This window comes from Cornus florida, unplaced genomic scaffold, assembly GCF_030987335.1.
Source record: "Cornus florida cultivar Cherokee Brave unplaced genomic scaffold, ASM3098733v1 CherokeeBrave_3.0.0_Hap2_Chr02, whole genome shotgun sequence".
Classification (NCBI taxonomy): Eukaryota; Viridiplantae; Streptophyta; class Magnoliopsida; order Cornales; family Cornaceae; genus Cornus; species Cornus florida.
In genome coordinates, this window is record NW_026775572.1 from 100,205,720 (window position 1) to 100,277,808 (window position 72,089).

Genomic DNA, 72,089 nt, shown 5'->3' on the forward strand with positions numbered 1-72,089 from the left:
ACCTGAGACCACTATCTGAATGCAAGGTCCAACCTTTTACATTCTCACTGCCTAAAATCCAATCGTGGATGGACTTTATCTCCCCATCCTCCTGTTGTGCCTCAATAACTCTGCTAACAAGAGCCAGTTGAGTCACAAGGCTAAACAAAATAGCCAATGAAACATCCTCATACGATTGTAAACCAAGATCTGCAAGCTCTTCTAGCATCTTCCATCTGTGAATGGAAATGCTAGCAAGAGTACTCCGTGACTTCCTACTCAATGCCTTTCCCGGATGATAGTACAACTCAAAGTCGTAGTCCTCCATGAGCTCGACCCATCTGCGCTGTCTCAAATTCAAATCCTTCTGAGAGAAAAGATATCTAAGACTCTTGTGATCAGAGAAAATCTCAAACTTCTCCCTGTACAAATAATGTCTCCACCCTTTCAGGGCAAAGATAACCGCTGCCAACTCTAAATCATGTGTCGGATAGTTCAACTCGTGAGTCTTCAACTATCGAGACCCATAAACTACCACCCGTTCAGTCTGTATCAGAACACACCCTAAACCTTCTTGCGAAGGGTCACAATAGACCACGTAACCCAAACCACGTTCAGGTATGATCAAAACTAGAGCTGATGTCAATCTGATCTTTAACTCCTGAAAAACAAAATTACAAGCCTCATTCCATATGAACTTGACTCCCTTGCGAGTAAGTCGAGTCATAGGTGCCGCTAGATGAGAGAAATCCCGAACAAATCTCCAATAATAGCCGGCTAGGCCAAGAAAGCTCCGAACATCAAACACTATCTTCGGACGCTCCCAATCCATCATAGACTCAATCTTTGATGGATCCACTGTAACACCGCCCCCTGACACGACATGTCCAAGGAACTTCACCTCCGGTAACCAAAATTCGTATTTCTCGAACTTGGCATACAATTAGTTATCCCTAAGGATCTACAAAACTGCTCTCAAGTGATACTCATGCTCTTCCTTTGAAACTGAGTACACGAGAATGTCATCAATGAACACCACCACAAATCTATTAAGGTAGTCACTAAATACACGGTTCATCAAATCCATAAAAGCTGCTGGAGCATTGGTCAAACCAAATGGCATCACCAGAAACTCATAATGGCCATACCATGTACGAAAAGCGGTCTTGGATATATCCTCATCCTTGACCCTCAACTGATAGTAACCCGATTATCAATCTTAGGCAAAGGATACCTATTATTGATCGTAGCATGATTCAACTTGTGATAATCGATACAAAGTCTCAAAGACCCATTCTTCTTCTTCGCAAAAAGAACCGGTGCTCCCCATGGTGAAGCACTAGGATGAATAAAGCCCTTAGCTTTTAAATCATTTAACTGACCTTTCAACTCATGTAATACCCCTAATTTTAAAATGATAGTCTCAGCATTTTATTAACTATTTAATTGCATTTTTATTTGCCTATTTGCTTAATTGTTAATTATTTAATTGTTTATTTATTTGACTAAATTGTTTAATTGGTTGAAGTAATGGTTTAATTGTTTATTTATTTAAAATAATTGATTAATTGTTTATTTATTTAAAATAATTGATTAATTGTTTATTTAATTTCATTAATTGGTTAATTGTGTTGGTTTTATTTACTTCCTTATTTAATTTATTTGTTTTATTTATATCTATGCTTAGGTGGATTTAGTTTTAAAAACTAAATTATATGTCGTATAATGGTTTAGGGTTCTATATTCTTTTAGGAGACTAGGGTGGCCGACTAGTTTAGGTTGCTGTCTCTTATTTTTAACTAGAATTAGGTTTTAGACGAAGCTTATAAATATATCACTAGGGGTCTGCCAAGGGGTTTTAGAACCCTATTTCCGTAACAGTGGACGCAGAGAGAAAATAGGGAAAGTTTACGGTCGGTAGTGCTTGGAAAATTCAGAAACGACAGTGCAAGGTTTCAAATTGAAACATAAAGCAAGTTCTATTCTTAACTCTCTCCCTTAGGCTTCATGTTCTTTACTGTAATGACCCGGTCATTTTCCTCGCTTTCCTTTTTCTGAAATTTTTCGGATAAATTTTTTTCGTTTAATTTTCTTTTCTAAGTTTAGTTTCTCATCTCATAGTGTCATCTCGAGTGCTTGGAAATGGTTTATGAGACTCTTTCATTTGGATTGACAACTTCCTTTAAGGACCGAATCATTTCCACATTTTCACTTTTCAGATACTATTCACTTTTTGTCCTTTTCCCCATTTCGTCCTTTTCCCTATTCTGACTTTTCCCCGTTTGTCACTTTGTTGGCATAACCTCACTTTTTGTGCTTGGAGTTAGTTTTTGACTTCATGTATCTTCATTCTAAGTGGTTTTCACGAAATACGTATCTTTACTTTTGCAGAAAAGTACTCTGGTTTATTCCGTTGTCCATAGGGACATGGATGCACAGTTCTTCAGAATCTTTTTCTTTTCTTGGGATATTTTTCGTAAATATCTTTTGAAGATATTTTATTTCAGGGGTTTTTTAGAAAATATTTTTGGAGGATATTTTCATTTTGGGGTAGTTGTGCAGTTTTCACTTTTTGAAGGGGCCATTGTGCAATTAACGAAGTTATTGCAAAAACTACCTCGTTTTGAGCATGGATTCTCGTATGGGATTCATTTTCACATTTCGTCGAGTCGTGTACTCTTAGAATTTTCTTCTGGTCGTTTTTCTCTAGTTTCAGGATTTCCGGCCCTAATTGCTGCCGAACTTGTTCGGGGCATATCTCTTTACTCGGGACTCAATTTTTGATACTGTTTCTTCCGTTATTCATATTTTCTCATTTTGAATCTTTTTCATTCACAGAGTTTTGTCATTTGAGCGCGTCTGCTCAAATTCTACTTTTCCGGACCCGGCGGGGCCCTTTCGGGGCACTTTTTGAGTTTTTCTATAAATAGGGGGGTCTTAAGTCAAAAAGTCAGATTTCATCATCTTCCTCCCCTCTCTTGGCCGGATTCCATGGCTGCCACCTTCTCTCTCCTCTTTTGATCCATTTTTCCTTGGCGAAAAGTCTTCGGCCTTAACGTTTATTGTTCGCCTTGACGTGTTCTACCTTTCCCCCTTATTAGAATTCATTTTTGACCATTTCTTGAGTTCGGGATTGAAGTCAAGTTGTGATTTTCATGGGCTTCCTTCGGATTCTTGTTCACCGTGTTGTCCCTGACAAAACCCCTCGGTATCGTCGGATTCAGAGCACTTTTCTTTCGGTGGACTTTTGAGATTTTCATCTCAAATTGAGGTAGGGGGTGTTATAATTTATTTTCTTGTTATATTGCATGCTATTGATGCTTATATAACTCATTTACATGTCTTTGCATCAAATCTAGAAACTTTAATTAATTATTTCTTGTGTAAGATTTAATTTTTCCGGTTGCTCATAGCTTGGTTTAAACATGTGACAAGATAGAATATTACACCTTGGTATGTTTATTGACATATATTAAATTGAGAGCTTTTGGACATGTATTAAAGATTTTATTTAATATTTATCTTGAATAAATATTTAATTCATGTGGCCTTAACTAGCTTGAAATCAATATGTGTTAGCATATTATATTAGGCCCTAGCATGCTCTTCAACATAGGTGAATTTGAGAGTAATCGGAGATGTTTTGAAATATAGTGATAAATTAATTTAATTTATTTATTTATTCCATGTGTACTATTCACTCCATTGGAATTCTGACTTGATTTTATTGATGTGCATGCCATATACTTTCACATATATTAAATCTAGAATATTTGATTAGGTTTTGAAGCCTTTCATTTATTATTTTTCTAGTATTAAAGTTTAATACTCATGGCCGTATCTTGCATAGAATTTACTTGTATCATGTTTTTAAAACAAGTCTTGACATGTTGTATAACATATATTAAATTGAGGTCATTTGAATGAATTTCAAAATCTAGAGATTTTAATTAAAAGAATTAATTAAAATCCATTCAATGGTTCTATGCACTTGATTAAGTTTCTAATTTTGTGTTCATGATTTCCTTGACAAGTTCCTTCATGTGTATCAACTTGAGAATAATCGGATAAGTTTTGAAACTTATATTTAATTATTTTCTTTGTATGGAACTTAATTCACATGGTTGTGTCTTGTATGGAATGAACTTGTAACTTGATATAGGACTTGTCTTTGACATGCCTTGTTCGTAGAACATTTGGACTTGCCTTGTAATCTTGATAATTTAATCCCTCACGTAGATTAAATTTCCATCTATCCTTCTATTGAGTTAACTATGTATTGATATTGAATTCTTGTTAAATTCATGAATTGGATTTGTATTTTATATGGCTTTTAGCTTTTCATCATGTATCTTATACTTGTGGTATATTTACTTCAATAGATTCCATGTGCTTTATATCTTGGTTTTAATCTATATAGATGCACTCTATGATTCCTTGACATTTCACATGCCATCATAGTTGAGAACTTAGGGCATGACTTGTGTGTTCCAAGATCTTGGTTGTGCATGAAACGTGGTTAATGCATTTCTTGTATTTTGATACTATCTTGAGTTGCACAACTTGTTGATTTTGGGCCTTGTGATATCAATCAAGAATTGACATGGCTAGGACTTGGTTCTAGTACAGGGGAATATCCTTCTATACTATAGTGCGCACTAGGGGAAAGGTACCCATGGGTTAATAGCCCTAAAGTGATCTCAAGAGTACGGTTTTAATCCGGGCAATATCTGAGTTTCCACATTGGTTGATTTCACTCTTTAAATTTCAAGTTGTTATTCCTTGAAGATTTAAAACTTGTCGTGTTATGTGAAATACTCCAATCTTGTTTAATTGCATAGATATTATGCCTTGTTCTTGATTTCATGTATAACTCTTGTCATGTTAATTGGTATGTTCCAATCATGTAAATTGTATTGATAATGTGATCCTTGTATTCTACTATCCTTTCGTCGTGTTGTATGGATTATTCCAAATCTTGCTTAATTGTATTGATAACGCAATTCATGTTAATCTATGTTCAAATATCCTTCTTGTCGTGTTCTTTGGATTATTCCAACCTTGATTCGTTTCATATATGTATATATATTATGGTTCTTGTTGATTACACTCTAAAGTAGCTTAGGATGATCCCTGAGTCTAACTTTGACGTAGACACTAGGTGGCATGATCCATTTTGAACTGTTTCATGTTAATCTAAAAATCTGAAATAAATTGAGTCGATGTATGCTCATTCTCTACGAGTAAAGTTGTTTACTCACCCCGAAGTTATTAAAGGATTTGTTCAGGTACAGGATTCCAGACTTGGAGATTTGCTCTTGCCTTGGGTGGTTTGGGAGATTTGAAGTTTCCTTTAAAACATTATTGTTCACATGCAAGTGTTAGCATGTTTGTGTTTTACCTTTAAAGTTGTAATACTTAGTTAGGTTCAATGTGCTATTTTTGCCTTATAACATGAAAGTGTACTTAGATACACTATTTGTGACATATTTGATATGTATGACATGAGGCCAAGGGCCACAAACTCTAAAGTTCAAGTGTATGTATTTAAACTTCAAGTTTTGCCTTTGAAATGCATTTTTTTTTTTTTTTTTCAACTTTGGAGGTTTGGCATGTCAAATCTTGTAAAGGGAATGTAATGAGGCCGTAGGCCATTGTAGCATGTTTAAAATGTCATATTACACTTGCGTGCATGTTTATATCATTACATATTAGCATACAATGCCAATTAAATATGCCATGGGGAATTCAAATAAGACTTAGGGACTTTTCTTCATTTTTGTGCATAACAGGTTCATATACACTTTTTTGAGGCATTTCGGTGTACCAAAATGCCAGTTCGGTCGATCGATTCCCTTTTGGGCTTCATTTGAACGGTAAAATCACGAATTCCAGTAGCCATTTTTGATGTTTTGGCCCAGTTCGGTCGATCGGTGGCTTGGTTCGGTCGACCGATGCTCTTGTAGTTTTAGTTGCACAGTAAAAAGTCCAATTCAAGTAGCCTTTTTTCATCTCGAGCCACAAACCAGTCAACCGGTTTGTCATTTCGGTCGACTGAAATGAAGGCTCAATTTCTCTCTTTTTCTTGGTTCATTTCGGCAGATCGAAGCTCCATTTCGGTCGATCAAAATAGAGCTGCCTTGTGGGTCTTGTTTGGTTTGTTGCCTAGACAGTTTAACCTTGTTTCATTCTGTAATGACCCGGTCTTTTTCCTCCTTTTTCTTTTTTGGTGATTTTCTTTTTTTGTCTTTTCCCTATTTCGTCTTTTTCCCGTTTATCATTTTTCCTTGTATAACCTCACTTTTTGTGCTAGAATTTGATTTCGTTTTTACATGCATTCATGATATTTGATTTCCATGACATTTGTATTTTTACTTTTATAAAAAATACATACTAGTTGCTTACTTTTTCATAAAGGGTATGGATGCATACTTTCTTGTAATTATTCTTTATTTTTTAGGGTTTTTGTGTAATTACATAAAGTAATTATTTTTCATCTTAGGGACCTTTTTGCAATTTATTTTAGAAGATATTTTGAAAAAGGACTTTTTGTAATTTTTGAAAAATGTGACAAGTGTCACATTCTCATGGAGCCACTTGTTGGCATTGGGGTGGAGTGACTTGGGAGCATAATCTCTTGACATTTGGAGGATGGAGATTCACCTACTTGTTGGCCTAGGATTGGTGCACTTGTTGGCTTAGATGGTTGACAAGTGTAGGCTTAGGATTAAGCCTAGGAAGGAGCCTTGGATTTGTGACAAGTGTAGGAGCACAATTAAGTCTTGCATTGTGTGTGTGTGAGAGGTAGTGTAAGAACACATAGTGAGTGGAGGAATACTAGATCCTCCACTCACCATTTTCACTTAATCTCTTTCATTTTCACTTGTTTTCTAAGAACTCTAACCTAGCCACCATTGGAGAAAAGCTTGGTTAATAGTTTTGACTTTATTTTTGGCCTCCTTCCATTCACCCTAGACTTAAAACCTTAGAACACAAAAGTTTCCCCTCACTCTCCTCTTCATTAACCCTAAACTTGTTTTCCATTTTGAGCTTGGTAGTTTGGATTATAGAGATTCAATTCTCTGTTGAGGTAGGGGTGGTGGTATGTTTATATTTTAAGTATTTTATAATCCTTGGGGTTTAATATATATTGTATACATGCTTTTAATATGATAGTCTTGCATATTACAGGAAACTCTCACTTCTTGACTTAGGGTTTATTGATTTAAACATGTATGATATGTATAAACCATGTGTAGAAGGATTATATAATTTAGTAGTATGCTAAATTCTAGTATTTTCACGTGTAGTGATATAGAACTCTTATAGAATTATTAATGTTATATACAATTCCTATTGACTTGAATTGCTATATTTATGGTGGTGAAAATTCTATGATCTTGTTGATGACAATTATGATTATTTTAGAAGCTTAATACTATAATGTTGTAATCTAGTATATATCGCTTATTGTTAGGCATGCTTTAAATTGATAGGTTGGTGGTATTGTATTGCACAAAATATCATGATGAGGACTTGTCATTTGGTATGCCATTTTAGACTTGGAACCCTAAGACATAGTTTGTGTGGTTTAAAAATACTTGTGCATGGAAGGTGGTTTATATGCCTTAATTATAGTATTTGAGTTTTGAACTTGATTATGATTTTGGATTATCTTGAGACATTGTTACAAGTGATGTGGCTAGAGTTTAGCTCTAGTGCGGGAGGTATGAGTTCTCCCCAATTGAGATAGTGCGCACTAGGGTGGTCTTCCTAGCGGGTTAATGCCCGGAATAACCATTTTGATCTTGGTTTAGTCCGAGACGTGATGTCCAAGTATTCCACTAATTGATTTCGCATTAAATTCTAAGTTGACAACCAATGCTTAATTGTAACTTGTGATTTTTGTTATTGGCGAATTGATATTGTTAAGTACATTGATATTGATATGTGTTGCTAAGAAATATTTAAGTTAGCTTAAGATGATCCCTTAGAACACCTTGAACATAGACGTTAAGTAGAATGCTCCCTTGTATTCGTCTATATTGATCTTGCAATGATATTGAAACTTTAGGGTATACGCATATGCTTCTTCCTACGAGTAACTTGATTACTCACCCTAGTGGTTTGGGTTATTTTTCAGGTAAGGAGACTATGTTCTTGGATGTTCATCATCCTTAGTGGCTTATGAGCAATTTGGAATATTTTTGTATATTGACATGCAAGTGTTTAGCATGCTTTACTTTTGATGTTATATTTTTGCATACCATGGATGTATGGTATTTTTGAGACTAATGTAGCTACCTTAATGTATAATAATACATAAGTACTTACTTTTGATATTAGAAGCATGTATGTATGGAGGCCAAGGGCCAAACATGTTTAAATTAGTACTTATATCCATTTGGCGCCAACTTTTGTTTCAAAAAAATGTATTTTTACCTGCTTTAGAGGTTGGGCATGGAAAATCTTGTAAAGGACATGAAAAAGGCCATGAGCCATTGTTTTACATTCACATATTCATATTACACTTGTTGATATGTCCACACACTCACTTCTCTATGAAAATCAGTTTTAAACTTTCATTTTTGAACCAAATCATCATGGGATTCAAAGCTTGGGTCGAACCTTAACACCTTTGGTATATAGCAGGTCATATAGCAGCATTTTGAGGTGTTTCAGTCGACTAAAACTCTATTTTGGTCGACCGATGGCCTTTGGTAACATCATTGCACAGTAAAGTGTACATTCCAGTAACCATTTTCAGCTTTCAGGGCCATTTCGATCAACCGATGGCCTATTTCAGTCGACCGATGGTTCAATTTGGTCTACCGAAACAAACTCACTTTAAAAATCAAGATTCCAGTAAGTCTCTGTGAGTTTTGATCGACCAAAACTCTATTTCAGTCAACTGAAATAGCTTGAACATGCATAGCTTCTCTATTGGGTTTTAGCATTAAAGTTCCAACTTAAAAAGGGCATAACTCCTTAATTTCTAACCCAAATGGGGTGATTCTTGAGCCTAAATTCATGGATTTTGAGTCAAATTTCCAATAGTACCAATTTAATTCTCAAATTCCAAACACAGTGGGAGTTATTCATGTTTTAGTGAGGTAGTGTTAGTTTTTGCTTAAACCGGGAAAGGGCATTTTGTGGGATTCTTGTCCAGAATTCTTAGAACCTCTTGGAATGTTGTGAAATGATTAGATTAGGTTGTATTCACCTTGTTTGACTTGTTTAGAGTCAATTTTCTCCTTTTAGTTGTGAATTGACCATATTACCCTTCATTAACGAATTTTGCCCATTTTAACTCTAGTTTCCTCTTTCGCTCTCCTTAAGTTCCGTGACATCATGGAATATCACATTGGTGCCTTAGAGATGATTTATATCTCAAAGGACTATGGTTTTATCTTTTACTTCCGCATTTCGAATCCGTTATCGGGTTAACTTTCAGTTCATCACTGACGCACCGTGTTGAAAAACACGGGTCACGACACATTCGTTCCCACTTGACCTTGTTGATCTTGTTCAAGCCATTTAATGGCGTAAGTGGTCTAGTTTGGACTAGATCTCATTCCTTTGGTTGTCATTGGTGCCATAGGGTCCCATTTAACCTTTTTATCCTAGTTTCCACTTCCGATTATTTCCTTAGGTTCCGTGACTTCATGGAAGGTCACATTTGCGTCTAAAAGATGATCTATATCTCTTAAGACTTTGATTTATCTTTGCTTCTGTATTTACTTTCTCTGGGTTCCATGACCTCATGGAAGGCCATCAAAGTGTCTTAGAGGTGTATTGTGCCTTGGGAGACCGCTGTCTTGTTTCTTGCTTCCGCATCTGGATCCGTTAACGGGTTAACTTTCGAATCATCACTGACGCACCGGATGGAATAAAAACCCGGGTCGTTACATTTACATACCTAAATAGTTCTAGGATGAATTGAATGTTAAAACGTTATCTGTTTTCATGTTTAAAAATTTAATCGTAACAGTATGTGGTTTGTAATTGTTAAACTGCTTAAACTTGAAATTGCTTGCATGATTCTCTGTTTAAATCAATGTTAGTAATGCATTAAGGACTTAAACACTGGTTGGAACTTACTGGGACTTAGCTACTATTGCTAGGAACCTTAACAGTGGAGTACCGGATGTGTGGAAGACGCCGGAAAAAGGGAAAACGAAGCAGAGGAGGAAGAGCCGACTCTCCTTTAGAGAGAGCCTGCTCCCATGGAGTGGGAGCTGGCTCAAAGGCTTTGGGAGGCGGCTCCCTAACCTAGGGAGCAGGCTCCATGAAGATTGGAGGCGGCTCCCTTGGTTATAGCATAGGCCATAGTGACCAGTTGTTCCTTTATCGATGCTGTGTCGGCCATCATGACTTGCATGTAAGTTAAATGTGAAGGATTCAGAAAATCGACATACCTTGGTGAAGTCGCACCTCTTGGAGATACTAGAGATGAGGCTGAGTGTGAGCCTGTGCTTGAACTGGAATCCAGAATGGATCGAGTTAAATGCGGCGACATACTTCTTGGAGAGAAGCCTTCCATACCAGCAAGGTCTTCCTCAGGGCTCGTGGTGTTGATCTTCATAGCTCTCAATGATTCAAGGGTGATGAACGATTGAGCCTTTGCATTCCCAAGCTCAGTGGAGTTGACACGCACTGTGCTTGGCTTCTGTGCCAAAGAAGTGGCTGCCATTGTTTTGCTGCTGGTCGTTGGTCCCGTGGCTATCACTTGATGGAGCGGTGGTGTTCTTGGCGGCCTTCGAGGTGAGAGCCTTGTTGGTTGTTGCAACCGCGACATTCTTACCAGCATTCTTCGAGCCATGAGCAATTTGAAACTTCTTGGAAGCCATTGATGTGAGTAAGAGAAGGTGTTGATGAAATGATTAAGGAGATAGAGATGAGAGGCAGAGTGGTCCCAACGGGCGTGCCAAAAATTTGTACACACAAATTTTGATTCCGGAAAACCTAGAACTAAAATAAATGCGATAACAATAATTTTATTAAATAATATCAGAAAATAAATGAGTACAGTTCTCTATTGGCAATTCTATTACAATATAGAATCTCCCTCTGATTGAATCTCCTTAGAATGTCGGCACAAGGGCTTCAGAAGCTTGATTTTGGGTCGGTGGTTGGATTGTATTTGAGTTCTTCAAAATTGAAGAAAATTCAAATGGATTTCTGAACGAGGGCCGGTGAGGCTTGATCTCGAATAGTGGATTTGAAAGTCTTCGAAGGAGAACGACACTTGTGTGCTTATTGTTCTTCAGAATCTTTGAATGTTGAAAGGCTTTGATGAAGAACGACGTAGGTATGGCACGCTTGTTGTTGTTGTTCTTCAAAAACTTCAGAGTGTTGTTGTTCTTCTTCTGAAACTTCGGAGTCTTTGTTGAGTCAGAGCTTTGGCAGAGCTTCAATGTTCTGTTTGTCTCTTTCTCTGTGTTCCTCAAAATGTGAGGGGTGGCCTTGTATTTATAGGCCAAAGGGTGGGTTGTTCAATTTGGAAACTCCTCAATTATGCGATTTTTTTCCATAAATAAAGGATTTGATTCCTTTTATATAGAAATAAATTCAAATTCAAATTTTGAATTAATTTGAATTTAACAGCCCTTTTCTTTAAAGGTCTGAGCCTTTAAGATTTTGACACGTGTCCATTGATGGGACCCGTATTTGTGGAATTTAATTAATTAAGAAATATTTGACTTCTTGACCGATCCAACGGTGTTTAGACCATCACAAATTTTAGGCATTTATAACGTCTAATTCAAATAAAAATTCATTTGACATGACAAGAGAAATTGTGATATATCTCTGTTTCAAAAAGTTTTAGAGGAGGAAATGCTTGTAATATCCCCAAGAGACAGTCTATGGGTTGCATATGTAGCAAAAATTCCTAGTGGCAGGAGCCAAGAATAAGTTCTATGGTAAACATGAAAATAGTAGGATTTGTGTGCTAACATTAGCGTTCGTATTTTATAACTTTCGTGGTAAAGCTTGTTATATCTTTTGGACTTTTTTCTTATTCTAATCTAGCTTAAGACTAGTTGAATATTTGGGTTTCTTTGTATTAATTGGTTAAATTGTTTCTATTCCTTACACAGGAAAAACCTATTAAAATGAAAAACACTAGTGGTTGCCAGTCCTTATAGAAAATCGTTCATAAATGTATGAAGTGGTGGATGCATGATTTTTGCATTTTGGCTCTTTATCCCAATAACTTGTCTATAAGTAATGTTCGACTCAAATGTGTATTTATAAAATTTTATTCTTCTGTTTGATTATTTGGTTTTTGGTTGGACTCCGCTTACAGATGTTCAACGGTCCCCAAAGGTGGCTGGCTATCCGTGCTACAACGCTAAAGAAAAGGTTTACAGGCATTATCTTGAAAGCAAAACAGGAGATATTGCTAAATCAGGGATGTACATCAACTTTTCATATAAAATTTCAGAGTACAAAAGTATGATGCCATCATCTAGCGACTAAGAATTTGTATACTACGTAATAATGAAGTTTTAGGTATTGCTCATTAAGCTTGTTGTTTTTTCGTTCAGGCCGGTAAAGCTGATCGGATTAAAATGCAGCAGGAAAAGGAAAGACGGGAAAGGCTGCAAAATAAAGGTGATTATAAACTCCATACTATTTCATGGACAAACTTATGTGGTATTATTTTTTGGTTTAGATAAATAAGTTTTTGTTATATCACAATAGGTTCATCTTTCCTTTCCTCTAACTGAAACGAAATGTCAAAATGTTTCGAACGTATATTTAAATTGGTAAAATTATTGTTTATAGATAATGGCAGAATTGAAGCCTGAATAAGAGTTGATGAAGCTACTTCACAAATGATAGCAGAATCATGACAAATGCTACAGGAGAGGAATAGAGAAGCTGCCTGACTTTTTCTGCAGAAGGTTTATGCTTATCGTATTTTTTTTCAATTTTTTTGTTCTTCCTCATATACACCTCTTAATCTGGTTTTGAGCTTTTTAAAAAGAAATTAACTAATTTTTTCCCTCGTCATTTTAGATGGAGAAGACTCTCCAGTTTGCGGATAACATGCAGATTGTCAAATACTTTGAGAATCTAAATGTATTTGGATCAACTAAACTATTGGAGGAGTTTGGTTTATTTCTTAAGAATGACGATTTCCACGAGGAATTGGAGGTACTTGACATAGAAGAGGGAGAGATCCTGGCATAGGTTTCAAACCAAAATAGCTGTTATAGAGAAGTTTGATATTGTATATTGTAATCAAGCCATTCTTTACTACTATAAAAGAAAAATTGCCACATTGAGAAGTTTGATGTATACTGCTGCAGAGGCTAAAACTTGCCTCTATGTACAGAAAGATTGCCTTAGATTGGATTGCAAGCTCATCATAAAGGACTTGAAGGAATATGGGGTATGGACTTATTGTTTTGTCTGATGTACTCATGCACTTGATCACAATTGACTTAAGTTTTTTAGTTTTGTATAACACTAAGCTGATATATAGTTTGTATTGCCACTGCAATGCAATTTTTTGGTGTTGCATTGGTTAGTTGTTATTTTGACTTTTGCTAGAACTTTGCCTCTCGCTCAGTTCCTAGTTGTTGATTGGCCACGAGCCTTGTTTGTACTCATTTACGTCATTTACATATATATTCATTTATAACATTCTACTTCATGTAATTGTAGCTTAAGGTCAATTTCACGCTTCTTACAATCTTTGATTGAATTTCTTGATGTGAGTCGACTTTCTATACATATTGCGGTCTTTATACATGACCAATTTTTTTAATGACCTAAATTTAATTATTGTATTTAATTTTCGTAGTGGCAGTGATGATTGCACAGCTAAAATGCCAGTTCTGCTTCAAAAAAATTCTTGATAGAGAAAAACAGTTTTTTCTCTAAGCCATTTTACTTTTCTAAATTTTTAATTCAAAGTCTAATTACATGTGTTTGTGTCTCTCTCTCTATATATATACACATTGTTTGTGTTTTTATATATATGTATGTGTATTTTTGTGTAAAGATTTGTTTCTTTGGTGTGAGTGATAGATCTCAATGAGTAATTCATATTTTTTGAGGTATGGTTGGCTTCAAGTCTCTGTTTTCAGGAAAAACCTACTTGGGGTTACCTCATTAAAGTATGAAATTAATGGATCTTTCTGACACATTTGCTAACTGTTTTACTTTTACACTATCTCCTGATAAAAAAATATTAACATGTTTTGAATCAATTTGTTAGAACGTAGTTGCCAAGGATGATCTAATCCATCTTCCTTGAGGTGCAGTGGAGAAAAATGAGCTCTAAAAATGGAAAAGGAAAACCCAAGTATAATGATGAATATCATATATATACCATTGAGGGTGCACTATGCATCTAAGTACCAGTTAGTGTTTTGGCCTTACTAATAAATCCAAATAAAAAGTTCGGACTTTCAAATATTCATGTTTTCTGTAAGTGATGTCATCGCCAAGTCACTAGTTATGGGTTTCTCAGATCGTCTTCTGTTGAGTTGTGGGTCCCAAAGGCCTTTGCTACTTGAATTGTGCTTATCATGGGGGCTAGCCAATCTAGACTTCCTGATACCCGTTAAAGCCTTAGGTTTTTGTTAACCTTACTGGGTGTTAATCGTGTTTTGAAAGGATATTTTTTTTTTTTGGTGCTGCTAGTGTTTTTGTTGTTTTATCGGTGGTTCCTTATTCTTACCCGTGTAGATGCCGTATGGTGGTTATTTTGCCAGGTTAAAAATATATATATATATATATATATATATATATATATATATATATATATATATATATATTCATGTTGACTTAGATGATAGCTCTCTGTGTCTTAGAAACCTTTTTAATACCTTGAATTGAATGACTGTGAAAAAATTTAAAACCAAAAGGCCAAGATGCTAAAACAAGGAAATTACCAACTTACAATTTAGCAAAGAGAACATTGGGAAACTGGAAAAAAAATTGAGAATTCATGGCTATTTTTTAATATGGCATACCATTAGATTATATGAGACCACTAGAAAGGTTAGCTAGGAAAAAACACCAACAACTTCAACTTTCAGTTCCTTTCTCATATATCTTTTTAATTTGAAAATAAGTCATGCCAAAAATATAATTTCACAACAATGTTCATTTAAAAGAAAGCTTTTTTCCACTCGATTTTCTCACCAATTTGAGCATCCATATGTAACTGTAGCATTACATGGACCAAATCTAGGGTTGGTTGAAGGAGAAGGAGAAATATTTTGGCAAGTTCTAATGTTCGCAATGGATTTGATAAAAGGGGCATTTGGTTCTTCTTGGAGAAAAGAGGTGTAATTTGGTGTTGTCAATGATGGAGTTAGAGTTTTAGGAGGAGGAGATGTTATATTTAAGGCGTAATTTAGATCTTCATGTAGATTTAATACATGAATATCATACTCTAATTTAACCAGAAAAATCTAAAAGTATTCATTACTACAAGCAATATACAAGTATATTGCTATTAAAATTGCATGATATATATATTTAAGAATTTTGGAAGTATGGAACTCTCATCAACCAATGCTACGTGGAATGTCACAATCATAACTACATAATAAGGGAAAAATTGTCTCCGGACACCCTCCACGAGGGTGTCCATTACTGATGTGGCATTGGTGACATGGCAGGTATGTGCATAAAGTATTTACCTCGTATGTATCTAATAGTCTCCTCATACGTATCTCTTATTGCATTATGAAGAGAGAAGGCAATAAGAGAACTTTTTGAGACCGAGTTGACTCGGCAGCGAGGCAGAGCCACGGCTGAACCTAGAAATTCTAGCTGGTTGACGGGAAGAGAAGAGAGAACAGCCGTCGCCTCCACTCTCTTTACCTCTGGCCTCTCTCCAAGCCGCCTTGTTCCTCATTCTCCTCCTCTTCATCCTCTGCCTCCTCGTTGTTGGCGTGGCCATGTCTACCTCCTCTACCGCGTCTGGCGATTCCGGCAAAGCCCGCCACCGCCAAAACTCGTTGGGGAAAGGATGAGGTTTATCTCTCGCTGTCTGTGCTCTCGATTCATTACTCTGAGAAGATGAATTTCAATAACCAAAGCAAATGACCTGAACTAAGCTTGAATTTGTTTGGATTCTGCTTTTAATTTTGGTTTTTCGTTTCTTGATTTCTGAGATCCTTTGTAAATTTAGATATGAATGATCTATTGTGTTATAATTCTATAATTAGAGGTGTGATGTGATTGTCATTTTGATTTTCTTTCACTGAATCGAACTTCTGTGCGTGTTTGGATCTGAGGAAAGTGAGGGAAAAGAAAAGTTTTTTAGATGGGTTATCCTAGTGTGAATGGATACAAGCAGAAGGAAACAAAGGGTTGGAATTGTTAGTGGCCACGCTTTCTGGCAATTTGCGCACAAAGATTTTGGAGGCTAGATGGGTGAGGGTTTGGTATGGATCTAGAGATGAAGATGGGTTTGTGTGGAAATGGGAGAAAGGGATGGTAATGGTGGAGGACGTTGATGAAGAGAGGAGAGAGAGTAAAGAGAGAAAGCAGAGGAAAGAAGAAGGGGAAGCCATGGGTCTGCCTTCTTTTGTCCCACGTATAATTTTCGTATATTGTATTTGTATATATTAAGTATGTATTTTGTCTGCAGTATTCGTATATGGTAAAAAAAAAGTAAGGTTTAAAAGTTACTGCTGACTTGGCGCTTCGTCATCGCTAACAAGGCAATGACATGACAAAGTGTGCTAACGTGTCTTCATCCCAACCCTTGGATCTGCCATGGACACCCTCCAGTGAGAGGTGCCATAGAGAGGATGTGCGCCCTACATAATAAATTATCATAATTTTTAAAATTTATCAAGACCCACGTACCCCGCATCATGTAGATAGTCCGCTTTGTTCAGTGCTCGTGATTTTCTCTCAAAATGCGCCCACACTATTGAGAGATGTGTCATCAAACCTCTCCTCCCAAACAATGTGAAATGTCACGATCATGGTCAAAGTTTCTCAAACAACTCAAAGAGTAAATTTTTAAAGAATTGACATGGCTCAAGAAAGAAAGTGCACATAATAAAGAGAAATGGTTGTAGCCATGTCACCATGGGACATATTCAAATTAAGATTAGAGCTCGGAACATATAATGAATGAAAATTATGTAAGTCCTCTAGAACAAGCTGAGCATTTTAGTTATAAAAGACTTTAATGATAGAAAAACATATGTAGGAAATGAACGATCCTCCTCAAGGAAAAAAAGATGTGAATGATGTCATTTCAATTCGAGGAAAGAAAGTGTAATGATACATCACCTGAGAAGAAGTTGTTGATATTTATATGTGTTAAAATAGTTACACAAATAGAAAAACAAACAATCAAGTAACGTGAGTCTATGGGGTTAGAACCAAAGTTAGAATCATAAAATACTTATTCTGGCACGAGACTCAACAATTACTTTTAGTTGTTGAGTAGATAGTTTACAAAAATTTTAAAAATCTAGAATCTGATATGATGAAATTTTAACAATGTTTTTATATAAGTCGTCTTTCAATTTATTTCTCGATCCTAATCCAGTATGAAAAAAATTCTTAATCCTGTTTCTCTATGCAATCTCGACTATTTGTACAAAATAAAAATTTCATTTTAGATAACAAAATAAAATGAGAAGAATTTTGTCACCATCAGAGATTGGTTTACAAAATTTTTTTGACTTAAATGTAGGATTTGTTAAATTAATATGGATGAACTAATTCAATTGTTCCATAATATTATCCGCCAATCACAGTGTTGACGTGATCATGAGATAAATAGTGATTGTACACTCAAACTTCAATCTATCTATATATCAATTCCCTTTATTAGCTGTTTGCTATGGTTTTTTTTTATTTTTTATTTTTTTTTGCGGGAATATCGAATCAACATCTTGAAATTGAAATTGGAAGAAATTTAGTTCAAATTTTGAATTAAATTTACTCTAATTCCAATTCTAATGCGTTGATTCAGTTACATATTACCTATTTGCTTTGATACCAATGAATCAAATTAATACCCCATAAAATTCTCTAATTTGCATCATGTTCACTTTCAAATTCATTTTGCAATTTATTGGTTCCTTTTTTTAACCTGATTACCAAATTAAGGTTATGGTCTTTAATTTATATTTAAAGTTTGGAAGTATCATATATAAACAGCCAACATAAATTGCAATATGTGTTTGTATATATATAATGTTATATTAGTTTCTAACCTACTATATTGTTGGTGGGATAATTATGTTTTGTCTATCCCTTGATACAATCTAAGTTTTGCGATTGTTTCATGATGTATAAATTAATGTTACACTTGGGTTATAATTATTGTTACACTTGAAACCAAATGAATTCTATTTTTCATTATCTCCAGCGAAATCTATGGTATAAGAAGGAAAATTTGGTAAATGAATTAATTTTTTTGAATTTATTGAGTGAAAGAATTATTTGATTTAAAAAAGTATAACTTTATATTTTGATATAAGAGCTTAGAAGACATATATAATGATTCTCAATGCATATGCAATTATTTTGTTTAATTCAACCAAAGGGAAAAACAACTTTTAAAATAGACCAATTTGTTATTCAAGACTCCAAATTAGATTTACGTTTAGTTTTCCATAGTTTATTTTATTTTATTTTATTAAATATATATATATATATATATATAGATATATATATATATATATATTTCGCACCAATTAAATGGATGATGGAAAATTAAAAGTGTAACTTTATTATAAACATTTTCTTTATGTAGAATTGAAAAAAAAATATACTCGAAAGTCAAATAGTGTGTGATAGAAGAGAACGTGAATGTAAAACCATTACTTTGTCATAATAGTGTTTTTGTTTTAAATGAACAAATATTATTTTATATTTCGCTTGTGATCATGTGTAGTGGCATAGCCACAGAGGGACAAGTGGGGGCAACTGCCCCCACTTAACTTTATTTTTTTTTATTTTTTTTATTTTATATGAAAAGTTTTTTATATATGTATAATTGTTCCCTCTAAAATTTGATAGTGCACATATATATACTATATATATATATAATCAAAAGTTCGTTCACAGTTTTACACTTTCCCACAAAATATAATATTTTTTTCACTTTCCCAAAAATATTATATTCTTTCCCACTTTTCCGAAAAATATGATATTTTTTTCTCAAAATATTGTATTCTTTCTCACTTTTCCTAAAAAAGAAAAAAAAAAAGAAAAAAGATATTCTTTCACACTTTTGACTTTACCACAAACAAATGCGTTGTTTCCATGACATTTTCATTCTTCAACATTTTTCTTTCCGCGAGAACATTTCACAAATTCATAATCCAAACAAAGCAAGCGGAGAAACCATTTACAGTAGATAGACACTCAGTAAGTCATACTATTTTTTTTTTTTTATCATCTAAATTTACAATTATTATTTGATATTATAATTTTAATTAGAAAAATTATTAATTATTAGTATCAAAATTATTTTAGGGCTTGTTCTTTCAAAATTTAGTTTGTGTTATTCTGTTACTAATTATTATTCTATAAATAAGACTTAGATTTTTTTTTTTTTTTTTTTGCAGCCCAAATCAATGAAATCACATATTCACTTACTCTATCAAATTTTTCGATTGATTGGATTATATGGTTTTAACTTATAAGGTTAGTTATCTTCATATCTTGCTTTTTATTTTATTTTTTTATTTTTAATATGAATGAATTTTTATTATGAGTAGATTGATAGACATGGTAGTTATTAAGAATGTTTGTTACCATGAATTTTTTTGGAATAAAATAAGTTATCATGTAATTTTTTTTTAATTTTTTTTTTTACATATGTGATATATAATATATTAGAGCAAATAGATTTAAGTGGCTATGTAATTTTCTTTTCCATATCTTATTCTTCATTCATTGAATATGATTTTCTATTTAGTATATTTATTTGAATGAACTCAATTTTGAAACAATAATGAATAATCTGAAAAGATTTACAAAGGAATACAAGACTTATCATCCCCTCAACCTCAAGAAAGAAATGATGACAACACGAACAAAAAGGTTCATATGGAAATTAACTTACCAAATCTTCCTTCAGATCATGGGTTACGAACTAGGATTATAGATTATAATCCTAGTATTCAAGACCAAATTCGCAGAGCATATATACTAAAGGGTCCTTGTCAACCTCGGAAACATAAATTTCCACAAAAGAAATTTGGACAAGCATCAGCGTTGAGACAAAATATAGGAGAACAATTAGGTGGTGACTCTTTTGTTAGTGAAGGATTTTCAAAATGGAAGAAGAAAGACAGACTTCAAATTTATGTTGTAGTACCCACAACCAAGCTTGGAATCAATATGAAGCTTTAAAGAACCAAAATCAACACATTCAAACAATCATTTTCAAGCAATCAGACTAGACTTGAATTGATTATCGAAAGCGTTTGACTACATCAATTGATTGCTTTTGGTATTTGTTAGAACAAGGGCTTGCATTTCGTGGTCACGATAAATCTGAGCATTCAAGTAATCAAGGAAATTTCCTCCAGTTTTTTAAGTTTCTTGCTAATCATAATGAGGATGTTAAATCAGTAGCATTAAAGAATGCTCCTGAAAATCTCAAGTTAACCTCACCTGATATTCAAAAGGTTATTATGAATCCTGCTGCCATTGAAACTATTAATGTTATTATTAGTGATATTGGAGATGAACTATTTTCTAACATGGTTGATGAATCTCACGATATATCAACAAAGGAACAAATGGCTGTAGTATTTCGTTATGTGGATATAGATGGTGATGTAATTGAACATTTTATAGGTGTGGAACATGTTACAAGTACCACTGCTCTTTCACTTAAGATGGCAATTGATGAACTATTTTGTAGGCATGGACTGAGTATAGCTAGATTGCGCGGGCAAGGATATGATGGAACTAGTAATATGCAAGGCGAGTTTAATGGTCTTAAAACACTAATTTTAAAGGAAAATGAATGTGCTTTTTATGTCCATTGTTTTGCTCATCAACTACAGTTGGCTCTTGTGAAAGTTGCAAAAAGTCATGTTGATATCACTACCTTTTTTAGTTAAGTTGCTAATGTGGTCAATGTTGTTGGGGCTTCATGTAAATGTCGTGATATTCTTCATGAAAAACAAACTACCATGGTTATTGAAGCACTCAATAATGGCAAAATTGAAAGTGGACGGGGTCTTAATCAGAATACTACTTTGAAGTGTGCTCGTGATACAAGTTGGGGCTCTCACTATGATACTTTAATCAGCTTCATTTCCATGTTCTCATCTGTTATTAATGTGCTTGAGATAGTTAGAGATGATGGATCATATGTTGAATAGAGATCTGAAGCAAAAATTTTATTGACACTCATGTAGTCATTCAGTTGTCTTTACTCTCCATTTAATGAGGGCTATATTGGGAGTTACAAATGAATTGTCAAATGCGATGTAAAAGAAAAATCAAGACATTATAAATGTTATGTCCTTGATTAAAGTATACAAGAAAGAACTTCAAATGATGAGAGAGAATGGTTAGGATTCTTTACTCGATCAAGTTTCTTCTTTTTGTGAAAAACATGATATTGAAGTTCCTGACATGAATGATACACTTGTAACTCCAGGGCGATCACGACGTAAAGCTAATGAAATCACAAATTTGCATTACTATCATGTGGAATTGTTCTATGTTGTGTTGGACATGCAACTTCAAGAGTTGAATAGTCGTTTCAGTGAGTCAAACACTGAGTTGCTTATTTGTATATCGTGTTTGTGTCCAGATGATTCATTCGCTGCTTTTGACAAGGAAAAACTAGTCCGACTTGCGAAATTTTATCCAAGAGATTTTGCTCCATTAGACCTCCTAAAATTTGGTGATCAACTTAACACTTATGTTATTGATATGTGCTCTAATAAGGAGTTTTCAAATTTAAAAGGAATTGGTGATCTTGCTTGAAGAATGTTAAGACAAAAAGAGACAAGGCTTATCCATTAGTTTAACAAAAAAAAAAAGGCTTATCCATTAGTTTACTTGCTTTTGAAATCGGCATTGATTTTGCCAGTTGCTACTGCCAAAGTGAAGAAGGTTTTTTCTGCCATGAATATTTTGAAAACTCGATTGCGTAATCGAACGGAAGACCAATGGATGAATGATATGATGGTTGTGTATATTGAGAGAGACATATTTAGTACTGTTGACAATGATGGTATTATTAAACGCTTTCAGAATATGAAAAATCGTCGAGGGTAATTGTGAATGTACTGAATAAAAAATATTATGATTCGATATATGTTTTAATTTTTACATATATTATTTTGGTTCAAATTACATATATATATATATATATATATATATATATATATATATATATATATATATATTATGTTTATTAAAGATTGCCCCCATAGAAGGAAATTCCTGATTACGCCACTACATATGTGTATAAAGTCATTTTTTCTTAAAGAAAAAAAGTTGAACACTTTAGGTTGTGTTCATATTATTTTCAAGATTACCGAGTAAACTTGTGTTAGAAATGTTTGAAAGTGTCGATCTTAATGTGTCAATGAAGTATCTAGAAGCGTCCGTAAAATGTCTAAAATAAAAAAATTTAATTTTTATATATGGGCACATATATGAAATGTGGCACGACGCTGGTACAACTCCCTCGCAGAAGTGTCCATGCTTTATAGTGAAGACCTAAGTCACACAATTCGTCCAAAGAGGCCCCGCTCTCAAGCTCCGCACGCGAATTTGGATTTGGGAGCGGATTCGCACAAAATTCGCGAATTCAATTTTTGCAATTCGCGAATTTGTTTTCTTAATTCGCGATTTCCATACGAATTTACTTTATATAGCTAAATTTGTTAGACCATCTCCAACCGTTGTATATATATTTTTATGTAAATCTGATGTATCAGAGTTGATTTACACAAAAATTTTATACTACCTGTTTTTAGCTCCAATGGTTATTTTATACCTTCAGTGTAAAAAAATATCCCCTAATAACAACCAATCACGTATCATACCCAAGGCTTTACATAATTTTTACAAACCTACTTGATTCACTTTGCTTTTTTCGCGATTAAACATCTCGTCCCAATCCTCCTCAATTAGTAAAATACTAATAATTTCCTCCTATATTTCACTTTCCCATTCCGCCAAAAGCAAACCTTTCTGGCCGCCACCAAAATTCTAACTTAATAATAAATAATAAAATAAGATTCAAGTATGTAGATACTACAGAAACAAAAAATATGGAACAACAATTGTGATTGAATTAACTAGTCACCAAAAAAGAAAAAAAAAATTTGTATAGCTGTGTCAAACAACAATTATATAAAATCGTGATTAAAATATATATATAATATTTGGCTAGTACATATTTATCTCATTAGATAGAATGTAAAAGGATAAAAAATCTAAAAAACTCTAGAATCTACAGCGATGATTGTAGAAGATAAGATCAAACGAAAGTGATGAATCAAACTATTTTTATTAAAAAAAAAAAAAAAAATGAAAGATGGTCGATCAATTCTTACGTTGCCGCCAGTTGTAGATTCTTCTCTATGGCGCTTTAAAAGTGGGAAACAAAAAGGCGTAAAGGAATGAGAGAGAAGGAAGAGAATCGTGAGTGAGAAAGGGGGAGGAGAGAGAAAATATGTTTATGTAGCTATGTAAAATATACAACCCTTTTACACATTATTGATGTGACCGTGTATCTTAATAGACTGTTGGAGATGAAAAAAATTTACAAATCATACGTGGCAGTGTATATTTTATACAATTTTTTTTTTAACAGACCGGAGATGCTCTTAGAGTCCTAGTGATATTGAACACCTATATTACCATATATGTATTTATTACTTACACTATTACTCAATATATACATTAATTACTTAAATTTCAGTTTGCCGGCGTTGCTATACTACCATATATGTACATATATATATATATTCATACATTAATTATACATGTATGAAAGTATACTACTAAAAACTTTCCAATTAGAGAATAATAGAGAAAAGTTAGATTATTTATTACATATATCATTAATGGAATAAATAATCATGAATATATTTGCATATGGATTTAAATAAATAAAAATATATAAAATATATATATATATATGCCATGACCTTATATAATTTTATTTAAACCTAATATACAAACGCTCTCAAGACACTCCCGCTCTCAAAATTTTTAGATTTTGACGCTTTCACGCTCTCGCTTTCGTTTCCGCTCCCGCTCTGTGTGACTTAGGTGAATGACTAATCCATAATCTTGATCATTTGCTCGAGTTATTAAAATAAATTGTTAAGAGGGCCAGCCCAACCAGAATCTGGGCTCAGTTTGGGCTGGGCCGCCACTGGGCCTGCGGCTCTCTTTTATCCTAGCCTAGAACAGGCCTTTTCAGATAACTTACCAACCACAAACAAATAAAGTAACAAAAAAATCTTCAGTCCAAAAAAGGTACTTCAAAAGCATGCCAAGAACAGAATGAGGTGGAATTAAGAAATGTCCTGGCTCTATGAGGCCATGAGCGCCAAAATTATACGTGTCACAAGTATTGCTAGATCTTTCACCCAATACATTCCATTAAAAATCACTAAATCATTACATTTTGGACAAAATTAGAGCATAAACCACAGTCCCTCCACGTCTCCAACCACCCCACTAGTGCAAAAACACCACATTTTCTTCCTTTCACATTATATCTATCTATATATATATATATATATATATATATATATAGATAATGTTGTCTAAAGAGAGTAGTAGTGTTGTCTATAGAAGTTTGTGTGTGTACTGTGCAGTGCGATAGATAAGTACTTAGTCCATTTTGAGGCCTCACAAAAATGGCCTCCAAGATGACCACTTCAATTATTACTCTGATCATGTACTTGTTAGCTTCACAGGCTTTTGTTCACATTGCTTGCGCAGCTGGAGAGTGTGGGAAGACGCCGATCCAATCCGCAGCTGCCAGTTTAAGTCCGTGCTTGGGGTCGGCCGGGAATGCGAGGGCTAGGGTTCCTCCAACTTGCTGCACCAAAGTTAATACATTGCTCAAGACCTCCCCAAAGTGCCTCTGCGCCGTCCTGCTCTCTCCTCTCGCTAAGCAAGCCGGTATCAAGCCTGCGATTGCTATTACCATTCCAAAGCGATGCAACATCAAAAACAGGCCGGTTGGAAAGAAGTGTGGACGTAAGTAATAGTATAATCATACATATTTTTTTAGTTTAAGGTGTTTTAATTTCAAAATTGTTCATTTTCAACTCTTAATTATAGACCGTGAAATAAAAGTGGGACCTGTCTTAATACGGAACCAATAACGTAATTGGAAGGTGATTTAAATGGCTAAGAAGAAAAAGATCAAAACACTAGGTATTGTTCATTATGAAAGCTAATGTCACAAGTTCATTTTGGACTTTTTTTTTTTTTTTTTTTTTTAATATATATATATATATATATATATATATATATATATATATATGTTTTATTTCCATGTGTACGTAAGACTGCTCATGATTAACTAGGTATTGTTCAAATCACATCATATTAACCTAATTATATGTGTCTCTCTTTGCAGGTTACACTGTCCCATGAGAACACAGTATTGCTATTTGGTGGAGAATAACAAATATAGTGTCGTGAGTTTTCTGTTGCTAAATAAGGGTTGCTATGTACTAGTTGGTCATTTGGCTGTTGAAGTGACCAATATCAAGCAGCTGTATGTTATGTATTTATAGAGTTATGTAACGGTGTTCAAATGTTTAAATCAAAGTATGTTTTGATCCACATCAATGTTAAAATGCTAGTATTCAGTTCAATTATGAAACCTTTTGTTTTATTTATTTATTATTATTATTATTATTATTATTATATATTTTATCCTATATATATTTTATCCTCAATGTTAATTTTCAACCAGAATGTTACGTGTGCGAGGTACGGTGGTGTTGCCTAAGTAATAATGGGCAAGATATTTAAATTCCCCATAAATCCAGATTTGATTCCACTCCCCACTAACTATCACTAGCTGCTAACCAAAAAAGAAAAAAAAAAAATACAAAAAGAAAAAAGAAAGAAAAAAAGTATGCCGACAATGGACTAGATGGATATTTTGCATAGTAATGGGGCTCACCACAGAAGCTAGTTGACCTTTATCGTCCAATATTTATTCTACTTATAAATCATAATGGATAGGCAAATTAGTTAGTGTCATACGTACATAAAAACCTGTAAGTAATTATTATTATTATTATTATTATTATTATTTTGGAAGGCACCGTGCAATTATTTTGTATCATCATATATGTTGTAATTTGGGCAAGAGGAAAAAGCGACCAGGATTACCTCTAGTTCCACAGTACCCTAGTATTTTCATTTTGGGTCAATGAACAGTGTTAACCATGTTTGGATAAAAAATATATTTTTGGAATACAGAATTTGGTGTATATATATATATATATATATATATATACACTGTTGAAGAATACCCCTCTTTGTTCTGTCCCTTATTTCTTCTTCCTCTTCCATCCCTCATTTCAGGCAACATTTGAAATAGAAATAAAATCCTGCCCTAGCCTTCGTCTCTCCCAAAATATGAATGAAGCCATTTTAGAAATTTATTTCTTTCCAAATAAAATCCAGAAGCAGCGATTGTTGTGTAAATCAACCAAAAATTTGGATGCTACAAATTGTTTCCAAATAGAATCAGCGTTTTTGTCAGTCGCAATAAAATTGTAGATTTTGATTTCCTTCCAAAAAGAAGCAGCAGTGTATTTCCAAAGCTAAGCGGAAGTGTATTTCCAAATCGAAGCAGGAAATTGCCTTATTTCCAACCCTAAGCAGGTACGATTCATTATTTTGAGATTTTATTTTGAAGGAAATCATCTTATTTCCATAAAAATTGAATGGCAGAAACAAATATATATGGACACAATTTTGTTAAGAAACCCAGAAATTGGAAAATTATTAGTGAATTTGAATTGATCGCTATTTTATTGTGCAGTTATTAGGGATTTTAATGTTTGTTTGTGAGGATAAAAAATGAGAGGATTTGTAGGGTACATGACTGGCCAGAAAAGAGTGTTTCAGAGTGTTACAATGTTAAGAAAATGTTTGGTTGTTGGGCTTGCATCGCAACATTTTCCTACGTTGCATCCCAACTTTGTCCTAATAAGCATCCCAAATTCTTCCTTATCTACTTTCAATATTTTTGTAAAGTGAGTCACAACATTTTCCTAACGTACATCCCAAAACCCAGAAATAGAAAATTATTGGTGAATTTGAATTGATCGCTATTTTATTGTGCAGTTATTAGGGGTTTTAATATTTGTTTGTGAGGATAAAAAATGAGAGGATTTGTAGGATACATGACTGGTCGGAAAAGATTGTTTCAGAGTGTTACAATGTTAAGAAAATGTTTGGTTGTTGCACTTGCATCGCAACATTTTTCTAAGTTGCATCCCAACTTTGTCCTAATAAGCATCCTAAATTCTTCCTTATCTACATTCCAATATTTTTGTAAAGTGAGTCATAACATTTTCCTAACGTACATCCCAAAATTTTCATAATATAAATCCGAAAGTATTTGTAAAGTATATCCCAAAATTTTCCTAATGTGAATCCCAAATGTTTCGTAAATCACATCCCAAATGTTTCCTGAGGTGAGTCCCAACTATTTCGTAAGGTGAATCCTAACTGTTTGGTAATGTAAATCCCAAATTTTGCGTAATATTAATTCCAACATTTTCAGAAAGTGTATGTGAAATTTGCATCGGTTGGTTGGACATATATGTTCTGTTGTGGCAACGAGGATTTTTATCGTCGTTTGTCCTAGATATACTTGATTGATACATGCAAAGAATTGAAATGAATGAGATATATGTCAAATTTAATTTCTCATACATGTGAAAAGGTTTTTTTATTTGATTGGTCATTCATGTGAAAATGTTTTGTATTTGACCCATTAAGATGGAACATACTTGGGATGTAGAAGTAAAATAATTTTTTGTTAATTCAATATTTTGTGCATATGTGAGAAAATGTTTTGTATTTGAGGCGTTCAGATGGAAGGTGAAGTAAATAATATTCAAGCCACAACAAATGGACGAAACGTTCCTGTTGTAGAACCGGAAGTGATTAAATGGAAACCAAGGTATAAAATGGAGTTTGATAGTGAGGAAGAGGCATATGATTTTTACAATGCATATGATGGTCGAATTGGTTTTAGCATCCGGAAGGAGTATGGCAATAAAGTTAATGGAAGAATTACATCAAGGGCATTAGTTTGTAGCAAGGAAGGTGTGAAGGGGACTGACAAATGGGATATATTTAGAAAGACTCCCCGGGCTGAAACACGAACCAATTGCGGTGCACGAATGGTTTTTAGATATGACAAGACAAAGGCAAAGTACGTAGTTTCTAAATTTGTACAAAGTCACAACCATCCATTCATAATTGCTGAATGCAGCCACATGATGCCGTCCAGCAATGAATTTCCTTAGTCTAGGCCATCGATGTTGAGTTGGCTTCGGATTCAGGATTTCCGGCTTGTAATGCATATGAGTTGATGGGAAGGCAGTCTGGTGGCAAAGAATCAATTGGGTACTTGAAAGTGGATCTTAAAAATTATCTAAGGATGCAAAGACAAAAGGAGCTTATTTATGGAGAGGCGGCATGGCTTGTGGATTATTTTGAGACGCGTGGTTGTGAAGATCCTTCGTTCTTTTATTCCTTTCAACTGGATACTGAGCAAATTATTACGAACATATTTTGGTCAGATTGTAAAATGATCATTGATTATGGCCAGTTTGGAGATGTTATCAGTTTCGACACAACGTACAAAGTGGTACACGGCAACAGACCATTTGCAATTTTCTTGGGTATGAATCATCACCTGGAGACCGCTGTGTTTAGAGCAGCCTTAATGTATGATGAGACAGCGGATTCGTTTGTTTGGTTAATTGAAATGTTCTTGAAAGCGATAGGCGAAAAAACGCCAAAGACGATTATTACAGATCAAGATGCTGCAATGACGAAGGCATTAAAGCAGGTCATCTTAAAATTAATGTTCCAAATTGAGAGGAGGATGATTTTACCAGGAAATGGGATTTAATGATTGCAGAGTATGGTGTTGTTGGTAATAAGTGGCTTTCTACTTTGTTAGATTTGAGACATAAATGGGCCTTGGCATTTGTTAAACACGAGTGGTCTGCAGGAATGAGTAGCACGCAATTGAGTGAAAGTTTCAATGGTCAATTGAAGTATTACTTTTCCAGACAACTTACTCTACCAGAATTCTTCACACACTTTGACAGATTGTTGTTCAACAAACGGTACAAAGTGTATGAAGCCGAGTATGGCTTGGTGGAGAGGCAACCAGAACTAAAAACAAAATACCACATATTACGTTAAGCGTGGAAGGTGTACACCAAGGCAATATTTCAACTTTTCCAGGAGGAGTTTTTAGCTGCTCTTGCGAGTCAGGCTGTTATTAGTTGTAGTGACTTGGATAACAATGGACACCGTGTTTATAAAGTTGCTGGTGAGGACGGGGTGCAACATCGTGTAAATAGGACATTTGAAGATATTCATGTCATGCTCATGCTGTAAATTTGAAAGAGAGGGCTATTTGTGCAGGCACAGTCTGAAAATCCTTAACGACTGCATGTTTGTGATGAGTTGCCTTTCCGATATATAGTAAAAAGGTGGACTAGAAATGCTAGAGATGGCAAGTTGGAGGAAATTGTTTCTACCGAAGTGAATCCGGATCCTCAACTTAAAATTAAGCGATGGCATAGGACGCTTTGCCGTATACTGACTGAAATATCTTCCATTGCATCGCACGACCCCGAAGGATATAATGATCTATTAGAAAAAGCACTGGACTGGTGAAGAATAGTACAAATAACTTGTGGTCGTAGGTTTGCAGAGAAAATTGGAAGGGGTAAGGGAAAAAAAATGGTGAAAAGCAACAGTGGAACAATTCTCATGTCCCTGAAAGTTAAAGATACCACTAAAGGACGATTTAAGAGGCTGAAACCAGCCATAGAGTTAAATAGTGGGAAAAGGATAAAGTCAACGAAAGCAACAGGCCAGGTATATGTTACTGTCGCACACACTATTATTTTATTGTTTAACTATTTGAACATGCGAACAAAATAAATTCAATTTCATAACATTATATCCTTCATCATAAAACACTCGTGAGTGGAAGAAACTACCATTTTTTACGTTTTAGATATCAAATGAAACCGTTGTTTTGGGAGACGCTGGTGGCAGCGATAGTCTGTCAACCCCCTCATACGTGTTAGTGAATGTGAGTATTATTGCAAGTATATTATATATAAGCAGTTACTATTCATTCATGACTGTTGGTTAACATGTTGATTATGTTTAAAAGTGTATTGACAGTGTTTATATGAAATATTTTAGGGTGCAGAAATTCCTGTCGAATTTCTCAATGAAGAATCTTACGTAACACCACCAGCTGTATTCCACAACAGACAGCTTAATATTAGTGAACCATGTACTTCATCAACTAACCATGTAAGTGTGTTAATTAAGATGCATTATTTTCTTTGTTTTTCCAAAATGGACCAATTTTTTTTTTTTATATCTAAACAATATATTATAAATTTTTTTTACATCTAAACAATATATTACAAAGATTACATGCGACATATCCCACACCAAACTTTGCCCGGACCAAACAACATAAAAAAAAGTCACACTAAAACCTAATGCAAAACACTAATGTAGATCAGTTGGAATATTATCCATTTTTCGTTGACCTGCAGCAATAAAATCCCCAAAACTCTTGATCGAAAACTATATGTGAAAAAAAAAAAATTGACATCATTTTACCCTCACACCAAGGATGAAGAAAAATGTTGATGTCAGTTCCTTTTTCGAATAACATACTTACAGTTGATCTTCATGAAGTCCCCCAAATAGCATCAAAATTTTTCACATACAGTTATAGAAGAATCTGAAACCTTTGGAATGACCTGCCAAAAGGATGTATTCCTTAGGTAACATGAACAATGTTTATACCTAACCACCGAAATCCTATCTTTGGATAGTAAATAATCTGAAGCTAATACACAGTTTTCAGGTAAATCAATACCCAAAACTTTTGTCACCCCCAAACCACCTTATTCTTTAGGAGCAGCAAGCTTCGTCCGTTTTAAATTCCTTGTGTCTTCATTATGCCCCAAAATGAAGTTCCTCATTGTCTTTCATATGCCCATAATCATGTATAAAATTCCCTGCCGCATCCTAAATGACAGTGATATTGGTTCTAGCCGTATGCTCTTTAATATGCTGATGTAAAAACCTTCTGCACCTATTTTTGTCCTTCATCCATCTAATTCTTATCTTGTGAGACAGAAGAATTGCTTGATTAGAGCTAGCACATTTAAATTTCTGTCTAATATCCTACTCCTCAATGAAAACATCATTCATAGGATTCTCGGCTAAACTCAATTACACTTGCTCAAGAGACTTCTTAATACCAATAACATCCTAAAAAATAGACCCAAACTTTACAAAAATTCCAATTTTTTATAGCCCTTTTAGCCAATGTAAAATAGTACAATAGCTTCTGGATTAGATTCCTACCCATGACAATTAATCAGAGATAATGTTGCCAACCACTGCTTATTTATTCCAAACCAACAAAAATCCGAAAGGCTTTGGACCTTCACCAATGTGCAAAGGAATTTTCACTTTAAGTCCCCTATGATCTGAAATGAATGTTGTGGAGTAAGAATAAAATGTGAACTTGGAAATACATTATCCCAATCCTGGTTCATAAGACCTTGATATAGCATTGCATAAACTCTTCTTTGACTAAACCTTTTAGTACCCCATTTAAATTATACATTATCCATTGGAATATCAGATAAACAAAGCTGATCAATGGTGTGCTTAAAATCATATAGCAGTGAATTATGGGGGTTGCCTAAGGCCTCCCTTCGTTTTACCTTAATATGTATTGTCAACAATATAAATGTTTTAAGCTGATATTGGCGATCCAGCCATGTTGTCATCTCAACTGTTCAATACGCCCTCTTCATATGATGAATCAAGTGCTCATCATTTGGGAGGTGATGAGGTAATCATTTAATTCGTTCTCCACTAATATTTTTGTCATTGTTCTCATTGTAAATGTGATGATAGATAATAGTTTGCAAAAATTTTTTGGATTACATTTGTTGTCGTTGTGGTTAATTGCAGACACCTGGGCAAGCAAATGTGACGCCAACATCTGGAATGGCAATGACGTCGGGGATGAATCATCCAATTTAGCATCGACTCTTTAAATATTGAGAAGAAACTTGTCATGTAATTGACTTTTCATTGATTGTGTGTATTCTTGTAACCTTTTGGACTTCTTGTACAAAGTTTATGGCCTACTTCGACTGCCCTTGTTACCTTTAGATGTCATGTAATTGACCTTGTATTCATTGTATGCATGCTTGTAACTTTTTCCACATGTTGAGTATCATCGTGTTTTGTAAATTAACTGTTCGAACATTACAAAATGTATGTCTTATTTTGGGTATGACTATGTTTTGGAAGCAAGAAATACATAGGAGAATCACTGTCAAAATTGATAGACTGTTTGTTTAGAAATATTAATGTAACCAAAGCTACTTAAAGTATAAAAAATGTACCAATGGAACACTGAGACCAATAATAGACTCTTGGCTTAGGCGTTGGCAAATGTTGACCCTTTGTCCTGGGTTCGAGTCTCAGTATGAATGAGTGGCAATGTCAGAAAAGAGGTATTCTAAAATACCTACTTTTTTATCTAATTATTTTTTAGGGCCTGTTGTACAAAACATTACAAGGCAGGACAACAATAAAGTAATATGTACAAAACATTCCTACATTGTTTGACCTACATGGATCAAAGAAATCAATCAATATAATATGTAAATATAATCCCAACACAATAATAAATGTGTAGTGGGGTAGTTGAATATTAATTCATGGATCAGAAATATTAATGCAACTCAAGCTACTTAAAGCAAAAAAATGTACCAATGAAACACTAAGACCAACAATGGACTCTTGGCTTAGGCGTTGGCAAATGTTGACCCTTTGTCCTTGCTTTGAGTCTCAATATGAATGAGTGGCAATGTCGGAAAAGAGGTATTCTAAAATACCTCATTTTTCATCTAATTATTTTTTTTGAGGGCCTGTTGTACAAAACATTATAAGGTAGGACAACAATAAAGTAATGTGTACAAAACATTCCTACATTATTTTACCTACATGGATCAAAGACATCAATCAATATAATATGTAAATATAATCCCAACACAATAATAAATGTGTAGTGGGGTAGTTGAATATTAAGTCATGGATCAGAAATATTAATGTAACTCAAGCTACTTAAAGCATAAAAAATGTACCAATGAAACACTGAGACCAACAATGGACTCTTGGCTTAGGCGTTGGCAAATGTTGACCCTTTGTTCTAGGTTCGAATCTTAGTATGAATGAGTGGCAATGTCGGAAAAGAGGTATTCTAAAATACCTCATTTTTCATCTAATTATTTTTTTTGAGGGCCTGTTGTACAAAACATTACAAGGTAGGATAGCAATAAAGTAATGTGTACAAAACATTCTTACATTATTTTACCTACATGGATCAAAAACATCAATCAATATAATATGTAAATATAATCCCAACACAATAATAAATGTGTAGTGGGGTAGTTGAATATTAATTCATGGATTAGAAATATTACTGTAACTCAAGTTACTTAAAGCAGAAAAAATATACCAATGAAACATTGATGCCAACAATGGACTCTTGGCTTAGGTGTTGGCAAATGTTGACCCTTTGTCCTGGGTTCGAGTCTCAGTATGAATGAGTGGCAATGTCAGAAAAGAGGTATTCTAAAAAAACCTCCTTTTTCATCTAATTATTTTTTTTGAGGGCCTGTTGTACAAAACATTACAACAATAGAGTAACGTGTACAAAACATTCCTATATTGTTTTACCTACATGGATTAAAGACATCAATCAATATAATATGTAAATATAATCCCAACATAATAGTAAATGTGGAGTGTGGTAATTGAATATTAATTCATGGATCAGAAATATTAATGTAACTCAACCTACTTAAAGTATAAAAAATGTACCAATGAAACACTGAGACCAATAATGGGCTCTTGGCTTAAGTGTTCACAAATGTTGACCCTTTGTCCTGGGTTCAAGTCCTAGTATCAACGAGTTCTGTACAATAAGAGGTATTCTAAAATGCCTCTTTGTTTTTTTTTTTTGTTTTTTTTTGTTTTTTTTAATTATTTTTTCCTACAAAACATTACAAGGTAGGACAAAAATAAAGTAATATGTAGAAAACATTCCTACATTGTTTTACCTACATGGATCAAAGACATGTTGAATCATTTATCTCGACAATTGTAAATGGACAATAGCATATTATTATACAAAAATTCAGTCCAAATTTAACACTCACCTTTGCATAAGTTTCACTGTGTTACTTGAAGGATAAAAAAAATAGCAATCAAACATCCACACACGTACGCACATAATAGCTCAAGAAATTCATACATTAAATCGCAATACATATGTAAATAAAATCCCAATACCTACAATACATAAAATCACAACACATACGTACATAAAATCAATATAATATGTAAATAGAATCCCAACTGAATAATAAATGTGTACTGGGGTAGTTGAATATTAATTGAACTATGAATTAGAATCACAAATGCCTTTAACAACCACTCCCACCCATAACGCCACCACTTCTGCTATAAATATATGTCATGAGGCTTGGCTAGAAGCACCCACAACAAAATGTCTTCCTCTAGGCAAACCAATGGTGCGCTACCAAACCATACAAGATGCACAACCAGCCCCAATTACCCACCTTCAGTCCCATTTATGTGCATCCTGCAATACCTTATTATGCGCATAGATAATTTCGGGAGTAACCTGACTTGCTTGTTGAGTATGGTGAGGAGGGTGGATCGGCGCATGAAAAGGCTTGAAGCGCTGTGGAATAACAAGTCTGACGACTAGGTCATGGAAGTTCTCAACTCCTCTGACGCCACAACTAACGATGGAACCTGAGGAAGGACGGCTGTTTTGGAGGAGGTTGGTTGTGAAGGACCCCTTATTGATGCGCGGAAGTTTGGTGTGAAGTAGTATTTGGAAGGTTCTCTGTTTTGCTATGTTGGGTTTGGACCTTCTATGTATGTTTATATGATGGTGTTGTTTTGTATGTTTTTTTGTGTGGAAGAATTATGTGTATGATGTATGATATTAAATGATATATGAAGCTATATATATTTAAAAATGAACGTTACTAGTTATGCAGTGTGAACATTAGTATATGAAGCGATTAATATGAAGCCATATATATGTATAAATTCACGTTACTATATATATGCATGGGGCAGTGTCAAATAAAATGATGAATAAGAATACTATTAGACAAGTGATGAGGAAAAAGAAAGGAAAAGTTACATATGCATGATGGCTTAAATAGCCACTAAACTACTATAAATGGGGAGTTAAATGCTAACAATTTGGTTTATAAATTGATAGGAAATGGCTGTCAATCCGCAGTCACTCCAAAATCTCTACCATTAAAGCCGTCATAATTGTAGAGAAATAGGTATTCAAAAATACCTCCTTTTTGTTTTTATTTTTTTATGTTTTTTTGTAGAAAACATTACAAGGTAGGACAAAAATAAACTAATGTGTAGAAAACATTCATATATTGTTTTACCTACATAGATCAAAAACATGACTCATTCACCCTTTGCCCTAAGTTCCAGTCTCAGTATCCTTGGCTGCCAACCTCCAATAAGAGGTATTCTAAAATTCCAGCCTCCTCCTTGTTGAATTTTTTTGGTAAATGAAAGGCAAGAATATAAGTTCATAGATATAAGTTCATTAACCTATACAACTTATATCAATTCAAAAAAATATGTTCAAAATTATTATAGTCAAATTTTGATATAAAATTTTATGAAATATAAATTAAAGACTATATATTTAGGATATGAGACAAATAAGATAACTACTTCATTCTGCCTAAAATTATACATATGTATTGTACATAATATCCCAATAAGTACCTAGTACATAAATTCTCAACTATCACAAACATAAAATCAATTTAATTTGTATTATCAATCCCAATAACTGGGGTAGTTGAATATTTATTCATGGATTAGCTTATAAACATAAATCGGTTCAACCACCAGTCCCACCCACAGTGCCATGACTTGTGCTATAAATATATGTGCTGAGTAGTGTTCCAAGCACCCACGAACATCATGTCTTCGTCTAGGCCAACTAGCAATGGTGCACTACCAAACCACAAACCAAGCAGACCCAGGCACAATTACCCCACTTTCAGTCCTTTTTCTGTTCGTCAAGCACCCACTGGTCCAGATCCTCCACCTACGCTGCAAGACCTGATTATACGAATTGACAATTATGGGACTGACCTCACTCGCCTCTGGAGGTTGGTGACTAGGGTGGAACGGCGCCTGAGGAGGCTTGAAGAGTTGTGGAACGCCGAGTCTGATGACGACACGGTTGTCGAAGTTCTCAACTCTTCTGATGCCACAAGTGGCGATGGAACTTGAGGAACGACGAAGGATTTTGGAGGACCCTCTCTGCGTGGTTGTGAAGGAATGTTTTGGAGGGGGGTGGGTGTCCTTTTGTATGTGCGGAAGTTAGGTGTGACAGTTTTTGGAAGGTTTGCAACCAGTGTTGCTGGGTTTGGTTTGGACCTTGTATCTCTATTTATATTATGGTGTTTTCTTTTCTGTGTAAGAAATATGTGTGTATGATGTGTGATGTTGAATGAAATATGAAGCCATATATATTTAAAAGTTGACGTAAAAAAATATATGTATATGTATGGGGGCAATGTTTAGAAAAATGAAGGCAAATAAGCATATTCTGTCATCTAAGAGGAAAAAGGAAAGAAAAATGACACATAGGAGATGCCTTAAATTGTGACGAAAGTACCATAAATGGGGAGTTAAATGGCGACTACCGCCAACTTAAATGGATCGAAAATGGGTGTCAATTCGCAGTGACTCCAAATCTCAGCCCATTAGGGTACAGTAGTTGAGAAGGACATTTGACAATTTATTGAAGTATGAATTAGGATGACTACTAATTAGGTCATCTTTTGTGGATTGATTGATTAGGTCCGGGTTTTTATTTGGACTATTAATTCCTATTAACTATGATAAGCAATATATATAATTCATAAACAATTTATATAAGTCGCTTATTTTTATTGTGTTTGATAAATTAAAGGCAAGAATATAAGTTCATTGTCCAACTTGTATAATTCATATCAATTAATCTCAGTATCTGCGAAATTATGTATTTCAAATTTAGATTGAAATTATGAATTGATATATAATTAAGACTATATATTTATGATATGAGACCAGGAAGGCAACTATATAAATTTGCCTCAGAATATATATTGTGCATTACATCCCAATAAATACGTACTTTAATAAATAGAATTCGTAGTAAGTATCCCAATATAATCCCAGGCCAAATCCCTTGAAGGTAACCAACATAAATTTGCAACATATATAGATCCGTCTGAAATTAAAACTGCAGACATATAGTAGTCTGCTTAATACATCATAATTCCCAACAACCCTAACAACATTTCACTTTCTTTTGGACGTTCGACTCCTTGGCGGTGGAATTTCAAAGTCATCATCTCCAGAGTTGGAAAAATCTGGCAAATCGGAATCCGATTTTAGCTCCGGGTCAATCATTATATTTTTAACCTGTGCATCCGGATCCTCGCATGTGTTCATCGCCTTTATTAGTTTTTTCACCTTACGCCATCTTACATTTAATTGATGGATCTCACGTTTAAGTTGGACAATGATAGATTCCATATTTGAGGCATTTAACTCTTGTACTTCAAGATACCAAGCTCTAGAAATGGTCACCCCGAGTTGTCTGCACTCTGCCATAATCACAGTCCTTGCACCCACCAAGTCGTTATACTTGATATGTTGCTGAGGTTGAACTGGTTGATTGATGTCTATTGCTTCGACTTGAGAGTTTGACGTGGACCCAAGCTCGTGCATGTGCCATCGATGAACTGCTTCAACGGCCTCTGTATGGCTTTGGTAAGGATAATACTTGCCATTAGGAAACCCTCGCGTTTGTGCTATCGCTTTGGCCCGGTTCGTGTATATCCCTACTTTTTGACCTACAAAAATAGCGTAATATCGACGTCCAACCATTGATGTGGAAAGACTTGGTGTATGGGTTTCGTTGGATTGGCCCTAGGGTACTGTGATGACCCTAGTTTTAGGTCAGCGTGTCCTATGATGAACTGAATGAAGATCCAATAACAAATTCAGAATGCGGAAGCAAGAAACAAGATAACGGTCTCCCAAGGCACAACACACCTCTAAAACACTTTGATGACCTTCCATGAGGTCTGGAACTCAATGAGAACTAACGCGGAAATACAAGATCGAAAAAATAACAATTTAGCCCACAGGGACAAAATAGTCATTTATGAAAATATGGATTCAGGTGCCACCGAGCACACAGCTAGAAATACAATAAAAAACTAATCAAGATGGACTTAAGAATCGCATGATTCGGAGTCCGGATGAAGGAGAAACAATATGACGAAGAAAAATAAGCACTTAAGGCTAAAAGGATAAATTGGTAATTCCAGGAAGATTCGGGTGCAACCAAGCACACCGTTGGAAAGACGGCGAAAAATTACTCAAGTTCAAAAAAAAGTTCACTTGATTTGGAGTTCGGACGAAGGAGAACGAGCAAAAACAAAAGTCAACGTCACGACGTCGAGACGAGCACCCCAACAAGCACCATGACATGCTAGGGGAAGAAAAGTTCCAACCCGAATTGAGAGCTGAAATGAGGTCCGAAACGAATTTTTCTAGAAAAACACGAAGAAGAAAACCCCCTAAAATTGAGTTTTCTACCCATCTGCGGAGGAAAATGAAAAAAGCTCACTATGAAATACCCAAATTGCCCCTAGATCAGAAGAGGTCAAGAGGGTCAAAAAGCTGCTACAGGATGTAATGACCTGATCTTTTTCCTCCTTTTTCTTTTTTGGCGATTTTTTTTTTGTCTTTACCCTATTTCGTCTTTTTTCCCATTTATCGTTTTTCCTTGCATAACCTCACTTTTTGTGCTCGGATTTGATTTCGATTTTGCAGGCATTTATGATATTTGATTCCCATGATAGTGGTATTTTTACTTTTGTAGAAAAGCATGTTAATTGCTTACTTTTTTCATAAAGGGCATGGATGCATACTTTATTGTAATTATTCTTTATTTTTGGGGTTTTTGTGTAATTACATAAAATAATTATTTTTTGTCTTAGGGATTATTTTGTAATTGAATTTGTAAGATATTTTGAAAAATGACCTTTTTGTAATTTTTAAAAAATGTGACAAGTGTCACATTCTCATGGAGCCACTTGTTGGCATTGGGGTGGAGTGACTTGGGAGCATGATCTCTTGACATTTGGAGGGTGGAGATTCACCCATTTGTTGGCCTTAGATAGGTGCACTTGTTGGCTTAGATGGTTGACAAGTGTAGGCTTAGGATTAAGCCTAGGAAGAAGCCATTGATTTGTGACAAGTGTAGGCACCAAAATAAGTCTTGCATTGTGTGTGTGTGAGAGGTAGTGTAAGAATACATAGTGAGTGGAGGAATACTAGATCCTCCACTCACCATTTTCACTTTATCCCTTTCATTTTCACTTGTTCTCTAAGAACCCTAACCTAGCCACCATTGAAGGAAAAGCTTGGCTTAGAGCTTTGACCTCACTTTTGGCCTCCTTCCACTCATCCTAGACTCAAAACCTTAGAACACAAAAGTTTCCCCTCACTCTCCTCTTCATTAACCCTAAACTTGTTTTCCAGTTTGAGCTTGGTAGCTTGGATTATAGAGATTCAATTCTCTATTGAGGTAGGGGTGGTAGTATGTTTAAATTTTAAGTATTTTAAAATCCTTTGGGGTTTAATATATATTGTGTACATGCTTTTAAAATTGTAGTATTGCATACTATAGGAAATCCTTATGATTGGCTTAGGATTTATTGATTTAAGCATGTATATTGTGTATGTATCTTGAGTAGGATTATTAATGTTGTATAGAACTCTTATTAATTTGAATTACTATACTATTGTGATGTCAATTCTACATTCTAGTGAATTGCTATTGGTAATTGTAATTATTTTAGAAGCTTAATACTATAATATTGTAATCTAGTATATGAAGCTTATTATTGAGGCATGGTTTAAATTGATAAGTTAGTGATATTGTTTTGCACATTTTATCATGATGAGTACTTATCATTTATCATGCCATTCTAGACTTGGAGGCCCTAAGACATGGATTGTGTGGTTTCAACCTACTTGTGCATTGAAGGTGAGTTTGTGCATTATATAAATTATGTACAAGTTGTGAACTTATTTGGTTTATTTTGGAGTCTTGGGACATTATTGTTACAAGTGATATGGCTAGAGTTTGGCTCTAGTGCAGGAGGTATGAGTTCTCCCCATTTATAGTGCACACTTAGGGTGATATTCCTAGCAGGTTAATGCCCGGAATAACCATTTAGGTCTTGACTTTATCCAAGATTTGATGTACAAATATTCCACTAATTGATTTCGTATTCTTTTCCTAAGTTGACAACCAATGTTTAATTGTGACTTGTGATTTGGCTATTGACGAATTAATGTTGTGAAGTACATTGATATTGTTATTATGTTGTGACGGAATCATTGCATTAGCTTAAGGTGATCCCTTAGAATACCTTGAACATAGACGTTAAGTGGAATGCTCCCTTGTATTCGTCTATATTGATCTTGCAATGATATTAAAACTTTAGGGTATACGCATATGCTTCTTCCTATGAGTAACTTGATTACTCACCTTAGTGATTTGGGTTGTTTTTCAGGTAAGGAGACTATATTCTTAGATGCTCATCATCCTTAGAGGCTAATGAGCAATTTGGAACATTTTTGTATATTGACATGCAAGTGTTTATCATGCTTTACTTTTGATGTTATATTTTTGCATACCATGGATGTATGGTATTTTTTAGGTTAATGTAGCTACCTTGATGTGTAATGATACCCAAGTACTTACTTTTGGTATTAGAAGCATGTATGTATGGAGGCCAAGGGCCAAACATATTTATATTAGTACTTGTATCCATTTGGTACCAAATTTTGTTTAAAAAAAATGTATTTTTAATTACCTTGGAGGTTTGGCATGTGAAAATCTTGTAAAGGACATGTATGAGGCCATGGGCTATTGTTTTGTATTCAATTATCCATTTTAAGGTTGTTGGCATGTCCACATACCCGTACTTCATTGAAAATCAGTTTTAAACTTTCATTTTTGAACCAAATCATCATGGGATTCAAAGCTTGGGTCGAACCTTAACATCTTTGGTATATAGCGGGTCATATAGCAGCATTTCGAGGTGTTTCGGTCGACCTAGCTGATGGTAGCTTCATTGCACAGTAATTCATCAATTCCAGTAGCCATTTTCAGCTTTCAAGGCCATTTCGGTCGACCGATGGCCTATTTCGGTCGACTGATGGTTCAATTCAGTCTACCGAACCAAAGACTCCTTAAAATCATGATTTTAGAAAAGTTTTTGTCCAGTTCAGTCGACTGAAACTCTATTTCGATCGACCGAAATAGCTTGAACATGCACAGTTTCTCTATTGGGTCTTAGCATTGAAGTTCCAACTTCAAAAGGTCATATCTCCTTCATTTCTAGCCCAAATGAGGTGATTCTTGAGCCTAAATTCATGGATTTTGAGTTAGCTTTCCAATGGTACCAATGATATTCTTAGATTCCATTCATAGTGGGAGTTATTCAAGTTTTAGTGGGATAACGTCAGTTTTCACTTAAACTGGGAAATGGTGTTTTGTGAGATTCTTGTCCATAGTTCTTAGAACCTCTTGGAATGCTATAAAATGATTAGATTAGGTTGTATTCACCTTTTTTGACTTATTTAGAGTCAATTTTCCCTTTCTAATCATGAATTGACCATTATGCCCTTCAGTGACGAATTTTGCTTGTTTTTGGACACCATTTACTCCTTTCGCTCTCTTTAAGTTCCGTGACTTCATGGAATGTCACATGGGTGTCTTAGGGATGATTTATATCCCTAGAAACTTTAGTTCATCATTTGCTTCCACATTTTGAATCCGTCACCGAGTTAACCTTTGGGAAATCACTATGCATCGAGTTGAAAAACATGGGTCACTACATAGGATTTTTGTGCGACTGAGAGCAAAAAGGGGCCATCAAACGAATTTTTCTGGAAAAACACAAAGAAGAAACCCCCCCCCAAAAAAATCAAGTTTTCTACTCGACAGCGCGGACGGAAATAAAGAAAATGCACTGTAAAATGCCTAGAATACCCCCAAGAAAATCAGGTCAAGAAGTTTAAAATCTTTCCGAGCTGCTGCCAAAGGAAAGGAAATGGGGCTTCGGGAGGTTTTTAAATCGCCTAAATTGAAAATGTAATCTTAAAATACACCTACAAGACCCCCGGAAGTTTCGGACCGGTTGACACATTTTTCAAAAAAAAGTTGATGAATAGTACCAAGTACTAAAATCACAAGTTTTTTTTTTTAAAAAAATATTTGTAAACTTTAGAATTAATGGCCCTTGGCCTCATGTCATCCATACAATATAAGCATCCAAAAAGTGTACTTAGGTACACATTACATATTTGGAATCAAGGATACAAGTTTTAACATATGAGGCTACAAAATGACATTTCATGTTAACATTTGCATGAAATGGAAACTTAAAAGCTACAAGTCATCCAAGAAATGATGAGTATCACGAACCAAGCCTTCATACTTGAAACAAATCCCCAGTAACTTCAGGGTGAGTAACATAAAGCTACTCGTAGGAAATGAGCATGCATCGATCTAACATTTTACAAAATTATCAACTTAAGATGAAACATGTCAAGGGGCTCATGCCACCTAACGTCAATGTCAAAATGAGACTCAGGGAGCATCATAAGCTACCTTAGATTATTTCTAGCATAAATCACATCATTCATGCAATTTAACTATATAGAAGCATACTATGCAACGCGACCAGATATAGGTTCTCAACAGTATCAATTTGCAATCTAAGATACGAAAACAATTAAAGTGGGTCATGCCACCTAGCGTCTATGTTCCAAATGAGTCTAAGGAATTATCATAAGCTACATTAGAACAATAAATCACAAGTCATGATATCGATGCAATTTAACCAACGTTGGAACTTCCAATACCATGCATAAAGCATGATTTCTCAAGTTAACATCTTGAAACTCAAAATAGAAAATCAAATAAGGAACAACAAGTTATGATATCATCTAGTTATCAACTTAAAATGAAATGCGAAATCAAACCAGGTGGATACTTGGACGTCACTCCGGATCAGACCGACACCATAGTTACTTTAGGGTTACTAGCCCACGGGTAACCTCCCTATGTGCGCACTAGACTTGTATAGGGACAATCCCCCGTACTAGAACTATGTCCTAGCCTTAGTCAAACAACGACGTCCCCAAGTTTCCAAAATCAACAAGTTGTGCAACAACGTATATATCAACATGTATATACAAGATAATCAACTATCTACCACGCACAACCAAAATTGGAAACACATACAATACATGTTCTGAGTCTATAACAACTATGGCATAAAAGATGTCAAATACAAAATGTGCAACTCATTACACAAGATAATGATATATTCAATAAGAAAAACATATTCTTATGAATATAAATATAACAACTATGTTATCCAATACTCAAAATGTAACCAAGTAAATATACAACAAGTCCAAGTTCATGATTTAAACATAGAAACAACTTCCAAAACACAATTAAATCCATGGAGCAATTAGATAGAATTTAATTAAATAAAAATAATTAAATTCTCTAGATTCCAAATTAATTCCAAATAACCTCAAATTTATATATGTTTAAGGACATATCATGGTCATCACATCTATAACATCAAATAACTAATTAAGTGATTAAAACACTTAAAATAAAATTAATTAAGTTAATTAATTAATTTCCTCTAGATTTTTAAACAACTCCAAATGCTCTCAAATTAACATATGTTCAAGAACTTACCAAGGTCTACTTTAATATCACATTACAAGTTTATTTCATGCTTGATACAACTATATGAATTAAACTTTCACAAAAGATAAATATTAAATAAAAGTTGTAATTCTTATTCAAATAATCCCAATTTAATATATATCAACCACCATATGAAGGCCTAAATTTCTAGTATGCCACAATTTAATTCTAAGTTGAATATCATCATAAGAATTAAATTTTACACAAAGAAAATAATTAAATTAAATTCTAGATTATGAACAAAAGCATGCATACAAGTTTTCTAAGCATCATTAGCATGCAAGACAACAAAAATATGAAACTATAACACCCTTTACTTCCATTTGAGATGAAAATCTCAAATCCCCACCGAAAGAAAAGTACTCTGAATCCGACGATACTCCTAGGTTATGTTTGGGATAACACGGTGAACATTAAACTCCAAAGAGGACATACCAAAATCAAAACTTGACCTCAAACCCGAATTCAAAAAAATAGCCAAAAATGGATTCCAATAAGGGGAAAAGATGCGCGTATTCAAGACAATCATAAAACACGAAGGCACTACGACTTTTTAACAATGGGAAGGAGGTTTAATTGAGAGAAGAAGGGTGGCAACCCCCCTTAGGTTGCCATGGTAGCTTCTGGTCATGCATGAAGAGAGGGGAAGATCAATTTTTAATTTTATAACCCCCTATTTATAGGAAAACCCTAAAAGTGCCCCGCCGGGTCCAGAAAAGTGTAATTTGAGCAGACGCACTGAAACGGCAAAACTCCGTGAATGAAAAAGTACTGAAATGAGAAAATATGAACAATGAAGGAATGGGATCGAAAATTGAGTCATGAGTAAAGAGATATGCCCCGAACAAGTTCGGCGACAACTAAGGCTAAGAACCCTGAAACTGGGGAAAAACGACCAGAAGATAATTCTAAGAGTACACGACTCAACGAAAAGTGAAAATGAATCACATACAAGGATCTAAGCTCAAAGCGAGGCATTTTTGCAATAACTTTTATTAATTGCACAATGGCCCCTTCAAAAAGTGAAAACTGCACTAATGGCCCAAAATGAAAATATCTTCCAAAAATATTTTCTTAAAAACCCTTGAAATAAAATATCTTCAAAAGATATTTACAAAAAATACCCCAAGAAAAGAAAAAGATTCTGAAAAATTATGCATCCATGCCCCTATGGACATCGGGAGCAACCAGAGAGTACTTTACTGCAAAAGTAAAGATATGTATTTCATGGAAATCATTTAGAATGAAGATACATGAAGTCAAAAACCAACTCTGAGCACGAAAAGTGAGGTTATGCCAAAAAGTGACAAACGGGGAAAAGATAAAATAGAGAAAAGGACGAAAAGTGAATAGTATTGAAAAACGAAAAATGTGGAAATGACTCGGTCCTTAAAGAAAGTTGTCAATCTAAAGGAAAAAGTCTCAGAAACCATTTCCGAGCACTCGAGATGACACTAAGTAATGAAAAACCAAACACAGAATAGAAAAGACAACGGAAAAAATTTATCCGCAAAGGAAAAAGGAAAGGAAGAAAATCACCGGGTCATTACAACCTTCCCACCTTAAAGGGATTTCATCCCCGAAATCCAGCCCCAACAAACAAAAGGCAAAACCTGGACAACTACAGAGTACATCTTCGAGTATCCCACACAACATGCTACGAAAGCAATTCCGAAACTGAAAGACAATGCACAAACCAATGTCATTCGCACCCACATGCTTACGATAGGACAACCTCTCAAAAGAAAAGTGATCACACAGTTACATGACAAGCCAAAAGTCACACATAGAACCCAAGGTTAGATAAAGGAACGAAAGGCAACAATTGAAAGCATTCCTCCAGATGAACCATTATACCGATCCAAAAAGAACCACCAAAAGAACTCTAAGATAACCACATATCAAATCAGGGTGCAGAACAAAGACAATGGCAGTACGAATAGCGACCAGAACCCGCCCACGACATACTCAAATGTGTGGTAGCAATGCCAGTACCTAGCGCCCACCCACACTTACTCGTTAGTAAGGTAGTATCGACGGCAACTAGCACCCATCCACAACACACAACTTGTACAGTAGCTTGACAGTATAAGGCACTAGTTCATAATCTGCCCCCACTAAGTCTACCCATGAAACCTCTCGATACAAATTGACATCAATGTTGTGAATCATCATTACCAAAAATAATCTGGTAACTCGGCATTTTGTAAGAGTTGAGACATGGTCCAAAGACATCAACATCCCGACCACTCTCAAAACCCTAACGACTATGCTACAGGTACCTTCCGGCTTAAGGTCTCAACCCTCAATACAACAAAACCAATAACTCTAACGTCTCAAAATACTCCTATTAACAACATTAATCAAGAATCTAAAGCCTGACAGACAAATCAACACCACCAGGAATCAAAACGAACCTCACTACAAGACATTTAATTGAAAGTCCCACATATCTCCCTAAAACAGATCAACTACAAAACCACACCGGAATCAAACATTGGATCAAAATCCCTATCACGGATAACTAAATCCTTAAAAAATAAGTTCACCACGTGGCACACACATCAAAATCCTGACAACCAAGGTCACAAAACAAGTCTCTCAAAACCGTGCTTGGCATCACCAAGCTAAATCAAATTCCTTAATTTCAGTCCATAAGCAGTCACTGGAACTACGATTCCTCAAAACTATGCCTAGCCATAACTAAGACGAGAAAACTCCACAAACAAGCCATATCCAACAACAATCTCCCAAAACTTCTCCTAAGAGTCAACCACATCCAGGTCTCCAAAAACCAAAGCAAATCTCCAAAAGACATCCTCAAAAGAGCATCGAGCTCACCTTACGAATCAAATAAATTCTCAATGATATGGACACAAGTCCCTGTAAAATGATCTCACACAAACCAACTCACTCTAAGCACCACAACTCCGTCAACAACCACGGTAAAAACTTCCCAACGGAAGACACGAAGGAAAGGAACCACCAGTCCTAAGAAGGACAACACCACGACTCCACTTCTGAAACAAAATACAACAAGGTCAAAGACTTCGCCCCCTACATGGGCGTAAGTCGACAAAAATCCACCAAATCATCACCAAGGACTCTAGACAACAACGGCGATCCTCACGGACCAACCAACCCCAAAACTGTACATAAGGCGACAAAGAAAATAGACTTACTCCTTATGAAGTCCCAAATATGAACCACGAAAAAGAGGAGAAACCCTATTCTCCCACAAGTGTCAACACGACGAACATGAAAATGGAGCATTTTTCCCACCTTAGGGAAGTAGACAGCTCAAGACAAAACAAATGTGAAAACTCCTCTACAAGGAATCTCACAATGAAACCATTACAGAAATTGGCATACAACTACATGCGACCGAGGGAAACAAAAAGGGAAAATCAAACATGGAAGTCATGCATTTGATAAGTAAATCTACTCACATAGATAAAATCAAGGGTACATGCGGCACGTCTCCATGTAAACACAAAAACATGTCATTTAAGCACAGTAACAACATGACATCTCTAAGCATATATGTAAGGCATACTGATGTCACATAATAAGAAGACAAATATAGATAGACCTCTACCTACTCATGCATCGCAATAATATAAATCATACTACTAACATGGTAGTAAACGAAACTGCAGAAGATAAAATGATACAACAATGAATCCTACGGACATCGTGTCTTAGAGTGTTTCGGTAAAAGGAAAGACCAATCCTAGCCATAATTTGACTCCAAAAACCAATGTGACAATAACCTGTCTCAAAACAAATGTGAGCCCTCACCATAATGGTAAAACTCTAACAATCCATCTCCAAATCTAAAGGTGACACTATGAGTGACACTAACAATGTAATGCTTTCACCAACCCAAAACATCGATCAATCGACTCGACCACAAAAGCGTCATCATGTAAGGAGAACTCAAAGAAAATGGCAAATATAGCCATACCATCAACAACCAAATCAATCTCAAGAATCATCCTTAAAACGACCATCAATCACTGACCAAAAGGACTACGCCTATCGGAACAAAAACCAACGCCGATTCCATCCGAACTGCACTCGTAGCTAGCCAGTACGGTAGCATAACAGTACCATGCACCCGCCCACAAACATACCCACCCATGAAAATTGCAATCTCAGAGGAACCTTCCAAAACAACCAAGGATCCTAAGAGATCCATAACCTCATCATAACCCAAAACCAACAAATCCAGCCCTACGGCTACGCTCAATGACTCAACTTACGAGAGTTTAAACAAAAGGTGTCTCTCTACCTACCTCAAAACCAATGCTAGATCAACAATGACCTAAACTATAATGAAACTGTGACTACAATCACCAACAATCTCAACTCGTGCCTTAATGACCAATCTCGTGTCATGTCAAATATACAAAACAATTATGCATATATAAATCTAACCTAGCATACATCATATGTCATGCTCTTTACAATGGAATACAATCATATTAAACAAATGACATACCATATGTAGCACGTAAGCACATAAACATATTATAAAACCAAAACATGTTATTATAAAGCATATAAACACGTAAAATAAAGCAACAAAAACGTGATATGCACCCAAAACCCATCGTCCAAGGTATTCAAACCTAAGAGCTCTAATACCACCTGTGACGACCCTGGTTTTTAGGCCAGCGCATCCTGTGATAAACTGAACGAAGATCCAATAACAAATCCATAATACGGAAGCAAGAAACAAGACAACGGTTTCCCAAAACATAACACACCTCTAAGACACTTTGATGACCTTCCATGAGGTCTGGAACTCAATGAGAACTGATGCGAAAATAGAAGATCGAAAAAATAACAATTTAGCCCCCAGGGGCAAAATAGTCATTTCTGAAAATATAGATTCGGGTTCCACAGAGCACACTGCTAGAAAAACAATGAAAAACTAATCAAGATGGACATAAGAATCGCATGATTTGGAGTCTGGACGAAGGAGAAACGGCATGACGAAGAAAAACGAGCATTTAAGGCTAAAAGGGTAAACTGGTAATTATATAGGAAAATCCGGGTGCAACTGAGACATTGTTGGAAAGACACCGAAAAATTAATCAAATTAAAAAAAAGTTCACTCAATTTGAAGTCCGGACAAAGGGGAACAAGCGAAAACAAAAGTCGACGTCACGACGAGCAACCCGACAAGCACTATGACATGTTAGGGGAAGAAAAGTTCCAACCAGAATTGAGAGCCGAAACGAGGTCCGAAACGAATTTTTCTGGAAAAACACGAAGAAGAAACCCCCCTAAAATTGAGTTTTCTACCAGACCACGTGGAGGAAAATGAAAAAAAAAACTCACTGTGAAATACCCAAATTGCCCTTAGATCAGAAGAGGTCAAGAGGGTTAAAAAGCTGCTACAGGATCTGTCCGCGACTGAGAGCAAAAACGGGCCACTAAACGAATTTTTTTGGAAAAATAGGAAGAAGAAACCCCCCCCAAAAATCAAGTTTTCTACCTGACAGCATGGACGGAAACAAAGATACGCATTGTAAAATGCCCAGAATACCCCCAAGAAAATTAGGTCAAGAAGTTTAAAATCTTTCCGAACTGTTGCCAAAGGAAATGGGGCTTAGAGAGATTTTTAAATCGTCTAAATTGAAAATACAATCTTAAAATACACCCAGAAGACCCCCCGGAAGTTTCGGATCGGTCGACACATTTTTCAAAAAAAAGTCGATGAATAGTACCAAGTACTAAAATTTCAAGGTTTTTTTTTTTTTTTTTTTAAAAAAAAAAAAAAAAACATATTTGTAAACCTTAGAATTAATGGCCCTTGACCTCATGTCATACATATAAAATAAGCATCCAAAGAGTGTACTTAGGTACACATTATATATTTGGAATGAAGGATACAAGTTTTAACATATGAGGCTTCAAAATGACATTTTATGCTAATATTTGCATGAAATGGAAACTTAAAAGCTACAAGTCATCCAATGAATGATGAGCATCATGAACCAAGCCTTCGTACCTGAAACAAATCCCCTGTAACTTCAGGGTGAGTAACATAAAGCTACTCGTAAGAAATGAGCATGGATCGACCTAGCATTTTATAAAATTATCACCTTAAGGTGAAACATGTCAAGGGGCTCATACCACCTAATATCTATGTCAAAATGAGACTTAGGGAGCATCCTAAGCTACCTTAGATCATTTCTAGTATAAATCACATCATTCATGCAATTCAATCATATAGAAGCATACTATACAACGCGACAAGATATAGGTTCTCAATAGTATCAATTTGCAATCTAAAATATGAAAACAATTAAAGTGGGTCATACCACCTAGTGTCTATGTTCCAAATGAGTCTAAGGAATCATCCTAAGCTACATCAGAACAATAAAACACAAGTCATGATATCGATGCAATTTAACCAACATTGAAACTTCCAATACCACGCATAAAGCATGATTTCTCAAGTTAACATATTGAAACTCAAAATGGAAAATCAAATAAGGAACAACAAGTTACGATATCATCTAGTTATCAACTTGAAATGAAATACGAAATCAAACCAGGTAGATACTTAGACGTCACGCTGGATCAGACCGACACCATAGTTACTTTAGGGTTACTAGCCTATGGGTAACCTCCCTATGTGCGCACTAGACTTGTAGAGGGACAATACCCCGTACTAGAACCATGTCCTAACCTTAGTCAAACAACGACATCCCCAAGTTTCCAAAATCAATAAGTTGTGCAACAACGTATATATCAACATGTATACACAAGATAATTAACTACCTACCACGCACAACCAAAATTGGAAACATATACAATACATGTTCTAAGTCCATAACTACTATGGCATGAAAGATGTCAAATACAAAATGTGCAACTCATTACACATGATAATGATATATTCAATAAGGAAAACACATTCTTATGAATATAAATATAACAACTATGTTATCTAATGCTCAAAATGTAACCAAGTGAACATACAACAAGTCCAAGTCCATGATTTAAACATAGAAACAACTTCCAAAACATAATTAAATCCATGGAGTAATTAGATATAATTTAATTAAATAAAAATAATTAAATTCTCTAAATTCCAAATTACCTCAAATTTATATATGCTGAAGGATATATCATGGTCATAACATATATAACGTCAAATAACTAATTAAGTGATTAAAACACTTAAAATAAAATTAATTAAGCTAATTAATTAATTTCCTCTAGATTTTTAAACAACTCCAAATGCTCTCAAATTAACATATGTTCAAGAACTCACCAAGGCCTACTTTAATATCACATTACAAATTTATTTCATGCTTGATACAACTATGTGAATTAAACTTTCACAAAAGATAAATATTAAATAAAAGTTGCAATTCTTATTCAAATAATTCCAATTTAATATATATCAACCACCATACCAAGGACTAAAATTCTAGCATGCCATAATTTAATTCTAAGTTGAATAGCATCATAAGAATTAAATCTTACATGAAGAAAATAATTAAATTAAATTCTAGATTATGAACAAAAGCATGCATACAAGTTGTATAAGTATCATTAGCATGCAAGACAACAAAAATATGAAACTATAACACCCCCTACCTCCATTTGAGATGAAAATCTCAAATCCCCACCGAAAGAAAAGTGTTCCGAATCCGACGATACTCATAGGTTATGTCGGGGACAACACGGTGAACATTAAACTCCAAAGAGGACATACCAAAATCCAAAGTTGACCTCAAACCCAAACTCAAAAAATGGCCAAAAATGGATTCTAATAAAGGGGAAAGATGCGCATAGTCAAGAAAAGCATAAAACACGAAGGCACTACGACTTTTTAACAAAGGGAAGGAGGTTTAATTAAGAGAATAAGGGTGGCAGCCCCCTTTGGGCTGCCATGGCAGCTTCTGGTCATGCATGAAGAGAGGGGAAGATCACTTTTTAATTTTATAACCCCCTATTTATAGGAAAATCCTAAAAGTGCCCCGGAAGGGCCCCGCTAGGTCCAGAAAAGTGAAATTTGAGCAGACGCGCTCAAACGGCAAAACTCCATGAATGAAAAAGAACCAAAATGAGAAAATATGAATTATGGAAGAAACGACATCAAAAATTAATTCTCGAGCAGAGAGATATGCCCCGAACAAGTTCGACGGCAACTAGGGCCAGAAACCTTGAAACTGGGGAAAAACAACCAGAAGACAATTCTAAGAGTACACAACTCGACGAAAAGTGAAAATGAATCCCATACTAGGATCCAGGCTCAAAATGAGGCATTTTTGTAATAACTTTCATTAATTGCACAATGGCCCCTCTAAAAAGTGAAAACTGCACTACCCAGAATGAAAATATCTTCCAAAAATATTTTTTTAAAAGCCCCTGAAATAAAATATCTTCAAAAAATATTTACGAAAAACATCCCAAGAAAAGAAAAAGATTCTGAAAAACTATGTATCCATGCCCCTATGGACACCGGGAGCAATCAGAGTACTTTACTGCAAAAGTAAATATACGTATTTCATGGAAACCACTTAAAATGAAGATACGTGAATTCAAACACCAACTCCGAGTACGAAAAGTGAGGTTGTGCCAAAAAGTGACAAACGGGGAAAAGACAAAAGAGGAAAAATGACGAAAAGTTAATAGTGTCGAAAACGAAAAATATAGAAATGACTCGGTCCTTAAAGGAAGTTGTCAATCCAAAGGAAAGAGTCTTAGAAACCATTTTTGAGCACTCGAGATGATACTAAGTGATGAAAAACCAAACACAGAATAGAAAAGATAACGGAAAAAATTTATCCGCAAAATTTGAGGAAAAAGGAAAGGAAGAAAATGACCGAGTCATTACAGGTACAATATATAGACCACCCACTTGCAATATATATAGCAGTTGAGAAACCATTTACTTCTTTACTGCGTTGATTGATTAGGGCCGGGTCACGCTAGGTTTATTGAACTAATAATTCCAAGGATATACTTTCACTTCTTTAGTACATATAGAAATATATATGAACGGAATTATAGATATGCCGAGTTTGGTAGGTTTGGAAGTTTATGATTCAGTGTGGGTCATTCAGAACTTAATGAACTCTTAATTCCTTTCAACTACTTTTACTTCTTTAGTATATATAGCAATATATATAGCAACAATGAATTTTGGATATGTCGACTTTTGTAGGTTTCGATTGATTGATTACCTCTGGGTCATTCAGAATTTATTAAAGTCTTAATCCCTTTGAACTACTTTCACTTCTTTCCACACTTACCACAATATATAGTAGTTAATATTGTATATGCACTTTTCATTATTATGAAGTAGTTTGACTTCTTTATTAGAATAATAAACCATATATATTTAGCAGTGAATATTAAAAAAACAATATTATATGAAACACTGTTTCAAAACCTATTTTAATAGGTGTCCTATTAATAAGGAAACACCGAGTAGCTTGACTTCTTTAAAAGCCATGCAGTAGCAGTTAATTTTGTATATGCCGATTCATGAAGGTATGAAATGTTGTTTACAGATGTATTTAAGTAGGTGTTGTATTAATAACAACCCACCCACAATTATAAAAAAAAAATCCCAAACTTTTGCATTTACAGAGCAGTGATCCAATGGATAAAGAAACACAATTTGGATTGACGAAGTCATTCGCAGAGTTGATGCTTTATGCTTCAACCATTTGAAGGACAAACATGTGTGGTTTATTCTTATTGTTCAGTACCCATGCATTACAGAATATATATTTCAATAAAGGTTTGTACTGAAATTTATATATGATGTTAAAGGGAAATGGAACAACTTGGAAATGAACCGTGGACGCTGACATGGGAAGGTTACGGTGTAACAGAGCATGTACTTAGAAGTGAAGGGCCATAATATGTAATCAGAGATAGGTGTACATACATACAACATAGCTTTCAGTGTAAGAATTATGATGCAAGGTTTATAAGAGGAGTGGTACGTGTCACAAGATTCTATTATTTATATATTTATTAATCAAAGTTCTGTACAAGAATATCGTGCCAACTTTAATTAAGACTATATCACTGGTGGATTGGATTGTCTTCAACAAACGTAGAGGCTTGGCATTCCTGCCTCGAAATAGGTTTGAGTCGTTATATGCCATGTGAATTGCATTACTATTTTGTGATGATGATGACAAGGAGGCCGGAATTCAGTTATTAACTTTGTTATGGCGAAATGAGCATCTGCGGACATCATTGAAGAGTGCCCGGGAAAAAAAAAATCTTACCTTAATTCAGAAACAAAACTGTGGGAATGCTAGATTCTTTGAATATGTTCCTCAATGTTGTCCGCAAGGGAACCACATTAACTAGTGATGCTGGATTTTGAACGAGGATGTCATAACTTGCCATCGTTATTGGTGTGATTTAAATGTCATATTGTTGTAAGGAAAACTTTCAACAAATTACACTGAAGACTTATTTTAAATGTGATGTTATGTAGGTAATGCTTGGGATTTTTTTTACGTAAAGATTGTAATTTTATATACTTAAGTATTGGGGTTTAATGTACGAATAATATGGGATTTAATGTAGGTAAATGTTGGAATGTTATGTACGAATTATGTTCACAATTTATCCTTGCTATTTGTTTCTTACATATTTTATTGGACAATATTAGAGCAAAATTTTTGTAATTCAAATTTTGAAAAACTGACCGTTTCTGTACTTTGATTGAAATTAGTATTTATAGAGTCCTATAAATTATGACTTCCCAAATTGACTTCATATGAATTACGGTTATATTCTTCTCCTATTTAGAGATGGACTCCTATATTTTGTAAACCAGCAGGTGTTTTTTAAAATCCCGTAACTGAAGATCATCAATGGCTACTTGCACCAACAGTCGTGGGAATCGCAGATCACTCCGGCCATCTAATGTTCTAAACACAGTAAGGGATTCCCTCTCTTTATTGATGAAATATATCATTGTATTCAAATAATTTTTACTTCCTCCATGATGAAATTGGATTATACCCATTTTTTTGGAAGAAGGTTTGGTGAAACCGTATTTAATGTGTTTATTTCCCTTTATTCAGGCTGCATCTGCATCAGGCACGGGGCCAATTGACTTACCTGACATAAGGTATATGAATACACTTTGCTGGTGTCAAGAGATGACAGATGTAAAAATTACAAAAAAACAAAATACCAACAAAGGAAAGTTATATTATGTATGTTCAAAACCACAACATGAACGATGCGGATTCTGTGAATGGTGCCATCCTATTTCTTCTACCATATTTGGTCAATCTTCAACTTTATTTGCAAGTCAACCACAAGACTTACCAACCGACCAGTCCATGGGAGATTGCATTAATTTGGTCCATGAAGTTGAGGAACTTAAATCTGAAACCGAAGACCTTACTTCAACTGTGCGACTCATTCAAGCAAGTAATGCATTGGTTAAGCTGCTGGCAATGTCAAGCCTACTTATGACTATCTTATGCTTTGTGTTAACTATATCTGTTTTACTTCGTACGTAAGTTTCAGTTGTAAGGTCTGATCCCTCTTTGTGGTTATGGACCAAGTTTTGTCTTATGTTTCTTTAAACACTGTAAATTTCATATCCGCATTGTAATGGTAAGGTGTTTTTGTAGTGATGCGAAAGTTAGGATTGAATGTAACAAATGTTTGGACTCATGTAACGAAATTATTGAGATATAAATTAGGAATATATTGGGATTTATATCAGGAAAATGTTGCGATTTATTCTAGGAATATGTTACGATTTTTAGTATAAAAATGTTAAGATGTTAATTGGGAAAATATTAGGAATAATTTTAGGAAAATTTAGGATTCATTTAGGAAAATGTTTTGATGTTCGAACCAAAATTTTAGGATACAAAGTAGAAAATTATTGTAAATTTACATAATAAAATTTTGGGATTTAAAGTAGGAAAAAGTTGGGATTTTAAATAGGAAAATGTTGGGATTTTAAGTAGGAAAATAATAGGATTTAGAGCATCTCTAACACTAAAATATACACCACCTCATATACACCAGCACATATGTTTTGTAATTTATTTTCATCTCTAGCACTCTGTTAGACTGATATTAAATACATGTTTAGCGGCATATGTTTTGTAATTTATTTTCATCTCCAGTACTCTGTTAGACTGATATTAAATACATGTTTAGCGGCATACATTCACGTGTCTATTAAAGGCGAAGTAAGAATGATATAAAGTCCTGACATGAAGTTTGTTTGAAATTTTTACACCATTTGAACTTTGTTTTTTGAATGTTACTATTACAGTTATTATACGACATTATTACTTTATATATTCCAAAAAAATTCTAACATATAAATGTGATGGACCGGAACTGTAGGTCACTGTTAAACTAACAAATTCCACCATTACAGCAAATAAGTGACTTATTTATGAAACATCAAATAACTCACATATATCAATATAACTGTACAAACATATCGTGCATCTATCCCATTTTAGTAGTCCACTATCTCATGTTTACCTTTTCCTAATTAGTTGTCCACCTTGAAAAGTGAAACAAAATAATCCAATCATTTCCCATAATTGGCAAATGCATATTTCCACAAATATATAATATAATACTTTACAATAATTGCCAAATGACATAAATTTCAAATAATCCAATCCATTTATTGCCTAGGCTAACCTACCAAACCAGGAACCATATACAGAGTTCATGCATACAACCCAAAATCGTATCCTTGTTTTGGAAATTATCTTTTCGAAACAGTACCACAAAATTAGAGGAACTAGACATGGATTAAGTCAAATACATCAACATTGCTTACTGAATTTATTAACAACTGTTGCTTTTACTAATACATTATTGTATCCCGAATGTCTAAAATCGTCACCACAGCCGTTAATCCTCCATCGACACTACCTGTAAAAACGTTTTCTCCATTTTACTGTCAACCTTAACTTATATAAATTATGATACCCCTCGGATCCGAGACACGGGTTGTAATGACCCGGTCATTTTTCTTCCTTTTCTTTTTCTCAGATTTTAACGGATATTTTTTTTCCGTTATCTTTTCCTTTTTGGGTTTAGTTTTTCATCACTTGATGTCGTCTTGAGTGCTCTGGAATGATTTCCGAGACTCTTTTTATTGGATTGACAACTTCCTTTGGGGATTGTGTCATTTTCATATTTTATTTTTCCGAACACTATTCACATTTTGTCTTTTTCTCGTTTATCCTTTTTCCTTGCACAACCCCACTTTTTGTGCTCGAATTTGATTCTGGTTTTGCATACATTCATGATATTTAATTTCCATGATAGTGGTATATCTACTTTTCTAGAAAAGCATGTTGATTGCTTACTTCTTTCATAAAGGGGCATTAATGCGTACTTTAGTGTAATTATTCTTAACTTGTGGGGTTTTAGTGTAATTAAATAAAGTAATTATTTTTCATCTTGGGGACCATTTTGCAATTAAATTTGGAAGATATTTTCAAAAATGACCTATTTGCAATTTTTGAAAAGTGTGACAAGTGTCACTCTTATTGGTCCACTTGTTGACATTTGTGTGGAAACACTTTAATACATTGGATGATGACATTTGGAGGGTGAGGATTCACCCACTTGTTGGCCTAGGATTGGTGCACTTGTTAGCTTGGATGGTTGATAAGTGTAGGTGCGGGATTAAGCCTAGGAATGAGCCATGGATTGGTGACAAGTGTAGCTTCACAATTTAGTCTTGCAAATATCTTTGGGCCACTTTGGGATTATGGTTTTAAAGGAGGGTTTTTGTGCAATTAACCATAGATGTGTGTGTTGACCATGGTATAAGAGCACATAGTGAGTGGAGGATTTCTATTTCCTCCACTCACACTTAACCACATTATTTCATTATCTTCCTTACAAGAAAACCCTAGCCTCCATGGATGGAGCTTGAAGGCTTAGGCATTGACCTTGATCTTTGAGGCCCTTCCACTTACTTTAGACCAAAAGCTTGGAATACTTTTTGTTCCCCTCATCCTCCTCTTCAAAACCCTTGAAGGATCTAGCCTAACTCCTAGTTTTGCTTTGGTATCTAGAGATTCAATTCTCTAGTGAGGTATTGATCTATTATTTTGAGGTATTTTTGTGTCATTATTGAGTGTTTTACATGCATGGAAGAGAAGGACTTGTATTTTTCCCTTAAACTGTTTTAACTTGAAATTAATCTTATCAAATTAAATATAGAATATGAAAATATACTCAATTAGCTTTCATTTAGTTTTGGTGTCATGTAATTTAGATTTAAAATGAATTAGTTATGAATTTTTGAAGTTGCAAGCTAGTTGCTGGAAATTTGAAGCTTTTCCATTTCAGTCCAGAAATAAATTTTTATATGGAGCTGTGGTACTTTAATTACCTTGAAATTTTTACTAGAACTTTCCCCTTGGGTTTTACACTACTCAGAATTTTTTCACGATTTTAGAGCATTTATAAAGTTTTTTAAAAATCTGAAACTATCTGCTGTCCATGTTTTTATTGTAGCTGGAAAACATATTTTTAGATGATTTATTTCACTAACCTTTTGACATTGGATCATGGCTTAAATTTTCAGTTTTACACTCTCATATGTTTACTTCCAAAATAAATTAGGTTTGCCCAATTTGGATATCAAATGAATTTTTCATGAATTTTCAAAGTTGGAAGCTACAAGCTGAAAATGTGTTTTCTGGGCAGAATTTGTTTCAAAGTTGTGGGTCAAAACTGTTTCAATTGGGAAAATATTTTGTTAAAATAAATTGATATTATCAAATTACAGTATTTAAGCTTTCATTGGGCTTTGGATTCATTCAATTTGGGTTAGAATTGAATTTTTTATGAATTTTACAAGTTGAACGTAGTAAACTGAAAAATCTGTTTTGCAAACCAAAAATTTGGGGCGATTTCATTTCGGTGGTAATTGGGATTTTCATTCCAATTGAGGTAGGGAATGTTTTAGGATTATTTGTGTGTTGTATTGTGTGTTTGCCATGATTATACAACATATATGTATGCCTTGTATCAAATCTAGAAAGTTAGTAATTTTTATTTCTTTGTATAAGATTTAAAATTTATGATGATGTATAACTTTGATTTGAATTGTAACATGTTAGGAAATTATGCTTAGATATGTTGGTTAACATATATTAAATTTTGATCATTTGATTAAGAATTACAACTTTTATTTAATATTTATCTTTAGTGAAAGTTTAATTCACATGGTTGTATCAAGCATTAAATCAAGTTGTAATGTGGCATTTAAATAGGCCTTGGCATGTTCTCTAACATAGATTAAATTGAGGGCATTTGGAATTGTTTAAAAATTTAGAGAAAATTAATTAATTAGCTTGATTAATTTTGTTTTAAGTGTTTTAATCACTTAACTTGTCATTTGATGTTATATATATGATGACCATGACATGTCTTTCAATATATATTAAATTGAGGTTATTTGGATTAACTTGGAATTTAGAGAATTTAATTATTTATGTTTAATTAAATTCTACTTTATTACACCATGGATTTAATTGCATTTTGGAAGTTTTTTCTATATTTAAATCATGGATTTAGATTTGATGTATGTTCACTTGATTACTTTTGAGTATTGGATAACATAGTCGTTACTTTTATATTCTTGAGAATATGTTTTTCCTTATTGAATATATTATTGCTATGTGTAAGGAATTGCACACTTTGTATTTGACATTTTAAATTTTGAGTATGTATTGTATAAGTTTTCAAAATTTGGATTATGTTAGGTAAATAGTTGATATCTTGTATATACATGTTGATATATATACGTTGTTGCATAATTTGTTGATTTTGGAAACTTGGGGATGTCGTTGTTTGGCTACGGCTAGGACTTGGTTCTAGTATGGGGGATTGTCCCTCTATATAGTCTAGTGCGCACATAGGGAGGTTACCCATGGGCTAGTAACCCTAAAGTAACTATGTTGTCGGTCTGATCCGGCGTGACGTCCGAGTATCCACTTTATTTGATTTCATATTTCATTTCAAATTGATAACTAGATGATATCGTAACTTGTTCCTTATTTGATTTCCTATTTTGAGCTTAAGATGTAGCTTTATGAAAGCATGCTTCATGCGTTGTATTGGAAGTTCCACCGTTGGTTAAATTGCATCGATATCATAATTTGTGTTTTGATGTTCAAATGTAGTTTAAGAATGACCTTATAGATTCATTTTGAACATAGACGTTAGGTGGCATGACCCACACTTGTTGTTTTCGTAATTTGGATTTCAACTTGAAGACTTTGAGAATCTATATCTTGTTGCCTTGTATAACATGTTTCCATGTTTTTTGAATTGCATGAACAATGTGATTATGATATAAATGATCTAGGTAGCTTAGGATGCTCCCTGGGTCTCATCTTGACATAGACGTTAGGTGGCATGAGCCCCTTTAACATGTTTCACCATAAGGTGATAAAATTGTAAAATGCTAGTTCGATGCATGCTCATCTCCTACGAGTAGCTTTATATTACTCACCCATACGATATTGGGGTATATTTCAGGTACAAGACTCAGGATTTGAAGATTCCATTGCTCCTTGGATGGCTTATAGTTTCTAAGTTTCTATTTTATGTAAGTGTTAGCATAAGATGCCTCTTTGTAGCCCTATTTGTTTAAACTTGTATTCGTTAATTCGTATATGTAAAGTGTACGCAAGTGCACTCTTTTCAATGTATTTAACATGTATGAGATGAGGCCAGAGGCCAATGACATGTATCTCATTTTCTATGCACTTTTGTTTTCAAAGTTTATTATGAAAATATTGGAAAATGTTAAGTCATTGCTTCATAACTTTCCCATCGGGTGTTGGAATTTCATATCTTTTCTGCCCGGACTCAGAATCAGACGATTCTTGAGTCTAATTTTGTTCATTTTTCGTTGTCCTTCCAATGGTGTGCACGGTGGCACCCTTTTCAGTGAGAAATGACTATTTTGCCTTTAGTTCATCTCTTTTCGGGTTAGGCATTCTTGCTTCATTTGCTTGGCTCATTTGAGTTCCGTGGCTTCATGGAGAGTCATTCTGGGGCCTTAGGGATGACGTACATATCTTGAGGTCATCTGGCTTCTTTCGCTTCCGCATTTCGGGTCCGTTATCGGGTCAACTTCTGGTTCATCACTAACGCACCGGGTTAAGAAATCTAGGTCGTTACACGGGTTGATCAGGCCCAGGCCCAAACCCGAGGATATCAAACAATTAATATGTAACTGAACACAGAATACAAGATAAAATAAAGAAATAAAAATAATAAGCTGAAAGAAACTAGAATAAAAATCCTCAAAACATAATTATTTAAATCCGTTAATCCAAAACTCCATAAGTTTATAACTCGGGAATCCATCCAGTGGACCCCTTATTAAAACCTAATAGAAACTAAAATATCTGAAATAGAATCTAAAGCTAAACATAGAAAAGATTTCTACGTAGTCGGAGGAATGAATATCTGTATCTGCTTTGCACGTCCAAGCTCTAACCCTGGGACTGACGGACACCTGAAAAAAATAAATAGTGGGTCAGGCCCACATGCAAGTCTTATTCTACTACGATCCAAGCAGTAATCCGATACGCAGATACATCCTAGATAGCTCAACAATATCTATCTAGTCCATACATATATATATCCACACTAAGGGACATTCACTGGACTACAGTAGGGGTCTCAACCTGAATAGAAGGCAACATGCGAAAACGCACCCAAAGGTGGGCATGAGTACGTAGACCTAACAGGGTACACCTTAACCTACTTTAACCAGCTACGCATCCACTGCATATACGCACCCTAACCAACGAGTCTGAGACTCAAGCTCGTCTCGTGGTACCATAAACACATATATAAAGTCCGTCCAAAACCAGGGTATGTCATTCAAATACTTATTGAGATGACATACAATATACAAACTAGTTAGTCACTCAACTTATTCAGTTGATATGACTTAACTACCATCCATTAATATAAGAAGCCATTTAACTTAGTCGCAGTTGATTTGACTCAATCGCAATTTGGATTCAATATTTTTCAATCCATTAGGGTAGGTTTAAGCGTTTTGAGCTAAACCGTCCCTAGTATGTCACCGTCCCATACCGGTGCATACAATCCTCCATATCCATGTAAATTACAAAACATAATAATAAGCTAGTAATTTACAATCCAAACCATTATCCATATCATTGCAGAAAAGTATTTAAAATTTCAGCAATATAAATCCCAGCATTAATTCATGTAATTGCACTAGAGAATTTGATATTCCAACAATTAACATCCAGAGCATGCATAGTTCAAACCTTAAATATAAAATGATCTATCATGCATCCAATATAAGATTTAAATCTTATTATAATCCAATATGTTGCCCAAAATTAAGCTAAGCAATTTGGTTCTTTCCATCCATTATCAGTATGCTAAGTTGTATACTTTTATACTGATTCATCCTTTAAATAATTTATAAAAATTTATTTACATATCCGCATTGTCAAATTTCCTAAGCATAAGAAGTGTATTATGCATTTTAGAACCACCCAAAGTCCATTTAACCCATTTAGATTACTTAAAATAGGTTCCAAAACAATTTTGGGCAATTAAAACTAAGTTCCAGGTCGCAGCCCAACTTAGTCGGCTTAATTGCCAACTGAGCAGGATAAGTTCCTAACTTAGTAGGCTAAGTTAGGAACTTAGCTTGCTTGCTAACTTAGTGGGCTAAGTTGCCAACTTAGTCGGCTCAGTTCCCAACTGAGTCGGCCAAGTTGATGCTGAAGCTGTTGTAACGACCCAGTCATTTGCCTTCCTTTCTTTTTTCCTGAAATTTTACGAATGAATTTTTTTCGTTTAATTTTCCTTTCTGAGCTCTGTTTCGTGTCGCTTAGTGTCATCTCGAGTGCTCAGAATTGGTTTCTGAGACTCTTTCATGTGAATTGACAACTTCCTTTGAGGACCGAGTCATTTTCACATTTTTCGTTTTTCGATACTATGCGCTATTTCGTCCTTTTCCCTATTTCGTCTTATCTCTGTTTGTCAGTTTTTGGAACAACCTCACTTCTCATGCTCGGAGTTGGTTTTTGACTTCACGTGCCTTCATCTTGAGTGGTTTCCTCGAAATACGTATCTTCACTTTTGCAAGAAAGTACTCTGATTGCTCCCGGTGTCCATAGGGGCATGGATGCAAATTCTTTGAAATTATTTTCTTTTCTTGGGGTATTTTTCATAAAAATCTTTTGAAGATATTTTATTTTAGGGGTTTTTAAGAAAATATTTTTGGAAGATATTTTCATTCTGGGCCATAAGTGCAGTTTTCACTTTTTGGAGGGGCCATTGTGCAATTAATGAAAGTTATTGCAAAATGTCTTGTTTTGAGCCTGGATCCTCGTACGGGATTCATTTTCACATTTCATCGAGTTGTGTACTCTTGGAATTTTCTCCTGGTCGATGTTTTCCAGTTTCAGGGTTTCTGGCCCTAGTTTTCGCCAAACTTGTTTTGAGCATAACTTTCTGCTCGGGACTCGATTTTTGATGCCGTTTCTTCTTTTGTTCATATTTTATCATTTTGAATCTTTTTTGTTCACAAAGTTTTTCCATTTGAGTGCGTCTGCTTAAATTTTACTTTTTCGGACCCGGCGGGGCCCGTTCGGGGGACTTTTTGAGATTTCTATAAAAGGGGGGTGAGATATTTCATTTTTCATCTTCTCCCCTCTTCATGCACGACCTGGAGCTTCCATGGCAGCCCAAGGGGTACTGCCATCTTCTCTCTCCTCTTTTGTTTCACTTTTCCTTGATGGAAAGTCTTCGGCCTTAACGTTTATTGTTCCCCTCGCCGTGCTCTACCTTTTCCCCTTATTAGAATTCAGTTTTGACCATTTCTTGAGTTTGGTTTTGAGGTCAATTTATGATTTTGATGGGGCTTTCATGGGGGTTATGTTCACGGCGTTGTTCCCGACAAAACCTAGTAGTTTCGTCGGATTCGGAGCCGTTCTATTTTGATGGCATTTGAGATTTTCATCTCAAATTGAGGTAGGGAATGTTTTAGGTTTAAATTCTTGTTATATAGCATGCTTGTGATGCTTATACTACTTGTTTGCATGATTAAATATAAAATCTAGAGATTTTATTATTTATTTTTCTTGTACGGGATCTAATTTTCCTAGTTGCTCATGACTTGGTTTAAACATGTAGCATGATTTTATATTGCCCCTTGATATGCTCATTGTCGTGTATTAAAATTGGAACATTTAAATAAGTATTAAAGATTTTATTTAATATTTATCTTAGGTGAAAGATTAATTCACATGGCCTTAACTAGCATGAAATTAATATGTGTTAGCATATTACATTAGGCCTTAGCATGCTCTTCAACATAGTTGAATTTGAAAGTAATTGGAGGTGTTTTGAAAATTAGTAATTATTAATTAATTTGATTAATTAATTTGCCCCGAGTGCACTATTCATTCCATTCAAATTCCGACTCGATATTCTTGATCTATATGCCATATAGCTTCACATATATTTGATTTAGAATATTCGGTGAGGTTTTGTAACCTTTCATTTAATTAATTTCCTTATTTAAGATTTAATCCTCATGGTGATATACAACTTGGAATTGAATTGTGGCATGCTAGAAAATTAAGCTTAGGTATAGTTGTTCACATAATTAAATTGGGATTAATTGCATGAGAATTGTAACTTTTAATTTATATTTAACTTTAGTGAAAGTTTAATTCACATGGTCTTAAATTGAATGAAATAAACTTGTAATGTGATATTACATTAGTTCTTTGCATGCTTTCCAACATAGGTTAATTTGAGAGCATTTGGTTAAGTTTGAAAATCTAGAGATTTTAATTAAAAGAATTAATTAAAATCTATTTTATGTTCCCATTAGCTTAATTAAAGTTTTAACTTGATGTTTGTATTGGCCATGACTTGTTTACTAGTATATATTAATTGTGGACCATTTGAAGTTGCTTTAGAACCTTGGTATTAAATTAGCATGATTTAATTAGAGTTCTACTTTGTTGTTCCAATAACCTAATTGAGTTTTAGAATGGATATAGGTAATGACCATGCCATGTTCTTTAATATGTATTAATTTGAGGTTATTTGGAATTGAATTAGAATCTAAGGAATTTAATTATTTTTATTTAATTAAATTCTATCGAATTGAGCTGTGGATTTAATTGTGTTTGAAAGTCGTTTCTATATCAAAATCCTGGACATGGACTTGTTGTATATTCATTTGGTTATGTTTTGAGCATTGGATAACATAGTTGCTATGTTTATACTCATGAGAATATGTTTTCCTTATTGAATATATTGTTGCCTTGTGTAATGATTTGCACATTTCGTATTTAACATCTTTCATGCATAGCGTGTAACGAATCGCATACTGAAGATTCGACATTCATCATATCATATTAGTTGTGGATTTAGAGCATGTATTGTATAGGTTTCCAAATTTGGTTGTGCTTAGTAGATAGTTGATTATCTTGCATATTCCTGTTGATATATGCGTTGTTGCACAACTTGTTGATTTTGGAAACTTGGGGATGTCGTTGTTTGGCTATGGCTAGGACGTGGTTCTAGTACGGGGGATAGTCCCTCTATATATAGTCTAGTGCGCACATAGGGAGGTTACCCATGGGCTAGTAACCCTAAAGTAACTATGTTGTCGGTCTGATCCAGCGTGACGTCCGAGTATCCACTTTGTTTGATTTCACATTTCATTTTCAAGTTGATAACTAGATGATGTTGTAACTTGTTGTTTCTTATTTGTTGTTCCATTTTAAGTAACAGGATGTTAACTTTGCGAAATTGTGCTTTATGCGTTGTATTGGAAGTTCCAATGTTGGTTAAATTGCATTGATATTGAAAATCATGTTTTGACGTTCTAATAAAGCTTAGGATTGATCCTATTGATTCATTTATAATATAGACATTAGGTGGCATGAACCACTGCTGTTATTTTGTGCTTTAGATTCTAAGTTGATGGCTTTGAGAACTTAAACCTTGTTGCATTGTATAACATGCTCTTTTGTTGTTGAATTACATGAATAATGTGATTCTTGTTAACTTGTATTCAAATATGCTTTTGTTATGTTGTATGGATTACTCTAGACCTAGTTCAATTGTATTGAAAATGCAATTCATGTTAATATATGCTCAAGCATTCTTCTTGTCATGTTCTTAGATTATCCCAACCATGATTTGTTTCATACACGTATGTATATCATGATTCTTGTTACTTAGACTCTAAGGTAGCTTAGGATGCTCCCCGAGTCTCACTTGGATATAGACGTTAGGTGACATGAGCCCCTTTAACATGCTTCACCTTAAGGTGATAAATTTGTAAAATGCTAGGTCGATGCATGCTCATCTCCTACGAGTAGCTTTATGTTACTCACCCCTACGATACGGGGGCATATTTCAGGTACGAAGACTTGGTTCGTGAAGCTTAGCATTCCTTGGATGTCGAGTAGCTTTCAAGTTTCCATTTCATGCAAATGTTAGCATGAAATGTCATTTTGTAGACTTATATGTCAAAATATGTATGTTTGATTCCATGTATGTAATGTGTACTTAAGTACACTTCTTTCAATGTATTTGATATGTATGAGATGAGGCCGGAGGCCAATGACATGTATATTGTATTTTATGCAACTTTTTAACTTTATGAAATGTTATGAATAACTTGAAAAATCGCAAGTCATTCCTTCACCACGGTTGCATCGGGTGTGGGAATTCCATTTTCATTCTTTTATAGGGTCTTATTAATCTTGTATGAAGTGTGGCCAAGGGCCAAACTGTCATTTGATCCTCTTTTGCATTTTTGGATTCCATGTTTTCCATTCCAAGTCCATTTTTGCCTTTTTGCCCGTTGGGGGGTCGGATTTTGTATCGGCTATATTTTTAAGCCATGGACCATTATAGCACGTCTAAATAGGTAAGTTACGTTTGCGTGCATAGTCGTTTCCGGGCAAAACCTCATCGTTTGTGTTTTGAGCCTCTTGTGAATTCATTTCGCATTTTTTTTGCATATTCTGATCTAGGGGCATTATGGACCTTTCACATTAGTTTTATTTTCTTCTTTTGACATGGTCGGTTAGAAAACGTGATTTTAGGGGGGGTTTCTTTTTCGTGTTTTTCCAGAAAATATCATCTTGGTATCGGAAATCCCTCGTGAAGTTTCAGCTTCCAGTTTTGATTTAGCAGCTTTATGACCCTCTTATTCAGTTCTGATCTAGGGGCATTTTGGGAATCTCACAGTGAGTTTTTTTCGATTCCCTCCACGTAATCGAGTAGAAAACTCGATTTTAGGGGGGGTTTCTTCTTCGTATTTTTCCAGAAAAATTCGTCTTGACCTCCGTTTCAAGCCTCAGTTCTGGGCAGATAAAAAAAAATGTAGCAGCAGCCAAGGGCTACCACCAGCCATGTCTTTGAGTGCCGGCATGCACACCGGTGGGCTCGCGCATGGGCGCCGTGTGCGCCATGGCCCCTCGTCGGGCCGCAGCAACGTTAATTCTTCTTTTGGGCTTTTCTCCTTCGTCCGAACTCCGATTCAAGTGAATTTTTTTTTGAACTTGACTAATTTTTCGCTGTTTTTCCAACGGTGTGCTCAGTTGCACCCGGTTCTTCCTGGATAATTACCAGTTTACCCTTTTTGCTCTGAGTGCTCGTTTTTCTTCGTCATGCCGTTTCTCCTTCGTTCGGACTCCGAATCATGTGATTCTTGAGTCCATCTTGATTAGTTTTTCATTTTCCTTCAAGCGGTGTGCTCGGTGGCACCCGAATCTATAGTTTTTAGAAATGACTATTTTGCCCCTGGGGGCTTATTTGTCATGTTTTCGATCTTTTGCTTCCGCATCAGTTCTTGTTGAGTTCCACGACCTCATGGAAGGTCACTTTGACTTCTTAGAGTCTTATTTTCTATTTTCGCTTCCGCATTCGGATCCGTTATCGGATCATCCTTACGGTTCATCACAGGACACGCTAACCTAAAAACTAGGGTCGTCACAGCTGTATTCTTCGTCCGTTCAGTCCCTGTAAGCCCCAGAACTCCATTGTTAAGGCCTCTAAGCTTCAACCTACGTCCCATACGTCCATACTAAATTATTTTAAGTATTTTAACATGTAAAGATTTATCTTGAATAACAATTATGCATCAAAACTTCCACAACCATTCAAAATAAGAAACTGAAACTAAAAATATATACCCTCTATTTTAATCTAGTTAAGCATACATGATTAAATCAGTTTTAACATGTATTTAAACCCCTGGAGTTTAGCTAGGCATGCACAGAACACGAATTAAAGGAAAGAGCAAGAACAGAAACTTGCCTTCGAGACTTTGGTTTTAAATCGCTAACTGTCTTCTCTAAATTTCCAACTTTGTTCCATGCCTCTATTACTCTTGGCTAATCCAGAAGTAACCCCGTTCCTTCCTCCCTGAACTTCTCTATAAGCTCTTAAGTTTTCACTATCTGTTTTCTCAAAATCTCACAACTCTCTGTATCTCTCTGCTACGTGAAAAGGATTAACAAAACCCTTGGCAGACATATACTTATGTATTTATAGGTTTTATTTGAAACCCTAAATTAAATCCTAAACCAACTATAAGTCGGCTCAACGTGAAACCTAAAAGAAAACTAACCCTAATACTATATATGTAAATAGCTACATAAGCACATAATTAAACCAGTACTAACTAAACAAATGTCAGTTAAATAAAATTTAAAAAAAATAAATAAAAATAAACAAATAAATCACATAACTCCATTAAATTATCAAATAAACAATTAAACAAATATAAATGCAATTTAAATAATTTATTAAATATAAATAAATAATTAAATAAATATAAATTAAATTTAAACAATTTATAAAATACCAGGACTATCCTTTTGAAATTAGGGGTATTACATTCTTCCCCCCCTAACAAAAGGAATTCCGTCCTCGGAATTCGCTCTTACCTTCTTCCCATAATTTAGGAAACTGCGAACGAATGACATTCTCCCGTTCCCAAGTGGATTCAGCCTCATTGTGATGACTCCACTGCACACAAACTAAAGGCATAACCTTATTACGAAGGATTTGATCCCGACGGTCGACAATACGACACGGTGACTCCAAATAGGTTGCATCCGGCTGCAACTCAATCTCCCTAACTTCGATATGCTGATACCGATCCTCATCTTGCAGAAATTTCTGCAACATGAAAACATGGAACACATTATGAACGCGATCCAAATTATCCGTAAGTGCCAACCGATAGGCAACAGCTCCAACGCGATCCATAATCATAAATGGACCGACAAACCGTGGTGACAACTTCCCTTTCTTCCCAAAGCGCATGACACCTTTCATAGGCGACACTTTGAGTAGAATCTGATCCCCAACCTGAAACTCTAAAGCATGTGTGCGACAATCCGCATAACTCTTCTGCCTACTTTGGGCAGTACGCATACGATCCCTAATAAGAGCTATCTTCTCAGAAGTATCCTTGATGAACTCAGGACCAAAGAATCTGCTCTCACCAACCTCCATCCAATAAACAGGCGATCGACACGGTCGGCCGTATAACACCTCAAATGGTGCCATCCCAATAGTTTTCTGGAAACTGTGACGGCCCAAGTTTTTTTTCAACCCGGTGCGTCAGTGACGAACCGAAAGATGACCCGATAACGGATCCGAAATGCGGAAGCAAAAGACAAATCAACGGTCTCTAGACATACAACATGGCTCTAAGACACCATTATGACCCTCAACGAGGTCACGAAACCCAAAGGAATCAAATGGGGAAGCAACGTTTCAAAAATAAACAAGAATGAACCTAGGGGCAAAATTATCATTTCTAGCTTAAAAGTGGGTGCCACCGAGCACACCATTGGAAAGACAATGAAAAATTAATGAATTTAGACTCAAGAATCACTTGATTCAGAGTCCGTATGAAGAAGATATGGCTAACGGAAGAAGAAGGGGCAAAACGGTCAAAAAGGGGGCAACCAAGAACATCTAACCGGTTAGGAGACCTTCCTAACCGGTTAGGAAGCCAAAAATCTCGACCAAAGCACTACCCATGCACATGTAACCGGTTACGAAGACCCTTCTAACCGTTTACATGTGAAGGAGGCAGAATGGGCAGCCCAAAAACCTGACAGCAGGGGTTTTTCCGGAAAAAATGGAAATTTGAGGGCCTAGATAACATTTTCTGGAAAATCTCAAAGAAGAAACCCTCCTCAAAATCGAGTTTTCTACATAACTCTTGTGAAAAATTGAAAAATACGCACTGTGAAATGCCCAAAATGCCCTCCCAAGAAAACTGGTCCAGAGGGTCCAAAAAGCTGCTAAATGGAAAAATAGAAGCTGAATTTCGGGATCGATTTCCGATGCCAAGACGACATTTTTTGGAAAAACACGAAGAAGAAACCCCCCCTAAAATCACATTTTATAAGTGACGATGTGAAGAATGGAATTTATTTCCCAAAAAAAATTTCCAAAATACCCTTAGGTCAGATTATGCAATAAAAGTGTAAAATGAGTCCGTAGGAGGCTCATTTCACCAAAGAAGAAGCTTTGCCTGGAAACGACCATGCACGCAAGCGTAACTTACCTAGTACGATGTGCTACAATGGTCCATGGCCCAAAAATATGGCCGATGCAAAATATGACCCCCCAACGGCCAAAATGCCAAAAATGAAGTTTGAAACGAAAACTTGGAATTCAAAATCAAGAGATGGTTTCAAAATGCCGTTTGGCCCTTGGCCACACTTCATACATAGTGAATGAATGCTAATGGAAGAATCAAAATGGAATTCCCACACCCAATGCAAGCATGGTGAAGCAAAAACTCAATATTTTTCAATACTTTCATAATATTCCATGAAGTCAAAATTTACATAGGATACAAATTACATGTCATTAGCCTTTAGCCTCATCTCATACATATCAAATACATTATAAGGAAGTGTACTTAAGTACACATTACATACATGGAATCGAATATACATATTTTGACATATAAGTCTACAAAATGACATTTCATGCTAACATTTGCATGAAATGGAAACTTGAAAGCTACACGACATCCAAGGAATGCTAGGCATCACGAACCAAGTCTTCGTACCTGAAATATGCCCCAGTATTGTAGGGGTGAGTAACATAAGGCTACTCGTAGGAGATGAACATGCATCGACCTAGCATTTTACAAATTTATCACCTTAAGGTGAAACATGTTAAAGCGGTTCATGCCACCTAACGTCTATATTGAAATGAGACTTAGGGAGTATCCTAAGCTACCTTAGAGTGTTTCTAGCATAAATCACATCATCTATGCCATTTAAACAATATGGAAGCACATTATACAAAGCAACAAGATATAGGTTCTTAAAGTTATTAACTTGGAATCTCGAATACAGAAACAACTAAAGTAATCATGTCACCTAACGTCTATGTTCTAAATAAGTCTAAGGAATCATCCTAGGCCATGCTGAACAATCAAAATGCAATTTACAACTTCAATGCAATCTAACCACATAAAAGCATATTATACAAGGCAACAAAATACAATTTCTTAAAGCTATCAGCTTAAATCTAAAGCACGAAAACAATAGAAGTGGGTCATGCCACCTAACGTCTAAGTTATAAATGAATCAATAGGATCAATCCTAAGCTTTGTTAGAACGTCAAAACACAATTTTCAATATCGATGCAATTTACCCAACATTGGAACTTCCAATGCAACGCATAAAGCACAATTTCGCAAAGTTAACGTTATGTAAGTTAAAATGGAACGACAAATAAGAAACAACAAGTTACAACATCATCT

At 34.9% G+C, this 72,089-nt stretch overlaps 2 protein-coding genes and 1 non-coding gene across 3 annotated transcripts; all 3 read left to right on the forward strand.

Moving 5' to 3' along the window:
* Positions 1-13,792: 13,792 nt before the first annotated feature.
* Positions 13,793-13,882, forward strand: LOC132298093 (small nucleolar RNA Z223). Its single transcript, XR_009479519.1, has one exon. It is a non-coding gene; the product is annotated as a small nucleolar RNA Z223 (small nucleolar RNA).
* A 10,856-nt stretch (positions 13,883-24,738) lies between these two features.
* On the forward strand, positions 24,739-25,835 carry LOC132295502 (non-specific lipid transfer protein GPI-anchored 15). The gene is made up of 2 exons (XM_059793793.1): positions 24,739-25,185; positions 25,571-25,835. Exons 1-2 carry the CDS (start codon positions 24,840-24,842, stop codon positions 25,585-25,587), a joined length of 363 nt encoding a protein of 120 aa, XP_059649776.1. The 5' UTR covers positions 24,739-24,839; the 3' UTR covers positions 25,588-25,835.
* Positions 25,836-28,055: 2,220 nt separating this feature from the next.
* Positions 28,056-29,104, forward strand: LOC132296567 (protein FAR1-RELATED SEQUENCE 7-like). Its single transcript, XM_059794756.1, has 2 exons — positions 28,056-28,394; positions 28,499-29,104. Exons 1-2 carry the CDS (start codon positions 28,056-28,058, stop codon positions 29,102-29,104), a joined length of 945 nt encoding a protein of 314 aa, XP_059650739.1.
* Positions 29,105-72,089: the final 42,985 nt, after the last annotated feature.

What these genes read in the sequence shown, in the direction of transcription:
- LOC132296567 (XM_059794756.1), top strand. Translation starts at nt 28,056, where the DNA reads ATGGAAGGTGAAGTAAATAATATTCAAGCCACAACAAATGGACGAAAC. An exon ending in TTAGATATGACAAGACAAAG is followed by an intron (nt 28,395 to 28,498) that starts GCAAAGTACGTA and finishes TCCTTAGTCTAG; the next exon opens with GCCATCGATGTTGAGTTGGC.
- LOC132295502 (XM_059793793.1), top strand. Translation starts at nt 24,840, where the DNA reads ATGGCCTCCAAGATGACCACTTCAATTATTACTCTGATCATGTACTTG.